The following is a 53,695-nucleotide window of genomic DNA, read 5'->3' on the forward strand; positions in this document are numbered from 1 at the left end:
CTGACCAAAGGGATATTCCATACCATATGACATCATGCTCCGCATATAAAGCTGGGGGAAGAAGAAAGGGAGGGGGGGACGTTCAGAGTGATGGCGTTTGTCTTCCCAAGTAACCATTACACATGATGGAGCCCTGCTTTCCTGGCGATGGCTGAACACCTGCCTGCCGATGGGAAGTGGCGAATGAATTCCTTGTTTTGCTTTGCTTGTGTGCATAGCTTTTGCTTTCCCTATTAAACTGTCCTTATCTCAACCCACGAGTTTTCTCACTTTTACCCTTCCAATTCTCTCCCCCATCCCACCCGGGAGGAGTGAGCAAGCAGCTGTGTGGTGCTTGGTTGCTGGCTGGGGTTAAAACACAACACGTATCAAACAAAGTAAGTATTTGGCTGGAATGTACCAGAAGCAGAGATCCTAAATTGACATATTTTATATCACAAGTATGAGCTGGGTTGGGAGGGAAGGAATGAAGAATGGAAGGGGATGCGTGGTTTAAAATTCACACATTAGTCATCATGAAGTCACTGACATAAGCCACTGAAATTTAGTAAGATCTGCTTTTTGTGGCTGAACAGTTTTCCTCCTCCTGTATATTGGCTAATGCTTGAAGAAAAAAAAAAGTGTTCTGACCATTCCCAACTTCAACATTTACACCAATTACTTTTATTGTATTATTCTAATCAAAACAGAAGTGCTCCCCTTGGCATATTTTAGATCTAGATCTCTTTTAAAAGGTAAAAATCACACCTGCCAATATTGTTGAAGTAAATCACGTGTGCTTAGTTAGGCTCACCCACAGAGTTACAAGCGATTGTGTTCAGCTTGGTTTAAGCAAAATAAAAACTGAAGAGTTAAAAACACAAGGTCACTTAACCTTCTTCCTGGTTGATTTACTTTTAGTTAAAATTGTCATGTTTTACTAAGCCATACCAACTCTGACCATACTAGGAAAGTGTCTCTGGCACAAGTGGTTTTCAGAAGAAAAGCTGGTCTTCCCAGCAGCTTTTTCTTCTGCTTCATCTTAAAGTGCAGAAACTGTGGGAAAGGATAGCAAGACTTCCTGTCCATCACTGTGGAACTACTTCCCTTAGAGAGGCTAAGGCTGCGTGTATGCGGACGTGCAATCTGTTCTCAAAGTCATAGCCAGTAAATTCCTCCTGGAGGGGGGGGGAAAAAAAGCATATAACTATTAGCCTCCTTCACTTTATGATACAAAGATAATTTTACTACTAACGCTTAAGAAGTCATGTTACAAAACAGACCAAAGAAAAGAGGTGAACTTGAGATTGCATGTCGCAATATCCCCACATTACCCAAAGTAACAGAATTATTACAGAAATTCCAAATTGGTCAAGAGAGCAGAAAGCTTCCATTTCCAACACGTTTGGATCCCAAGTAGCTGGAACAGCACCTAGAGCTTTTGGACTTGCGGAAATTCCTAGAACAGCCCAACATGCCCAAGGCAGGAACCAGTCAGAACAGACAAGGAGTGGAGAGTTGTCATCTTCAAGCTTTCTGTAGCCAAATCTTAGTTGAAAAACTTGGCAAGGTTCTAACACTCCAGGAGAGGTCACTAATGTGGGCTCTGTACTATGACTGACCTAGAAATACATATCTACGTAACGTACATAAATGTGTACTATACATTAATGTATATCTACATGATAATGTTGTAGATTACAGGTAAGGGACACTGACACTTAACATCCCCCCCACCGGCCCCAAACTCCCAAAACCACCACCTCTCAAATGCCCTCATCTCAAAAAGATTAAATTTTAAAGTGTCTTAGTTTTTACCTTGGCTTGGAGAAGTAAGGTTTTGCCTCTTGGCACAGTCTATAACAAGACAAACATTGCATTAGAAATGCATTGCAAATGTTACAGAAGATATCTTAAGTGTATGGCCTGGTCAGTCCGGAATAGCATCTCTATCTTGAAAACAAGGTACCAAGCAGACAAAAACCTCTCAGATTAGGAAACTAGAAATACAGATGAGGCACCCAAGAAATACAGTATTACTTATTTCTAGTCTTCTACAGAAAAGGAGAAATTACAGCTTTAAATGCAAGTTGCTACTGATGATGGTGAACTACAACAATGCACAGGGAAACAAGTGAGGCTACAGATAAATGACTAATTGATCAACAGAGTAATTTTTGTTTCTTAACCAAAGTTTAAGCCATTTATTTACAGAAAAAGTTACTGGATTTTAAGCATTAAAAGTTGTTTCAGAAATCTCAATTTCAAACTCTTAAGGAAAAATATATGTATTTGCAGATTAATATTTACTACTGAAAAGCTCATGTTTTATTTCTTATCATACAGTACCTTTTTATTTTAAGCCTTACAGACAAATAGTCAACTGCCTGATAAGTAAACATAAAAAATAAGTTTTCTTATTCAAATGTATGAATAGGAACATACGCATTTATATTGGTTAAATTACATTCAGCGTCTAAAACATCTACCAAAAAATCTGTAAACTTCTTAACATAACTATATTGAAATCTTGAAGAACTTGATTAGAACTAAGTTTAAAATAACAAAGATTATTCAGATGACATGATAAATCAAACATGTAATTATGAGTAATTTTAAAGTAAAGTAAATTTAGTAACAGCATGCTTTTTATACTAACATGCATATTCACATCTATATCTGTTGCTCAGGTCTTTAATACGTTCAGCCTCTCAGGTAAGCGTGATTTATAAAATCCTATTCCCTTCTCTTTCTTAATCATTATAGAGCTCTCACATGACACCTCAGCTAGTAAATGGAATTTTCTATAAACAGCATCCACTCGCCTCTAATTCTCGCTCTTGCTTTTCCCCACCCCATCCCACTTTATTCAAGTCAAGCATCATTTGCCTCCTAATTGCCTTGAGTGCCACGAGAGGGAGTTTCCTGCATGTCCTTCATATGCTATGTGCTACCGTAGCTTCTCATCAGTACAGCTACAAGCCGAGGCTTGTTCAGTCCTCAAACACCCAACATGAAGCACGTTCGGTTACTGTGTGCACATACGACGCAAAGTAGGGAGAAAGGAAGGAGTGCTCCCACATTCTCAAAATCTTCAGATAACTTCACTACCCACCACACACTTGTTTTTTAGAGACACTTGACACGATCAAATTTAAATATGAACATGGAAAAAAAGGCAGCAGGAACATTACTGGACTCAGACCTCCCTAACCAGGCTTCAAGGCCCAGTTCTACATCATAGGGCAGCAGCGTTTTCAAAAAAGAACTATTATTTTTAAAAGCATTTTCTCTAGTTTTGTCCTTTGTCATGATAATAATTTTTATTGACTTTCCTTCCCTCTAAGGGGAAGGTTCAGCTCAGATGATTAAATTTGACAAGATTAAAAACAACAGAAAACAGAATCTTAAGAATATGAGATACTATCAGCCCAACTACTTTATACACTACATACAATGATGGGAGAGTTCAAGTCATTACCCTGTAACTGTTTCCCCTAACTTGCAATCTGATTCAGGAAGTACTACATAAAGCAGCACAAACTCCACATAGTGAGTGGTGTTACATGTTTGAGGAGGGAAACGGCACCAGGAGTGGTGCAGAAGTTGCCCTATTTTAAGATACCCTGGGCTCCCTAGGAGGCAGGGTATGTGCAAAGACCCAAAAGATCAAATGTATCATCAAACAAGCCATTTGGACAGTCTGAAAGCCAGGTGAATTATTTTCCTCTTCATCCTGAACAACAAAAACCTCACTAAATATGAGAGTGAAAGCTAAAATGCCAACACATACAGCTTTACAGGAATTCAAATGACTGAAATCACTTTACTTATATATTCCCTGCAATGAAATAGTACGACGGTATGCGTGCCCTCAGTCCAGCTAGGTTTCCAAGATGCACTGATACGTGAGATTAGGAAGATATCTGTCCTAATAGTGGGGATAAATAATCCCAAAGTAAAAAGACTTTTGACAGATACCATACTGTTCCAAATATAAGTTTGATCCCAAAACCATAGAGCTATTTTAGGAAGGCATCAAACTCTATTTGGAGAGGATAACTACACGTAATCTTTGAGCTTGAACAGCATCCAACAGAAGATTAAATACATAAGAAAAGGAACCTAGGCATTCACCACACTAAACACCACCTGCAGACAACAAATCCCTGCCTACCTAAGGCATTCTTGCCAGGCCTCTGCTGCCACCAGCAGCAGGAACACTAAGGCAAGTGAAGGGGGAGAGAGGTCTTTGCGTCTGAAGAGCCAATGGAAGTATTTCCATACCCCAGTATTTATATATACTCTTTCTGTAAGGCACATACGAAAAAATGGGCATCATGGCATGGTCAGAGAGGTGAAAAGTGAAGTCTTTGTGGTGCTTTTTGGGGTAAAGTACTAAATAATAATCAAAAGAACGTGGTGCTACACTCATCAAAATTCTTGCTTCACTGCTTGCTGTAGGTTTGCAGACATGTTCATTTTACTGCTAGAGAAAGACACCACTAATGGTCATGAATGTAGCAACTGCCCTGAAGAATTCCAGAGAGCCTCAGGCTCTGGTTTTTATGTAAAAATAAAACCCAGTAACAACAAAACAAGTCATTGCAGTGTTATCAACAGATACACTAAGCTCCTCAGAATGTCCTTATAGCTCTCAATATTGAAAAATTAAGACGTTACCTAAAATGCATTGCATTTCTTGGTTTGCAAAAAACCAAAGTAGGAAGTTTCTTTATGGTAGGTATAAAAGAAACTTTTAAAACTTCACATACATTATCACCTATAAACTTTGTTTCATTTTTTGTATAGTGGTATGTTAACTCCCCACTCTCATTTTAAGAGTTTAAAAATAGGTTATGCTATTACCTCTGGATTGTCTAACAGAAGACAGCCAAGTTCATAGCACGCATATGGCTGGACGTATAAGTTGTTTTGACGGCACAGTTCATCTTTAGCAGCTCGCTGAAAGAACTATAAAAATTAAAGAAAGAAAAAAAAAAGATTGCAGTAATACATTAAAATTGACTGTTTGATACGTAAAAAAATCCAGAAGTACCGTTCAACTTAAGCACTAGAAGTTAGCCCAAAGCTAAAATGAGAATACATTAAAAATTTCCACTGGTAGAGATTCTTTAAGCAAAGACCCACACGTTTTTACCAGCACTGCTGTATCAAGGCAAAATGATTTGTTTTGATTTTTACCAAGTAATATATTGACTGTTTCAAGAGTTTTCCAACTTCATATTGAAAAAAACATTAGAACTAACAAGGAACTTTAACATCAGAGATGAAGCACCCGGATTATTTAAGATATGCTTGAGAGAAGGGGCGGCAGGAAGAGATTAAAGCCAGCATCAGCTCCCTTGTTGCTTATGTAAATTGCATTCCATTTTGGGGAGGAAAAAAAAAGTTATGCCTACAGATCAAATCCCAGAGCAGTGGCAAAATTATTCTTCAGTATGTGCTAATAATCAAACCTCTCAGCATCTAATAGGTCTGAAGGAGAAGCAGCAAACCTATGCTTTCAAAAGGTCAATCTCCAAGTTATTTTTTTTTTTTTTAAAGTTGAATTTTCTTTGTTGGACAAAGTAAATCCAGCAGAGCAAGAACTTTTCTGTTGTTCTTCCCAGCTTCCCCTTAACTCTTGCTCCTAAAAGCCACTTTAGCTACCGTGTTCATTCAACAGAGCCAATTACTTTTACAACACAGATTAGAACGAAGACATGCTAAACCAGAAGATTTGAAAAGAACCTGACTCTGTTGGAATTCACAGAATGATCAATAGCACTGAAAACTAATGGCTTGCTTAACACTCTTACTCAACAATATTTACTGTTTAACAGAATAGCTCCTAAAATAGGATTAATGGTGTAAATTATCATTTAACAACTTACCTGAACAGCATCTTCAGAATTTCCTAAGCATTTGTGTATGGCACCAAGAAGCAAATTCCTCAAACCGACAGCCGATGAATCATCAACATCCTGACAAGCTTAATGCAAACATTCCAGTAAATAAACAAAATGGACTGAAATCCTGCCTTAGACAAGAATTATGGTCTACGGTGACTTTTAGTCTGACGATTAAATTTAACCAGAAAAAGGAGATGCTAGTAACATTAATCAAAGTAATTTCATTTCTTTTAAATACAACCCATTTTGTATGAACCTCATGAGAACAATTCCTAACAGGAATGAATGGGCTGAAGTCAAAGGCAGTTGGTGCGTTCTCTCACAAGAAGAGGTGAATCCATTTCTCTACTGGTCTTTGAAATATCCACTAAAAGGCAAAAGTTAAGAAACAATCACCTCCTTCTGGCGTTATGGGAAACTGGTTTGTCCCAGATATTGAAAGAAAAATACATAGTCCAAGTTACAAGGAGCACAGGGCAAGCAGTTCAGACAAAGCTGATTTGTTCTGAACTGAAGCCAAGTGACACGACACACAAAAATCTATACTGGACTTAAAAACCCAGACTAGGATATTTTGGCATCACAATCCTCAATGCTGATGAGAGGGTAAGGCTTATTTGCCAGACCTTAGCTGGTCCACAGTCCACGGACAGACTGTGCCTCAGCTGAGTAGCACTCTGTTTCCAGGAAGAACTGAATCACGATGTATTTAACCATCTCTAGATGAATCAGGCTCCATTTTGATCAAGCTTATTAGCACCGGCTCTGTTAAATCAAGGCTAGTTCCATGAGGAGCCATTTGCACCTGTCTGCACTGTCGCCTCCAGAAAGGCCGGGGTACAGGGAGGCCCGCAGGGCTTTTAATCCCTTCAAAAGAAGCTGAACTGCTGTGCCTGGAGCAGTAGAGCTCCTTTAACTTCACATTCTGCCTCATCTCATAAACCCTGCCAGATCTTAACTAGCTCTGCATTCACAACACAGTTAAGCCACAACCCAAATAAGCCACCTATGAATAACTAAGAGTTGGCTGCATGAAGTATTTAGACATTACACAATACACAAGGCTGTCAACTCTCGCTTGTATTGCAAGCCTCAAGTTACTTGGCATTTTACTTAGAGATACATGTGGATGCAAATTAATTCCTTTATTTTTAAGTCAACTTCTAGCCCTGAGGAAAAGCCTGGAAACTCACCCCAGCAAATTACACTCCAAGTGTTGAAGAGGAAGCAAATAAAAAAAGAAAAACAACACAAAAACCCTATCATCTCATCATTCTTGAGATACACATAAGGCGCAGCAACACCCTCACTATACAGAAAATCTTCAACCAGGGATCGCTGATGCAGACACATCTGTCAGCATCACACTTACAAGAAGCATATCTCTGAATTTTAATCTATACTGCTATTTCACATTAAAATGTGAACCACTGGCTAGAAGCTTATACAAGGAAGATCTACACTGCTTCTGAGTGTGCGGGAGAGAAGTACATACTCTTTACAACCTCTAAAGCTGATTGTTCTGAAGGCAAATGACAGACCAAAAAATCCTGCAATTTATTTTTACCTAAATAAATCCAATTTTAAAGCCTTCACCATTATCTTTGGGACTAGAAAACTAGGGATCTGAATGTAACCCACTGCCATAATGCAATTTAAATGGACAAATTATCTTCAATTAAAACCAGAGCAAAACCCTACAACTAGTCCTGACTCTTGACTTAAAGACTGGTAGTTTTCTAGCTTAACAAAAAATCGTGTACAATCCCCAAAATTTCACAATTACGGGAAAAAGGAAGTATCTCAGTGGCAGACATTTTTTGTTTTATTTTCTAAATGAGCAGGTAATAACTTGAAACTGTTTGCAGAATGCAAACAAGACTGATCGCTGGATGGAGGGTGGAGTACTGAAAACTTCATGATAAACACTGCCACCATAAGCTTCATGTGACAGACATCCGAAGACATCTCGAGACTAAGAAAGAGGCTCCTTTCACCACTAAGATGGTCCCAGCAGCCAAGATAAACAGAACCCTTATCATGTCATAGACGACCTCACAAGCTACATATTTCCTCTTAGAAGAAAACTGACATGCAGAAATGAATTGGTAGTTTTATTTTTTTATTTTGTAGCTAGCTTCAAGTGAGTTAAATTTTGTTTAGTGACTCTGAACAATAACTATCACGCTATTGTTTATTTTAAACAATGGGCAAACGCAACTGATTAAAAAACAACTATATGCAGCAGGCAGTTAAACCTCTCCCAAAACCCTATAAAAATGGTAAAAATGAAGCATTAAGCTGAATCTTAATGGGTCATTATTCTTTTGTTACTCAGACTGTTTTGTTATGACACATGCACACAGGTTTAAATTGTCATGCTACAACAATCAGCTACTCCACACAACAGAAGAAAATTATACACCTCATTTAAAAAAGTAAATAAATAAATCAAGGAACCATATTATACCTTGGCTCATGTGCTGTAAGTTCGAAAGGGAACAGTTTGGAAGGGCTTTCCATAAGTACAATACTTCAATGGATGCCAGGACACAGAGCTCTTTGGTCGGCGTTTGTTTTCTAAATCTATCTGCCTGCAAAGTGGGGAGAAAGAGGGAAGTGAGATCTGTCATCTGTCCTTTTATAGGGAACATAATATTCACAATCAATATATCACAAACAGTAATTCTAACTGTTTCATGAAAGCATCCAACAATTTTATGAAAATAAAGTCAGTGGTAACTTAAAGACTTTAAGACTAAAAAGCAAAATCTTTCAATTAATTTAAGGGCTTACATATTGATCAAAATTAAAGCTTCCTTGTATGCAGCCTGATTTGTTTCATTGTATTTCACAATCCCAAGTACACACTGACTGGATGCTGAAACAGTAACATCTGCAAGATCATCAGTTGGGAGATATTTCCTAGACAACTCCTAGCTTTCAAAAAGAACTAAGGCTTTGACAAACAAGACAAGATAAAAAGGAGTAAGAAAGGCAAAGCTAGAAAGAAAATTACCAAAGCAACTACAGTATCATGTATTTTTATCTTTAGAAATTACTTTAGTTGTAAAGTGAATAGCTAATTCACATTTCCTTTGCTAGGTCCTTAAAATACACGACACTATTATTTTTCCACCTGAATCCTTCCCACTAATTCTACAGAAGCAACACAGCAGAAAACAGATACATCCTTCAAAAATAAATACTGGTAAAGAATCCAACAAAATTACCAAGTGTAATTACTGTACTGAAACAAGTCAGCCTATGTTAAACCAAACCTTTTTCACTGAAAATTGTTCAATCTGATTGTTTTTTCTTTTGAAAAGCTTCTGAACTTCTTTGAACACATTCTGAGCACCATTGACATCACCAGTGGCTCCTTGACACACTGTAAGAACACAGAAACAAAAATGTGTTAACACTGCTAGGATATGAAACAGGAAAAATTAAGATTCAGTATCATACAGTCACAGGAAAACACACACTCACTTCCAGAAAGGATCTACACTGGGGATTTGACAAACATGCAAATCCCAACTCTCCTAGGTACCCTCTGTGATCATTAACAAGTCAGTACTTTTTTGTACCCATTAAAGGAACTAATACCACCCAACCTCTAAGGATTTATTCATTAAATCTTTGCAATACACTGTTAGATGACCTGTGACTACACTGACAATCATAATTGTATCTACATCGGGGGGGGGGGGGGAGGAGAGGGAGAGAGGAAGTACTTAGGCACATGCACGTGCATGCATGCAAGCATACATTATATAAACAAAATTATATAAGTCAAGTCTGGCATAAAGCTGCATAAGCAGCAGGCAGTGTGTGCACTAGCAAGTTTCCCAAAACAAAACCATTACAGCGCTGATTTACCACTTATCCAACACATTGAATATACTCACCTGCTGTTAAATAAGCATAGTAGCACTGGGACCACCTGGATTCATTTTTAAGCCTCTCAAAGGATTCAAACGCGTCTTTAAAATTCATCTCTATCATGCTGCACCAACCTAAAAACAAGACTAATTTAGCTTCAGAGAAAGCACAGTAACTCAAATTTGGTGTCAACATTACTGAAACACACAGTGTGTTATGAGAGCTGGAGCTAGTTTAACAATTATACCAATAACTGGAAAAGTTAAAAACAAAACAAATCAATGACATACATTTAAAGCCTGGTTTAAGTTTACTGGGAAATTTTGAATTACAAGATTCCATACAAAACAATGAATCTACTTCAGAGCAACAGCAAATCTATACAGAAACGAAAAGCTTTTTTTTTTTTTAATTTAAATACTATATTTTGTAGGATGCTGAAACCTACAAAGCTACTACTTGCTCCCTTATTCTTCCCCACTGTGACAAGATCCCTTAACAAGACACATTTAAAGCTTGAAGCAACATATCTTCTCCTCTCTAAAGACTTATATGCAAATTAAGAACATACACGATATATTGCTATTGACAGAAGGAAATTAACATGAAATGTAGGTCCTGCAAACTGTGAAGCTTCACTAGACCGATTAGTTTTTGGCACAGAAATGGTGATTCCACCAACAGATCAGATGAATTAATTTCTCATTTTAAATAATGTTCTGAAGGTGAACAGTTTCCCCTTGATACTATAGTCTATTCTCTGATTTTGCATCACCTTTTACTTGCAGAAAACTTTAAAATTATGAAAAATTGTTGAATCCTACTTGCCCAAACAAGAAGACAGGATTATTACCATAATCCCTCCAAGACAAAGGCCAGTATTCTAAAACCTTTTTAAAAATCCTAATAAAAATAATCCAGTTTGCTTATTGAAGCTGCTAGTCTAAACTTCAAAGTGAGCTATTTATAGTATAAACATATCCAACTTACCTATTTCATATAAGCAGACATGTTGAATCTCCCTTTGGTCTGTTGCAAGTTCCAAAGCCGTATGAAAGGAGGTCAAGGCACTATTGATTTGACACTAACAAAAGTGAAAGAAGAAAAAAAAAAATTTTCAGATGTCTGAAATTTAAGATTTGTTGGATAATTTGATTTTGAGAAAGAAAACATTCAGATTTCTGTTAATAGGTATACTGAAAATAACTATATGGTTAAAAAAAAAAATATTGAAGTGTCTTACAGATTGCAGCCTCTGGCTTGATTAGATGGAAGAGGCACAACGTCCCATTGAGAGGAAAACCTCAAAACTCATTTCAGACTCCAAATTATTTTAAATTACCTAAAATCCACCAGAAAGCTAACAGTTTGAAGAAGGGCTAATATTAATTCAATATACCAGCTCCACATTGCAGTTCCTTTGGTCAGCTTCCCTCCCCTCAGCTCTCTCGACCTCATCACTTTTGAATGGAAGTATGGGCAAATTATGACAAAGCCTTTATTTACAATAATAAACGAGGATCTTAAAGAGGCCCCATAGTGAACAGATTTTTCCATATATTTCATATTCATTATATGAAACATAATACAAAAGCCAAATTATAAGAGACAAGGGAAGTAAGAATCACTAATACAAAGCAATTCAGATTTATATTTAAATGAAACTTTAGACAAGAATGCAAAGCGTTTGCTTGCAAGGTACTAACAATCAGTTCCACCACATTCAACAGTAAAAATTAAAACATATAGTAAGGAATCTGCACTCTAAAAGTCATGTAAAAAGAGAAATGTAGAACACTACAGAGTTAAAAAAAGGGGGTAGTGGGATAGTAGAGGAGTTTAATAATGTAATAACGATCATCAGTAACTTACAGCCAGTTCAGATCATCTCTCAACCTTAAAAAATGAGTGGCTGTATTCCTTCTATTTGCTATTAAATCCAGAATTCATTGGTTTTGCGCAGTAAGCTTTTGAGTAATGTCATTTGTACTCTTATAAAGGTGGAATGACTAATAAGTTATCTATTTTTAGCATCTGTCAATAAAGTTTAGTTTTCTGCACAATAAGGGTATCTAATGCTTAATTTTTTCTATTTTCAACTATTTCACCTTTTTGCACATCCCTCAGTAACCACTTTAACCAACAGTTAATAGAGAATTTATAAATGCTGTATGACATGTGAGAAGATAAAAAGGCACAAGACAAAAAAAAATTTTTTTGATAAAATCATTAGTTACCAACAGCTTAGCAAAAAGAGGCTGACAGTTTCCTAAGAACTAGAATGATAGTTCTTTTGACTACCTTAATTTCTAGTTTTCCCAGTCTAGGATGAGACTTATCCATAACAATCATCATAGAGGGAGGGGATGCAAATCAACATTTAATTAGTTTTCTACACAGACACACTATATATCCCAATATGGCCTATACCCGCTTTAACAGTGTTCCTATATTTATTCTCACATACAATTACAATAATTTATACAACATAAGAATCTTTAAGCCACTCTCTGCTGGCTAAGCATGTAAGTGAAAGAAACCCTTGAAAAAGCAAACCTGTCATCTACACAAGCATAACTGAATTAAAAAATTCCTGCAAAAATCTGCAGCATTGTACCTTAAGACCACACACACACACAGAGAGCTCTAAAGTGATTTTATTAGATTTTCTTCTTTGTCTCATCAGGGGAAACTGTTTTAGTTGCTAAGGAACAGTTTAACCATAAATCATATATATTGCATCAAGACAGCACAACTGCCAGCAAAGGGATCCACAGCTGTACCAATATAAACACTGTACACTTAGAAAATAAAATGGTGATTAGACTAAGATGCTTGTTGGCATGACAGAAGAATATACTACACAGGAAGACAGGTGAGTTACATTCGCCCTCAAAGTTACCAGGGAGCCTGAGCAATGTACGCCTTGTTTACTTTTGTAGCAGCACATTCTCTCCACTGCACGTTACTCCACTGATGCTGCATCACCCCAACACAACTTCCTGGAAAATAAGTGTTATAAGCCCAGTCTTACAGAAAAAAATAAAGTAATGTCAGCTTAAAACTTTATCTTTTGTGCTAAGAAGTTTAGAAATTCAGTAAATCTATGTTTTGAATGCTTCTGAGGAAAATGCAAAACAAAAAAATCTAAATATTTAGTCCTCTGGGAAGATACCTTGTCTTTTAAAAACCTAAAAAATCTAAATATTTGAAAATATCAATCACTTATTTGTAGGGCATGTTATTCCATGCAATGACTAACGGCAATTACATCATTGTCTGCAATGCCATACACCAGTCTGGGGCAGCATATGAAATACTGACCACCTAGTAATATACAAGTCCAGCTAGTTGAATATTCAAACTTCTATAATCCATTTCTCTAACTGTCTAGATCTCTCAAGTGTTTTGACATCTGCCTAAGTTCTCCTTAAGCATCAAGCTCAGTAAGTACGTTTCAGAGACATTCCTTAATAATTAAGGTTTCAATCATCTCCAGGGATTGTGACAACATGCTGGAATATGAATTTCTACTCTTAATGTTAATTCTTAAAATAAATTAATTACTATCCATTTACTGTTTCAGAGAATAAACAGAATTATAAAGTCCCAAGAGTCTGCAAGTATAACATCATGGCTTACACTTGAAATTGATGTTCTTGAGATTTAAAAATATACATACACACACACTTGTAATTCCTTCAACAGGCATCACTCATGACTCTCTTGGACATAATACAAAGACTTAATCCATAAAACGTGTAATATACAGAACTACATAACCATAAAGAGGATTATTAAAGCTAATGTGAGAACCACAATCTTACATTTCTTGACTTCAGATTAAAACCAAAACCACCCCAACCCACCAACTAAGCATCTATAGAGCTTCCCGAGCCAAGGCGGCTTCCTGAGCCAACACACGTTTCCCCCCAGAGTCGTTCTGAAATCTCAGAACACTTTCCCTCTCCCAGGACCTCTCTATTCTTGATCAGCACTACAAATTTGAAAAGCTTTTAAGAAGTCATGCGCATAATTAAGGGGAAACCAGCAAACAATATCTAAAAGGGGACAATTTACACTGGAGGACACTACATGGAAATTTCAAAGCCTGTATTTTCTAATCCTTTACAGCCATCCCCCCACCCCCTATTTTTCCCTAGACATGTCACAAAATCAAAATAGAGTAAAACTAGGATTCTGTATTTTATAGGCTAGAACAAGTAACTAGAGAGGCCAGCACAATTCCTGAAAATGAACCTTGACATTACGCAAGCTCTGAAAATTTCTTTAAAGACATCATTGTGACTTTATTCCAGAAAATTCATTTAAGACTTTTCAGTGCTTATTATTACTCTTGCCCTCAGTCTGCATTTCCATGCCACACCCTCCCACCCTTAAATAAGAACAATACCACTGATACCCAGATGTCTACAAAAGGTAACAAAAAAAGCAAGAGTACTTGTCAGCGTTACATTTAAGCCTGCAATACCACTGCACATTTTCACCAGCCTGCACATCAAACACACTGTAGCACACCTGAATCTACCACCGCTGTTTTGCCAGTCATCTGGAATATTTGGTGCTTTTTCCTTCAGACTCTTAACATGCACCTATACCAACTGAACTCTATAGATCAAGCCTCAGAAACTGAGTTTTTTTGTCACAGCCCCAGAGATTTCTTGTTGTTTATATATACATACCCGGAGTCTGTTCCCAATCAAAGAGAAGCAATCTTGCCCAGTTCACGATTTTGTCAAACACTTTATTTTTGCTTTATACCCTTACTGCTCTCCACATGAAGCTATCAATCTATTTAACTATTTCTGAGTGGAGTGATTCGTACTATTTTAAAAAGCAGATTGAGATTTTTAAAAAGTGTTGCCAATTAGGAAAAAAGAAAAAAGAGAAAGCAAGACTGCAAGCTGAAAAGCAGAAATACGTAAGATTCAGAACACCACCTTTTACTCTGCCCTCTCCCATGCTACCACCATGCCCATCTTTCACTACTGGCCACAATACCACACTTGAATAGTCTAAGTCACAGCTTCAAAAGTAAATTGGTATTTATTAACATAATTATAATATTAGACAATACACACTTAGCAGATGGATGGCAGTATTTTTATTTTCACATTAATAAGAAAGGCCCAAGGGTACAGCTGGAAACTCTGGATTTCAGACCAGTGGGTTTCAGCAGCTATTATACTATTTACACTTTAAAGTACCCTTTAGGCACCAGTATAAAACATTAATCTCGCTTGTTTTCAGTAGCTTAAGCCTACACGAAACATCATTATCAGCTTTAGTGGAAAGTATTTCAAAGATAGAAATAGCCAGACATTCACAAAGGAACACTTGTGAGGCTGGAATACATACCATACAATCACAAGTAAAGCACAGCAATAGTTATGTCCATAAAAACAGCCTGAGCGAATTATGTAAAAGTCAAGAAAAATGCTACTTTTAATACGCAGTCTCTTAATCTACTCTTTGGAAAAAAACGAGACATTTGATCAGCCCACCAGTACAACCTTTAACTTTCTGGTGCACTTTCATTTCAGCTTTCCCAGATCCTCCTCCTCTCCTTTCCCTTAACTCATTCATTTCAATAGTCTCCAAACACTTTCAGACTTCATTTCTCAAGAATGTGAATCTGGGAAAAAAGCTGAAAGATAATTTGGTCCACATTTATAGTACCTGTAAGGCTACTTCTTAGAAAACTGAAGTCTCTTAAGGCTTTTATTGACTAATATTCATACACGCTTTTGGCGCACAAAGCATTATACAGTCAGATGCTCTTCATTTGTCTTTCATAGCACTGTCACTGTGAAATCTTCCTTTCTCCTCGACTGCCTTCCTTGGCAATTTTCTCCTTTGTCAGATTTGTGTCTCACTGTCCAGTCTTGCATTACTGCTTCTGCCTTTTGAACAGTTTCCCTGCCTCCAGGTGTCCATGGCTGAACTATGCTCCTTACTGTTTCTTTTCTCCATAGAAAAGGAAAAATACACACATACATATATATAGAGGTGTATGCAGACTTGCTAACAGAAGCTGAATATACCATTAGCTGAAAGTTACACAAAACGCATGCAGCGTGAAAGGCTATAAAAAAAAAATCCGATGGACTGAGTGCGAGTAGGCTCTAATACAAAGCCTACAATGACCATTACTGATCTGTACTTCAGGACACACAAGCTCTTCTGTATAACAACATCTAAGCTGCCTTTCATCTATATATAATTAAATTTTATCACAGAACTGTTAAAAGATGATAGATGTTAAAGACTATAAAATATATCAACTTCAGCTCAAGCTATACTTTTAAGTGCATATAGGTTAAAGCACAGACTTCCCAATTTCAGTAAACCATCTGAAAATAATATTCCCACGCCTGGTGGAAAGAATTTAAACCTACCTGTGTAATAACAATTTCAAGGAAGGCCATATAAGCACTTCCCAGGCTTTGCAGGAGCTCTCCTCACCCGCCTTGGAGATGAGGTGGAAATTACAACTCGGCATATTAGTTTGTAATCTAAGAGTCCATGTGCACTTCTAGTTCAGAATGTACAATGGATGCTCTAAGACCAATGCCCGGACTTGACACACATGTAACCACAAGTATATTGTGCAGAAATCCAGTGCAGCTCCCCATGCCATTGCCACCAGTCACATATCTGCCCTCACTATTATGTCAACAACATTTGAGCAAATTAAGCTTGTAAATTCCTAACAGAGTCTACAGAAGAGCCTGAGACATTTAACCAAAACATTTAGACACAGCAAAGACTCAGTGATACAATACCACTTAGAACAAACCAATGACAAGGGGGGCGGGGGGAAGAGGCTGCTGAATGGAAAAGCTCTCATGCAAACAAACACATGAATAGCAAAGGGACATTTTAATTCCTGTTAGCAACCAATAAGCTTTCTGCTGACTAAGGGTATAGCTACATAGCATAATGCACAGCATTCTGCCTGCCTAAGCTAACTAACTTTGTTAACATGGCCACACTGTTTCTGGCACAAACTATTTCACTTGGAGCTAAACTTCGGTATCTATATACCGCATCATTTAATGCACAAATTCTGTAAGATTACATGTAAAGAACTCTTCTTTGAAACATAACGGTACTCCAGAAGGGCACTGACTACACAAAACTGACACTCATCCCAAATCTATCCTCTGTATTTACACATAGAAACATATACTCAGTTTATCGACAACTTATGTTTACACTTTTGCCCTAGCTTGCCCTGAAAGTCAGAAGAATCAGTTGAATTTCATTCCTCATTACACTAAACACGGGAGGAAGGGGGGGGGGGGGGGGGGGGAAGAGTTCCAAATACCAAGTCATACTCTGGCAATCAACATATTTACATTTTTAACTGCACTTACATTCATTGTTTAGCTATTTCTAATGAATTTTAGTTTTACCTTAAGAATGGAATATGCATTTAGTTGAACAAAGACCATTAAAATCTTTCCCACTCAGAAAACAGCAATACTTCCCAGAGACTGACAGCTTCCCCGTGACGGTGTAATTCCCCAAATGAACTGTTGCTTTCAGAAAGACAGCAAAAAAAAGAAAAACAACATCCAAATCCCATGCAAGAATATGCCTGCAAAATCTGACAGGCCACTGAAGCCTGTCCCTCTGTTCTGTTACTACCTCCCCCAAAATATTAAGCTGTATTTGAGAGAGTTAACTGCAAACCCTAGCAAAGCATGACCACCAATATTAAGACCTGGACTAGCTCTTGTAATTATGATGTTGAGATGAAGGGTTTGAACATCCTGGGTTTGTGATTTTGTGTTGGGTTTTCTTGTTAATGTAATTACTCTGGAAACATTCTGGTCTGATAAAAGCAGCAGCTGGGAGTTGAGTAGTTTAAAATACTCACCATCATCTTGTATTATCACAGATTCTTAAAAAGAATAACTCTGCCAAAAACCACAAGGCTGCTGCAGTGTTTGAATAACACTCTGCAACAACATTCACAAACACATTTTCAGTGAATACATTTCTGCTTGGGTCAGAGCTCACCCTTAGCAACAGAAAACATCCTGGTTTGACCTCTTAAAAGCAAAAGCAGTTATGTGAGGGAAATTATTGCAGAGAATTAGCTGTACGTGAACAATGCATAAAATGAAAAGAGGAAGATAAATGCTATGTAGTCAGCAGCTAATACTCAGATTTTAGCTTGACAAGCAAAACTGAAATAGCTATTTATACCACAAGAAACTCAGGAGTGACCAAGCACTTCCTTTTAGCATAGAGCTACAAATGTATCAAGTAACTGAAAAAGAATTTCAAAGTGCCATTAATTCCGATAGAAGTAGTGGAAGAGCAGGTTTGGCATGTGAACTTGAAACTAGGAAGGAGTTAATCCTTTCTTCTTACTTATCTTTCCATGTATCTGTATCTTGAGTCACAATTTGCTGAAGCTTGCACAGTTCATTCACATCAGAAAAACATAAAATAAAAAAGCGTGGGGAGAAGAAATCAGTGAAAAGGAAGAAAACATGTAATACCTCTAATCGCTGTATCCTTCCCTTGAAGAACATGAACAGAGAAGAATTTGGATATGCAGATTCTTTTTTTGCAAGAATTTCTTTTGCCTCTTTCAATCCTGCCTTGTTATCACTGCCATCAAGGGCAAAAAAGGGACGAACAACTGTGTGGTACCACAACAAAGCTAATCTAAAAGAAACATAAGAGTAAAAAGGATTACAGCTCATAAACAGAAATTTAAGGATAATGTTCTACACAGGCAAAATTTTAAATGATTCTCAAAGACAAAGAAAGATACGAATCTTTTCTTATACAACCTGGCTTTAAAACAAACACAATGCTATTGCCATACATCAACATACTCCTAAACTGCACCTGAACATACAATTTGGTGCACGTTACCCAAAGGTAAAGAAACAAATCAAGCTCATAGCATCAAAGCAGTTGAGCCTTTAGAACTCTGTAGATTTTAAAAAAGAAAAACCCACAGGAAAACTTTGAAAACAAATTGTTCATTAGAGGGGAAAAAAACCCCCCAAAACACAACAAACAAAACCAACAACAAAACTAAACACACATCAGCAGACACACTTGAACTCAATGTCAAAAACAAATACATCCGGTGTTCAGAAGGGCAGACATCTACATGACCTACATTGCTCCTGGAAACAAAGGCAGAGCACAAAGATTTCCAAGACCATCTGAAGGAGGAAACACCTCCAAAAATACCATTTTTCTTCCCCACAAAGGAGAAAGAACAAATCAACAGGAACATTGAATCTTAAGCTTTCTTAACCAATCAGAAATCCAGTTGTTCTCCTCAAGCAGAAGAGCCTTTAGCTCTGCTGTCAATGTTTCAAAAGTGACATCTGATGGTACCTGCAGTAGGTCCAGTAATAAGAGCATTAATTTGGAGATAATGGAATAATAAACCCATTTATGAAGGCAGTTTAAATTAGGTCTGGCTAACCCTTCACCTCATAAAAAGACCTGAATGCATATGAAGGCTTGGGAAAAAAGAGTACACAAAAAATACTCCTTTAAAAAGACTATAAGGGAACATCCCATTTTACTCAGATGCTAAAATTAAAAATAAACTGGAAAATATCTTTGGCTAATAGTAAGGATAAATAGCTAAGCAAGATCAATGACTCATACAAAATAGTATGCTCTCCATAGCGGAGAATATAACTCAGGTAAATTTACTCAGCCTTCAGGGGATGCTTTTATTTACTCTGCTGGCATATAAATTACTAGACGTTAGAACAGCAGGTACTGAAGAATACAGCAAAACACTGACACAAACCCCAAACAGATGTAAATAACTAACAGCAGAGAGATCTCATACACTAGTCAGCGATGAATTTACTAAACCATGGCATGTTAACAATAAAATACGAGTTTATTTTACCTGCTGTTGTTTCCTTTAAAGCAACATGACTTTTTGGTTTTGACTTTTTTCCAGTTACTTACTTCTAGTACTAAGTTATCTACCAAAGCATTTCAATATAGCTACTCACGTAGCTAAAGGGGCCTTCATGTCCTTACTTTCACTTGCATACATCAGTGAAGAAAGCCCCTGTAGGCGGTCTCCAGGAAAACCCAGCAGGTTGATGATTTTGAGCAGGTTTGGGGGCACCATGGATATGCAAAGATGAAAAAGTCCATATCCAAAGCTAACAGCACCTTTCAGTCTGTTTAGCGAATCCTCCGTTACACCTTCTGCAGCAATATGATTATCATTTGCAGCATCAGAAGTCAAGGATTCCTGAGTTGTTTTCTTCTGATATATTTCCTGAAGTGTATTAATGTCTGTATAGCACTTATTGTAAATTTTCCAGGCTTTTCGGAGTATCCATCCACCTTTTATGTATGCTAAAAATCAAGGAAAAAAAAATATTTCAAGGACATATTTCAGAAGTGGAACGTAGTAAGTAGTAAATACTATTTCACAAATCCTAGGATGCTCTCTCTATTTGCATCAACTTACTGTATAAAGGATTTTGTAATAGCTACTGTCCTCTCCAAGAGGTCTTTCATACTGGGCACTACAAACTTAAGTGCTTTTCAACCAGAGACTTTAAAACAGCATGCAGTACAAAGGGCCTTCCCTTCAGCTATGTAGCAATACAACTGTCAGAAAGAAAGAGAGACATCAAAGAATTTAATGCTGGATTCTGCTCCACTGTAAAACGGAGATGAAATGGCTGCCTGGCAAACAGAGAGAAGCAAAACTCAAAGAAGAGATCACACCTCTTAAGCTCAAATGATATTAGAAGACAGTTGATGGGAAAATACTAAGAAAATCCCTTCCTTTGGGTTAGATAATAAGATTTTCAACACCATCATTTCCCTGCCCCTCATATGAACACAGCGCCTTATAATTAGGAAAAAAAAAATCATAGAAGCAAGTAAAAGAATGCATACATTTTATGGTTTTAAAACATTTTTCAGTTGCCTGACTTCCTCAACCTTCAAATGCAAGCTGGGTACCTAATTTTCCCTAAAAATCTGGTCTTGAGCATTCTCAGTTGAGAATGAGAGAACTACCCTCTTTACAGGAGGGTAAAGAAAGGCATGACACCAAAAGATGAAGGTGTCCGATTTGCCTATTTACACAGCATTCATCTTGGTTATAGCACATCCTTGGATAGTCGTACGTGGTAAACAGAACACAAACACAGAATATACTTGTACATGTTAATTGTAAAAGCAGACACCAGCATTTTGTCTGTGGTAGAGCCCTAAGAGTTAGGAACTGCAGTGACAAAGGAGTTAACTAAAAATGAGAGAAAATAAAAGCATAGTTATAGCAGCAGTGTGCTAAACAGATATCACCAAATTTGCATAGATCAGTGTTATAACTGATGCCAGAATTAGATCATAACAGGTGGGGTGTGTCAAGGAAAAGGAAAACGCTATTAATACCAAACCACTCTTCATAAGCCTTTGACATCTTTGACAAAATCACTCCAATTACAAAAGAACATTTCTAGAGAAAGTACCATCACAGACTAGACTACCTCTTTTTGGATTCTTATTGTATGAAGAGGGGATGAAGCTAGTTTGATAGTCTTCAGAAATCGCACTGAGGAGGACTGCAAAAATTTGTATTCTCAGTTGTGACAGAACGGTTCTGTCAACATGAACTTAAAGTATTAAAAAAATTAATCCTCTATCTTCAGTTCCATATTAAACTGTTATAATAAAAAAATGTAAACTCCTGCCATGGTTCAGCTGCATTACAAGACTTCAATTTTAAGCAATTAGGTCACTTTTTGGCTGCACAGAATATTTTAAAAGTTATGTGGTTCACCACAAGATGAACGCTCATACAACTAGGCATAGCAATGCAGCAGACAGATAAGGAAAAACCCACATTTTACTCATCCTACAGACAGTGCTTCTGCTAATAGCTAACTACTGTGTTCTGATGCATGCATCAAATGGAAACGATATGATGTGGGAAAAAAGTATAGGTTTAGGCTTTACTTCCATCAGTGTGCTGTCATTAACAGTTCACTAACACAGCATAACCCTAATAGATTTGATATACTAAGATAAAAAAATCTAACAAATTAAAATAATTAATTTCTGACTCTTAAACATAAAAATTAAATCAAGCCCAATCACTGAGCTGATTTCCCAGCAGGAACTTCTGAAAGTAGTCAGACCCATGACAGCAGTGGTAAATCAAGAAAAGGTAGTTCAATGTTGCTATGGGAAGCTAATACAAGTTGCTGTGTTACTAACTTTATGATTAAACTGTTTGTAATACATCCATAAGGGTGGAAAAGAAAATCTAGAAAGTGTTAGGCATATGAGAAAGCAGCTTGCATGTCATCATATGCTTCTTGTCAAACTGTTCCAGGAAGAAAAACACAAGAAATATTTCTGATCAGTGGGTGGGTGAAAAATTTGTCTGCCTCTGAAGAATGCTTTTTTTTTTTTTTAATTACACTCATTTCAATAATCTGGTTGCTATTTCTGTACAGAAACATGATAAAAACAAAAGATGTTTATACATAATCAGAAAGATAATATACTAAAGAAAGTGAAATAATGGATCCAACAGTTCAGCAACGGCAGTAACTAGCAGTCGCTGAGGTGGCATTTAACTGCTTGGAATTTTAACTAAAGATTTCAGGTATATTTTTTACTCATTAGAGTAACCCAAATATACTGCATGTTCTGCAGTACTCTGCTACCCACTTCAGTTCTTTGAGCAGCAGACAAGAGAGAAAAGGAACAGACACCACCCTCAGCTACAGCATCCAACCTAGTTATGCAGCTGCAGAATGCATTCTGAAATAAGAAAAAAAGCTTTGGGGGGGAAGGGGGGGGGGCAGGGGCGGGGACAGGACCCCAAAGGAAAATGCAGAACTGCATCAAAAATAGTAAGAAAACCTTTCTGCAGCACTACACACAGAGCAGACAGATATACCCCCTGAATTTCTGCTAGCTAGAACCAAACACATTCTTGATGCCATGGCTTGGAAGAAACCAAGTCTGCACATCACAGAAAGCATTATATCCTTGACTGAAGATTTTAGTGTTATTTTAAATAATCTGAATGTTATTTCCCCGATTCCTTTCGGCTGATCAGCAGGGTTTTCACTGACAATCTGGCCTGACTGCCATCTCTCGGTCTTCATTGATTGGGTAAGAACCTGGGAATGCGCTCACTTTGTATATGACCTTGACCACATTTTCTATAAACTCATGGATGAGGGCATGTTTTAAGATTATGCAAGAGATCCAGGAATGCAAGAGAACATTAGAAACAGCTTTGCAGCTGAGACGAGGAGGTTTATATTCAACACGACAGGATTAACCTCTTCGGCATGCAAGGAAGCACTTTGGTGACCAGAGAATAAGTACCAATTCAGCAGTTCCATCTTCAACATACTTCATTTAAAATTACTTTCACTGGCAGTCTGACAACCTGAGTTGTCATGAACATAATGCATATGGGACATCAGGATTTTCGCAGTAGCCTGGACTTACAGCCTCTTTTATCTTGCAGGCCACACAAAGCATGCAGATGCTACCCATCTTCACACCAACTCCTCAAATGCCTCTATGGGAACAAGCAAAGGATTCCAACCTATCTAAGGAGAATCAGTTGAGTATGATTATTGGTATGAAAAAAGCAGAAAGCTGTAATCTGTAGCAATCCAACTCATTATATGATACTACTACCTAAACAAAGGTGGAACAATACCTCTGCAAGTGTATCAATCTTGGGATGTTTCAAATGGAACTGTGCTCTTTCTTACAAAACAATCACCTTTACTGATAGGCATATTGCCACTTTACGATCAAGCTTTATTAAAAAGATATCATGCAAAAAATATTTCTAAACATTAAAGCCACAGCACACCTGATAACTCTTGTTTTACAAATGAGAGCACAGCCAAGTAGACTTGGCAGTCTGCTACAATTATTTGTCTTTGTAGACGATCTATCATGGATAGAGTGGATTTTCGTCCATCAACCTGTTTGGAATACACAAACACAGAGCACAGAAAAACATTAACAAAGATAATATAGAATACTAGTCTAAATCTGACAAATTAAAAAATCCAAAATTAACTGCAAGTGGTAGTATTGCTACTAAATTAACTCAGCATTTTAAAGTGCAAAACTATGCTAAAATTTCTTTGACAGGTCATCAAGATCCTACTTAATAAACGGGGAAATCTTACACATATACTATCAACTATTTTTCCTCAAGATTCTACAAATACTCGGAACAGATTTAAATTTCATTTAATTACTACTAAATGCATCCGACATGCAACTAAAAGATGTTAGATACGAAGAGCACAGAAAGGGGTACATGACAAGTGGCAGGGAAAATACAGTGCCTCTTAAGAGCAGAGACTTAAGTACGTCAGGTTCAACACTTTTTACCAAGTAAACTAAACATTGAAGAGAAACGGCTGCTGCTTCTGCTGCAGATCTGCTATGTCACACTAGGCAGGCCACTCACTAGACATTTCTATACTACGACTTTAACTAGTTCTCAATCTGCATGGTTTATTCTTCCTTCATTATTTAGAATGAAAAATCTAAAAAAGGAAGGAAAATTCCCTAGGAATATGCCTGGCACACAGCACTATGCAGCCTCAGTGTCACAACTTTTGAACACTACAAGAGCGTACATGAATTAAAGTTAACCTGAATTAGACAGGCTACAAGCTTCCTGAAATAATTTTAGTAGGTCACTAATTTGAGGCGTTAAGAAAATAATTACTAACATCGACACAACCTGCTGCTTTAGAAGAGGAATTACCTGACTGAGTATTTTATGGTAATTAGGAAATCCAGCAAAACATTTGACTTAACTTCTAAATTTATTATTAATCTCAACTGCCCTTCACATATCAAAAATCATCTATTCAAAATACAAAGAGGAAAGGAAGTTTCCAGAAATATTTATCCAATGCACAATTCCATATTTTACAAATAATGTTCTTACATTCTTTTTAATTTTATTCTTGATTGTTTCTATAACTCCAGCTTCTTCACTTTCACAAAGCTTCTCTGTAGCCTTTAAGTCATCACACGCCAGTTGCATTTTCTCTTCTTCAAATGTCATCATGGCATTCTACCAAAACCCAAACAGATTTGAATGATAAAAGTCACAAATATTTTTATTTCTACAAAAGCTATAGGGTAGTAAAAGTTTTCATAAAAACTTGACAATAAAACTTACTTTTTTTAAAAAAAGTATTAATACACACACACATCAGTACACATACTTCTGCACAGAAACACCAAACTAGAGATTTGAGAGTGCTTTACCAAAATTTCAAGACAAATCAGAACATACTAAGTTCTAGCCCCTTGTCTTAAAGCTTCATATGCAGTCAAACTGAATGCACTATCACATTACATTAAGCAGAAGAAAAATCCATATAAATTAATTTTCAATTATTGTTATGCAAGGCATGATTTGCATCTGTGCACGTACTGCTTTTATATAATTCATCCATATAAATAACAGGCCTCCAAAGTCAGTAACAAGTAACAGCTATTGCACTTTTCAAACTAACCACCACAATTCCTACATATGTAGGAAGAAAAAAAATGCATCTGACTCCAACTACTGCTGAACCAATTTAGAAAGAATTTCAGGACAAGTAACTTCTTTTCTTGAGGCTTTATTAAACGACAGCTCTGAATGACAGAGGCACACAAAGTGCTGCTGCTATGTTTAGAACAGTAGCTAAGCAAGATATTTTCAAGATCCACTGATGCTTCACTGTGATGTTACACTGGTTCAGCGCATCAATTCAGATAAGCAAGCCAGAGAGGTGCTCCCTCTTTCCTTTCTCCTCTCCACTGACTTAAAAGCAAGCATATGCCCCAGGAGGTTTCCTAACCAATGTATTTTTCCATATTGCATAGTCTACAGACACTAGAGAGAATTCAAATTAATTTCATTTACAACTTATCTATTTCTGGCATATTGTAATAAATTTTGTCTTTAAAAAGAGTATTACCATAGATAATTTCTGGTGCAATCTAAGATTCAGCAGCAAAGTCAGAATAAGGATAGTCTAAAAAACAAGATCCAAACATTTTCTAATACACCTGCTCAGTTTTTATATAAGATATTATCACTTTAAATACATTAAAAAAGAAGAAAAGCATTTAACAGACCTAACTTGCTCATTACAACTCTTTAGTCAGTCAATATTCTCAGTTGTCGTATATTCACACAGGAAGCGATGTGAATGGATTGAATTAACAACTTTCACCCAGCAGTATGGATGGAGAAATTTTCAATAGCAAAAGCTATCAGGAAAATGGTATTTATGAGTATTATTTTAATAATACCTCTACTGCTCATTTAAGAGAGGGTTTTATGATGGCTCTTTTAATGGAACACATAAATGTTTCATACATTTGAGAAGCTGAATCACAGAACCTTTACTTCCTATTTAAACCACATGAGTAAACAAGTTTTATAGAACATAATGACTTGTTTTCTAGCTATATTTAATCTAAAACTTTGAAAAAATTATGTCTCATAAAAAGAAAAAAATTAAGAGTATCCACCGTTACGAACACATGCATGCACATACAAACATTAACCACAAGAGAAGAGATGTATACTCTCTGCTCTTGTCTACTCACCAAAAAACTGACAAAACTGGCTCCAAAACTCATTAATGGGCTATGGTTTCTGTAAAGAAAACAAAAAGTTTTTACTATATTTGCCCATATTTCCTATCGTAAAGATCAATATTGCATTTCTTGATTTTAACTTATACATCTGTAAATAAGTCTTGGGGGTTTTGTATCAAGTTACAAACAAACGTATCATTCTGCAAGATATAACAGAAACAGAAAGCCAAAAGCATCATCATTTTTACTAAATTGAATATGTCTTTAAAAAAATAAATTTTCAAGCATCAAGCTATAGATATTTTTTAAGAGAAACCACTGCCATCAAAATACATTCAGTGCAGGTCAAAAAAATGTAACAGCTACAGAAAATTAAAAATCTGCTAATTCTACTCTTCTCTTGTGATCCATCACTACAATTTTGACCTAGCAGACAAGTGTTAACTGATTCTCTTAAGAGATTCCCACTTCTCCCTGTTTCCAAGAATTTAAGTTAATCTGCCCAGATTTAAAAAAAAAAAAAAGTATATGCCACATAAGTTGCTGGAAATACAAAGTTCTTACAAGGCTTATGGTTTTATAGCTGCTTTGTTTCAAGTCGAGAATATATATCCTACTACACTATGCGGAATAGTTTTAAGATGCTTCACCTATTCTGTTTGCGGGGGTGTTCCAAAAGGGTGAAATCAACTGCTAGATCAAAAAAATGCAAGCAAGCAAAATCTTGGTAATATATGGGACAGGTTTCAAGCTTCAGGACTACTGTAGTCACACAGACCATGAGGCTCCAGTAATGTCACACAGAAGGCACTTAAAAAAAAAATAAAATAATTTCAGGATCTCAGTGGTACCACTGATCCACACTATTCAGCAGTGGGCTGTGAGGTTATATAAAAACACTGACTTCCAGAATTTAAGAAGAAGTAACAGTTATGCTACAGGTACATATACTGCTGTAGTACAGTACTTATGCTGTTTCCAACTTAATTCTGCAAGCATCAGATTAAAGTAGAGTTTTAAAATAGGACAGGCACTTGAAAAACATTGAGAAAGTAGTATATTGTTTATTACAGTACAAATTTCCAGTAGTAAACCCACATTATAATACAAGAGTTTGTTTAAAAAACCAACCAACCAACTAAACAAACAAAAAAACCAACCAGGTAGTCATCAATATTTCCCCTCCCACCTTTTCTCACTTTTTGATTTAGCATAAATATCTAAAAGCAAGGACACGAACAAGAAAAGGAAAGAAAAAGAGGGAAGATAAAGCAAGTTAGAACAGAAAAACCCTCCCTTTTTATATATATCGCTTAATTCTGGATATACATAATGTATATGTATAAATGTAAGATGAACATACCTTGCCACATTTTTTCATTTTTTTTCAAAAGAAAAATAGGTTAGATATTTTCCTTGTTGGCAGGCCAACAAAGAACAGCTGCCATTAAATGCCTCTGATATTCAGTACCTGGACTGTTCTCTACCAACAGCTGTGTTACACAGAGCAGTAAAAATCAGCTACAGAAGTTATATTTGCTGCAGATGGCACTTTCAGGATGAACTCTTGCTGCAGAGGGCACATGGCTATCTCATAATTCACTTTTCAACTCATGAGGCGTGGGACCCATTCAGCAGCCAGTCTTATCGCCATACTCCACAGCACATAACCATCACCATATTCCACAGCACATAACCATCACCATACATTTCAAGGTCACACCTACTGCATTATCAACAACGAATGGATCTAAAACTGCAGAACAGATCAGCAGAAGAAATTTTTACATTTACGTCCTTATGTACAAAGTTGCACTTACATCATACTTTCAAGGAAGCTCAAAAATAAACCAAATGTTTCATTTTTGAGCTTCCTTAGATCTACATACACAGAAAGAAAGTAGTTCTGGTGAGGGAAGCAGGTAGGCATCTCTAGATAATCAATCTTTCATACTGAAGGCCATTCAGAACAGCAAATTGTCAGAGAAAGATTGTTTATCAGAGTGAATTAAAAGTACTCAACCACAACAGTCTCTGAATATAACCAGAAAAACAAAAATACATGACATAAAAAATAGTCAATTAGGTTTGCACTTCTCAATAAGATCCTTAGAACACCCTTCCTGAATATTAACTTTCCATCCACACTGAAAATGTTACTTCACTACCACGCATGGATCCAAAGGAATTATTTTAATGGAATAACTAAAATCTGAGTATCTGAACACCTGTAAAAAATTTACTTGTAAATTTGGTAAGTATTACACTCTTATTAAAACTTTGCACAACAAGATTTTGAGGGTTTTTTCCCCCCCCGAAACGTGCATAAGCAAACCAAATAAGCTTAGCAACATATGCATTTGGCTCTCAGAAGGAAGTAGCATCCAGGCATTCCTTCGGACTTGGCAAGAAAGATGCGAGTTTTATCAGCAAAACATAAATACAAATCAAATATTGTGGAATTATAGAATAAATAGTAAAAGTGTTGCATATGAAAACATTTTAAGTTCTAGACTACTTTTCATTTTCTATTAATTTATAAAAAAAGATCCTCCTGTTGTAGAAACAGTTACCAAAGCTTTAAAAAAAATTAAATACATCAGCTTCAGAGGTAAACTGATTCCCTGTCTATAGGAACAATATTTTCAAATAGAGCAACTTGAATAATGGCCAAGTTTGGGAGTGAAACCACTAAAACTGAATAAACAGGAATACAGTTGAGAATCAAACAGCACATATATGCTGTTTCAGCAGCTCAATATATACGCTAATTCAGGCATACTATGCAAGCATTTTAAAAAATTTGGTTTTCTTTTCTCTTCAGGACTTTAAGGACCTGTTCTTAAGTGTGCACATATATATGTGTGAAGGTATCAACGTTAAAATATACATTTTGAAAGCCTTCCTATTTCTTTTTGGTAAATTTTAATACAATGTTAAAAAACGAGGCAGCTAGTTACAGTTGAGAGCCAACTGCTCTTCCAAGATTACAAAAGATATTGAAGCACTTTCTGCAAGAAATGAAAACATGTCCAAGTATTTTTACGTATATTTGTCCAAGTAAAACTGAGATGTTTTCTCCCCCAAATAAATATTTATCTTTTCAGCTGATCTTTCAAAACTGCTTCCCCACTTGCACTGACACTCACAGCTCACTTTGTTTACAATTTAACCCCCATGATCAAAGACAAGACAAAAAAACCCTTGAGAGCCACGCCACTCTTCTGAAATTATCACTAGCTGTAATACATGAGGTAAAATGTTGCAGATTAGTTCTTTTTAATTTTCAGTCACTCAATCTATAAAAAGCATTGTCATTACAGTACATATGGGCTGTAGCACATAAGGACCCTGAAGCAAGAAAACATGATGCATAGTATTATACTATGTCTGGGAGATGCTTCAGTTGAGACGATGGAGTTTGGCAAAGAAAACATGAAAACTTTACTGCAGGAGCTCCTCACTCCTGTCAGAGTGAGTTTGTGTCATCACTAAAAATAAGGAAGGCTTCTACCACATTCCTACGTAGTCACTGGGTAGAGACTATAGTTGCAGCTTTATGGAAGATCATTTGTTAAGCTAACTTCAGCGTTTAAAATCCATTTTAAACAACCACCGCATTTAGTGCTCAATCTTTGCAAATATTATGTTGACTGATAAATTCTTCAACAGTTGAGGGTTATCTTTTCCTCGAGAGCTAGGAAAAAAGTTTGCAGTGGTAACGACTGTCCCAGTAAACACTAAGGCATGACTAACGATGACAGTAAGTTTCTGAGAAAAGCACAATTCCATGAAAATAACCCTCGGCTCAAACTCCCTATAAGTGACCTTCAGCATCAGACATGATTTTATATGTTTTGACAGATTCCAAAAAGTTGTTAAGACACAAAAAAATGAGGCAGCACTTGAGAAAATACTAACAGCAAACCAATGGCCATATTGATGTTGACAGGAGTTATGGAACTGAATACAAATGAACACTGGGACACTGCACTACCGAAGTTGTCCTCACTACTTTGAAGCAATAACCTCCATTAAGTAGAGAAAAATCTCAAGACTTTCAATTAGTTCACAGATGAAGAAAAATTCAGCCTCCAGACATATTTTGTAAAATACTGTTTGCACCTCACCTATCAAACTAGGACTCAGAAGATATCTTTATTATAAGAAACTGTGCTATTAACACCATTTCTACAAGATACCACAGTAAAAGGTTGTACATATCAATAAAGGTGGTATGTATAACCAAACTTAAGCTATATGCTTAAGAGCATGGAAGTAGACCTTTCTTCCAGGTACGTAAACTGGTGTTATATGAGATATTGCTTCTCCCAATACACCCCGACTAAGTCGCCTCATTTCATGGCATGGCTTTAAGATATTAATTCACTTTCAGAAGAAAAGTGTTTGCCATGCCCCATTTTCACACATGATGATAACATTCGGGCGTTTTAAGCCTTGGTTTAATAAGGCTGAAATAATACAGCCCAATTTTACCATAAAAAATAAGACAGAACTGAAGCACATAAAAAGAAAAATCAGTTACTTCTCAGTATTTTCTTTTTTCTACAACCATTTCCACAATAGTATTTCACTTCCAAATACATCAGCTTCTAAAGCTACTACAGCCCAGCTCAGGTTTAAATTTAAGTAATGTAATTAACCCACCAACATTTCCTCCCTGCTTTTCTAGGCACTGCTGCTTTAACCACGGTCCCCTAAGAATTCCAGACATCATACTGATAGCGATGCTCAAGTTGAAACAAAACAGATTATTTTCCTCCAAAGTGGGAGAGTAAAGCATAATGAAAAATTAAGAATTAATGTAAGTTTGCAGATAAAAATAGAAGCAGCTACTGAATATTTGAAAACAAGCAGAAATACATATAACCCATATATAAGGGTAAGGAATTCACTGCAACAACATACAAATCCTTTGGTCATTATTCCATCACAGATTATTCTAGAATATATTTTAAAAATTATTTGTGAGACTACAAACATAAGACAGATCTTTACACAAGTATACATCTCATCCAATATTGGTATATGAAATAGCTAAGGCAATGTAAGTGTCATGAAAGCATTACAGTATCAAGACACACTGAGAACTGCAAACATCAGATCTAGGTTTAGTTTATATTTCATAATCACCCCAAATTTGTTTTAATTGTTAAATGAGCTCTTAGCATACACTTCTCTTTTCACTAGAAATACACAGCCAAAAGAGAAATTCAGGAATATAAAAAGAGTAATTCTGTGGTCCTGTACCATCCAGTTTTTACCCGATTTATTTCATCCTTCCACAAATTAACGGGAGATTGTTTTGCTGTAACTTCAGGCTGTTAAGTTTAGATGCACTGGGAATTATGAGAAGCACTTTAAATCGCACCTTTACTTTGAAAAGTAGTTACAAAGCTGAGAGACAAGCTAGTTGTAACATATCAACTGATTTGTACTAACTGTCCAATTGCACACTCTTAATCCATAAGAATTATGGACTTTTGCAAAACCTTTTTCCACTGTAGGTTCAACTAACCTGACCGAAATTACTTTCCAGGACAAACTATAGCAGCTTAACTGACACCATATAACTTCTTCACATCTCTGAGCTCTTGAAGTATATTAAAACTAAAACATATCCATCCCATCACAATAGCCTGAAATAATTTACTAGAAATAGTAGATCAAAGAATGGGTGCACTAGCAAGAGTGAAAAGTCTTTACAATATATGTATCTTTCACAGAGTTAATTTCTTCAGTGTTATAATAAGATCTGCTTGCTATCACACCTCTTCTGCCATCTCCACCAAATCGGACTTCTAACTGAGTTATAAACTCAGATTTTTGTTTAGCTTTGTCATCTTCCCTTGGACTTCTAGCCACCAGTTTTTGCTCCACATGCCAAATGGATCGCTCAGCTTCCCTCTACCCTTTCTACCACTTCTTTTGGCGACAACAACTGTCTCTGTCAGGAAGGCCACAAAACTAAGTGTCACACTCAACGTGATCATCTCTATGTATCCAGGTCTTGAAGATTTAAACTGTAGAACATTTAAGATTTTTCTAATCTATCCACATAACTGCAAAACTGATGCTGGTTTTATGTGAATCACTATGACGATAACGCGCTCTGCCTACCTTGAACAATGAAATCTTACCTCACTAAGGTACATATTTATTACACATTTAGAATATTGCTGCTAAAAATCACTTCCCTCATACATAACTCTCCTTTCATCCATCTTTACATCCATCTAGCAGCCGCTCGTCTGCTTATCACTGCAATAAACAAAAGCACACAGGGTTGCTACCAGGGTACTCATGACTTATTCTCACACTGCCAATCAAGATGCCACCCTCCTTCTCCCAACTGACTTATGTCAGTTCCCACCCTGCTGTCCTTATCTTTAGAGAAGCTACTGAAACATCTACTAAATCACTTAATTTTTGTTCTTAAGGTTCCTTTGCTGAGCTCCATAAACAAGAATTTCAACAGCAGTTAGACTGCCAATACATGGGCCACGATCTACCTGCTGATCAATGCTGGCTTAATGTCACCTTGTCTCAACTTGTATTTGGGTCAAAAGTATTTTGAGCCACAGACACCATTTCAAATTGGTAATATTAGGTTCAAACACCTACCCACAATGGAACTTCTGGTCCATTACTGAAGTTTGTATGTCTGTTAATACGTATACTGGAACATGTCGTAACTTCAAAAATTTCAGGTTTTTAAAGTAACTGTACTAAGCTTTTTTCTCACTTTCCCATTTGCTTCAACTTTCCATTCTTCTCCATGTTCTGCTTTACCTTAGCAGGTTGTACAGCATGTTTTCCTACACTGACCCCATTCTTTAAATCTTTACATGTTCTGTCTTAGAATCACATTTCTTCTACATCATCCTCATTTTCTTCTTTGGAGATGACCTTATTATATACATTTTACTTATCCATCTTGCACCACTTCTCTTTTCATTCAGATCCAAGTTGAAAACTTTATCAAGCCTTCTCACAAGTAAGAGTCATTCACGCAAAGAGTCAAACGTTTCCCTGGTAGGAGACAGAAGATTGTTGGATTTCTTGTAAGATAACGTCCCTGATCTTATGCTTTATGTTGTGAGTCAACATTCAGCTAAAAAGCTCCTGATTTTATTTGACACTGTCTTCTCTCCTCTTAGCTGGAGGAAGTTTTTAAATCATTTTTGAATTGCAAATGCTCTTAAGAAGTGAAGAATCAGGGAAAAAAAAGGTCTTTTGACAGTTTGTTTTCTTAAATGTTTAGGAATCCACCAAGCTAGAAGGGAAAAAGAGCACTCTGATTCCAGCTTTCCTGCTAGTGTCCGGGTGGTTCACCAAAACGATACCATCTCATGGGCTGACTGTGGGCTCCATCTCCAATGCCTATGTCCTTGGTTAACCTCCACGTCTCTTGCAGCTTTCACAGGTACTCAAAGTTTAAACCAATGAGAACTGGCGTGGTGTCAGCATTGTTCAAGCTGAATAGCAAGACTGATACCTGACAGTTTCAAATACGAGTTAGCACTGTGGGGACCTGACATAGCTACAAGCATTAAAGACAGTGGTGCTGTCTGTTGCAGATTTATGAAAATATTACATCCATTGGTATTAGATTCACGTTCAGAACGTTGTCACCACTAGCAGGTGGAGGATCTGGACTTCTTAAAAAAAAACAAACTCATGAAAAAGCATATGCAGATGTTGATGCTACTTGCAGATGATTTTTCAAACCCTGATATCTTCCCTCAAATATAATTTAAAACAAAACAAGTCAAAACTACACCTGTCAAATCATTAACTGCTTTACAGTGATAGTCAATGCAGTTCCAATTATATGTTGTATCTGACACATAACAGACAGGTTCATCTGACTTCTTCAGGTTCTGAATAGATATATATGAGCTCTAAGCACCAAAAGACAAAATACTATTCTCCCATGCCCAACACAGAAACAATGGTTCTGTAGCCCATGACTTCAAAGTACCACCACTCTTCAACGCAAGACTTTACTGGTGTGGTTATACATATGAAACACAGCTGCCATTTCTACCCTGGTTTCCTCAAGGACTGCATTATGACCAGCTTCCAAATATAACTGATTTTGGGCTCCTCAGCTAGCTTTCTGGAAGATGCAAAAATGCAGAATAGCAAAGAAAGAAACAGATCCTGCCTGCTTTGGAATGACAGCTGTCCTGAGGCTCATCAAGGCTGTCTACTGACCCATAAAGACGGCAGCATTGATTTGAGTTAATTTTTCACAAGATCCTTCAGGTGGCAAATGAAGAAAAAAATTAAAGTAATAAAAAGCAGAAGCAAAACCAGTAGTTTCTAAGAAACAGTTTTAACCAGTTTAAATGATGTGGCTAATGAAACTGAAGTTTTGCTGAATAATTGAGTTTCCAAATAGTCTTGCAGGTTCTTAAACAGTTTCCATAAGAAAAAAAATTTCCATTTCTCCCTTCACTTCTAGGATTCATCTGATAACTGTTAAGATTGTGAAACAGAGCTAAACTACCTGCATAGGCAGTAGTCTAGAATTAACAGTTTCTATAAGAAAGGTCACTCAAAATACAGACAACACACACTCGTATCAAGTTCAAAAAGCTGCATTTCATCAGACATCTTTGAGCTCTAGTGCCGCAAATTACAAATATCCATATTAAATTATGGAGAGCTCCCAAAAGCTGCTCATTTGGCTTACTAGTCCCATTTAGGATGGGTTCTATTTCAGAATTTCAAGCATACACCAACAAAAACACACTCATTTAAGACCATGTGCAAAGAAACATATAATAGCATTCCTTAAGTCCTTGTAGGAAGAATGTATCCAAGACAAGTATAGAACCAAAAACTGTTGGGGGGAAAAAAAGTGAACCTCACTGCATGTGTCTCCAGAATCCAAATTTATAGGAAGTTGAGCATACTTTGCTGTATCTTCTCTCCTACGTCTAATGCAAAGTTTCAACACACAGCTAATCTGAAATTCAATACAGGTCTACTAGTTCACAGCAAGAGGAACCATGCTATGAATTTTGGGATGAGGTAGACAGGGCTGGAGATTTTCACAGTCATTAAAAAACTAAGACAGAGATTATCAATTTATGAATCATAAAACCACTTAATCTAATGAAGGAATTCCTATTTACTGCTTGCAGGTAGTGTTTAAAGGTCAAGATCAAACAGTACACTAAACTTAAAGGCACTTCTTGATAAAAATCAAACAAAGCAAAGCCCACACCTGGGAAAAAAATATAGGTAAGTTTCTGCATTTAAGAAACCCCTAGTTTATTACCTTCTAGATAACCAAGAGAACAATTTGCAGAAGAGATCATTATTCACCCTTTCAAGGGAGGATTACACTGCATTTTGAAAATAGGAATCTTAACAATTTTACTCCCTAGCACTACTATACAATATAAGAAGCATCACATATTTAGAATTCCTAGACTACTTCCAGATTCACACTACCGAGAGAAAGCAATGGCAAAACACAACCAAAAGTGGAGAGGAAACCTCAGCAAATGTTCCTTAACTAGCACCTTAAAAAAAATACACAACACAAAAACAAACAACCAAAACGAACAGGTTCCTGAGATACCTACAACACTGACGACTCCAACAGACTCAAGAAATAAGTAACTCACAGGGTGCAACTTCATATGAGTGTGAGCTGCACGTTATGCATGTGAGGAATGCAGAATCAGGACGTTACTTGTCACATGCAACATTCCAGTTAGTTCTACACAACAGTATTGTGTATGTAACATAGCAGTATACACTAAAGACAGAACGACATGTTTAATATTAGACTGTAGCAGGTACACAGTGAAGTTATTCCATTATTATTAAGTGGAGCTTTCTTAATTTGTCTCACTCCTCCCACTCTACCTCCAAGCATCCTGTTTGTAAATAAGATTTAAGTACGTAAGTACACCATCGCTATGAAGTGCTATTTTAAGTCAATCAAAGTCTTTTTTAATCATACAGACAACAGCAGTATAGTACATATTAATTATTTAGAACGTATGCGCAATTACAGCAGCTCAAGCCTGGGTGGAACGCATTAGTCCTCAGACAAAAAGCAAGGACAGGTATAGGCAATCTTTTCTTTAAGACTGACTTACACAGTTGTGTTAATGCCATTCCTACCGGATGACTGCTTATCGCACAAACCTAAACACGATGTCTGCAGGGATTACGAAGATAATCTTATAGCCTGAAGACAATCGCAGTAGCATTCAAGGACCTTTTGTCGCTATCCGTTCTGTACGCTGAAACCAGCACCAGATCACATACGCGCATCGGAGCGAAACCCCCCCAGGAAACGTCTGCAGGCGCACGTGTGTATTTACTCACGCACGTTCGCGAAACGCGGCCAACGTTACCGCGGGACCCGCCGAGCCCTGCCCGGCCCTTCCCCACCCCCGCAACAGGGCGGCAGGCACCTTCCACGGCAGCACGCCGCCCCCGCGCCAACCCAACGCGCTGCCCTGCAGCCCCGCGGACACCCCGCAAAGCGGATCTGCAGCCTCTCGCCCAAGGCCACCAGGCCGAATCACGCGTGCCCCCTCCCCGCGAGGGCGCAGACTGAGGCGGCAACCGGGGGCGCCAACCCTCCCCGCTCCGAGGAGCCCGGCAGGGCGAGGCTGCCCACGCCAAGCCCCCCTGCCCAGGGCGCGGGGCCCTGCGCGCCTCACGGCCCCGCCGCCCGCTCGCCGCCCGCCGGGGGCGGAGGGGCAGGCGTCGCCACCCTGGGGAGGCCGCCTGAGAGGAGAGAGGGGCCGGCGCGGCCGCGCAGGTGGGTGACGGGGACAGGTACGCGGAGGCCGGGCCGCCGCCGGCGGGCGGAGGGGGGCGCCCGGGGCCGGGCTGGGGGAAGACGCCCGGGGGGCGGTGGGGCCGCCGGGGCTACCTGTATTTCTTGAAGAGCTGGTCGGACTCGCGGAAGCCGTTGTTCAGCAGCATGTTGATGCCGGCCAGCGCCAGCTCCGCGTCCTCGATGGGCAGCGGCGCTTCCCCATCCTCCCGGCGCGGCGGCGGCTGCTCCGAGCCGGCCATGACGATGAGGAGGCAGCAGGACCCAGCCGGCTCTCCCCTACCTACCTACCCACCTACCTACCCACCCACCTATCTATTTATCTACTCGCCCGCCGCCCCTTCGCGGGCGGCTCGGTGCCGCCTCGGCGTGCCCGGAGGGAGGAGCCGGGGGCGCCCGGTGCCCGCGGAGGCGCGAACGCGGTGCCCACCGCCGGGCCGCGCTCCCTCCCGCGCTGCGGCGACGCGGCAGCCGCCTCGCGCCCGCAAGCCCTCCAAAAGCAGCGGCGCCCGCCTCGCTCCCCAGCGCGCAGGCGCCGAGGGGGCCGCGCATGCGCGGGAGCGGGCGGCGCGGCCGCCGCGCGAGGGGCCGGGGGGGGTGTAGCGGGCGCGGGGCGGCTCCTGTGGCGGCGGGGCTTGGGTGGGAGATGGCGCTGGTTTACTTCCCCGCGGAGCCCGAAGCCGGCCTTGTTCGTCCTCTGCCCGGGGACGCCGTCCCTCTGGCACCGGGGAGGGCACGGCGAGCCCCGGCGGGAGGGAGGCAGGCGCTGATGCCCGGCTCGGAGGGAATTTACGTGCGGAGCTTGCTTGGTTTGTCCCCCCTTCAGGTTTTTTCCCTCAGTGTGTCTTCCCTCCGCCCGCACGCTTCTCCTCGCCGCGCGGGTGGGCGCAGCACGGGTGGGTGGGTGGGTGGCTGCCCTCCCGCCAGGCGGGCTCTGCACAGCCCTGAGGCTTCTCGCAAAACCCGCTGGGGTTTTTCACGGGTGGGATGCAGGAGCTGGGGCTGCAGCCGGGCCTTGGATGTGAAGTAATGAAGTCCTCCTGTGATAATGCAGCTTTTCCTTTTCAGGGGAGTGTTGTGGGTTTTTTTTTTTAAGTGATATTAGTCAGTGGCCGAGGTCGCTAGCACAGAAACTGAAGTTCCTCATTTGTACAATGGTGACTTTGTGACCTCCCTAGTGCAAGTCTGGGAAACTGTAGGGTTTCTAGGAATTTACTCCCTAACTCTTGACACCTACCTCCATGAGCAGCCATGTGAACTTGCCCGTGACACTGACAGCAAAAATAACTATTTTGCAAGTTTGGTTCAGGTACAGGCTAGTCTGGCAGGTGTTTCCAAACACAGGATGGGTGAGAAAGTGCACTTGCATAAATGTATCCATTCCAACCCAAAATGGCCAAGTACCTGGACACTGAAAATACACCCACATTGTTTTCACCCTCCTTGGCAGGAAGAGGCTTTCTTTGCTGCACTTAAATTTAGGTGAAGACAAAGGCTATTGCCTACAACCTGGTCTTGCTTCCTGTCAGCTAGGACAGTGCTACAGCTGCTTTTGTGAAAATTTAAGGATCAGACTTACCCCCCTGCCCCTTGCTAGCATACAAAAGAATGGGACCACACTCTACTTTTAGTAGCAACACTTCTTACCTATCAAGAAAAGCATCTGTCTTCCTGAGAATCAAGTAGCAATATTTCTGTACGTGTCTTACGGGAATCGCTGCCACCGCCTTGGGAAATACTCTGTACCAAAAACCTCTCGAGACAGCACTTTTTGAAAGGCAAGGATTGTCTAATGCCGGGAGGCTTCTGAAATCTGTCAGCTGTGAATTGGGCCCTTTGGCTGATTGCCAGCCCCTCTGTCTTACTCTTACTGAGCAGAGCTGGGTACTCGGGATTGTTTAAAGAGAACATGCCTTCTGTTACAATGCATATCTCCAAAACAGCATGATCTACACAGCCTAGAAATCCTCAAGGGCTTGTAGGAAGTCAGCACAGCATGAATGGGGAATGACATGTTCTCCCATGTATTCGCGGGTTATTTGTGAAATTTGGACTCCAGAAATTCAAGCAGCCTTGCTAAAAGGAAGTTGCAGGTTGCAGCTTCACCACCTTTGTTCTCTGTTTCAGGTGTGTGCAAGACACTGCATTCCAGATGAAAAAAATTACTTCTGTAAAGTTATCTCCTATGCAGGATTCTGTGGGTAGGGATTCGTGGTGGAGTGGTTTATAATATCCTTTCCCTTAGTTACATGTAATCGATTCGATCAAGAAGAATTAATCTTCTTACGGATTCCTTGAGAACTCAGCATAGAGAAAGCTAACTCCTACCTCCAAGTACCATTTCTGAGGAGCAGCGAAGAGCCAAGTCCTTTGTGAAACACCTACTCCATTTCTCCAAAGCTAGATTCCTATTATCTCCTAGCCCCTGTGTTTGAATAATAGTGTAGCAGGGCTGTGTGCTCTCTGCAGCTTTCTGGCGCCATGTACAAGGAGCTAGAATTCTTCGAGATCTTCTTTGTAGCACCCAGTTGCTCCAGACCTTGCTCAGGGCTGGCACTGATAATCTGTTTTCTGTAACAAATGCTTTTATAACTATCCGGTAGCTAGCTATTAATTTTGAAACTCAAGACGTGAATAGCTAAATCAACTCTCCAGAAACACAGCTATAAATCTACAGAAAAAATTGGCAGAATGAAACTGCATTTCAACTGCTCAAGTAGAGAAGTAACGCATTTAAACACCAATAATGAAGCAGTATGACATCTGCAGTTTGACTTCAGCAGCTGAGCAGCAGCAGTTTTATAGTGCCCGTGTTGTTTTGAACTGCACTGGAACTGCATTTTCCTGCAGAACTGGATTTGAAATCAGCAGGGCTGTAAGTCTCCCTGCCTGCCCTGTAACGGCAGATGAGGTCTTGTGATGGGTTACAGTTAGTTTGATTCACACGGAGGATGTGGTACCGCTGATTCAGCCTGCTAAAAATGGCGAGGGGATTGAGGAGATCACAGTGAACAGAGCTACATGGATGACTTGTACTTGCTAATCAAAGCTCATATTTACTTCCCAGTCTACCAACACTCAAACGTCTTTCTTATTGTTTTTTGTTTTTTTTAATTCCTGGTAGCATACTATCATCAGCACAATAGGCAGTCATCAGCCAACAATTTCAGCAGAGGGTCCAGTCGGTGGCCAGCTTTCCCCTTGCATCACAGCTCGCTGCAGTGCATTTTTGAATAACCCATGCTACCGTGGCCTATGTTATCTCTCTGTTATGAAAACAGATTGAGGCGACTGGTTTGTAATTACTCAAGGACAACAAAATTACTGATGATGAGCAAGAATTGTACTTTTAATAAATTAACTGGCCTAAAATTTCCAAGACCTTTACTCTGGTTTCCCAGAAGTTGTTAGATAGATAAAAGGCAAAGTGGCCACAATATTCACATCCTGTAAGAGATACAGAATTTTGGTGGGTTTATAGCCCCTTTGCAGGACGCTGCTGTCGTAGTTCAAGATAGCCTGTACCTTTGAATACTCAATTGTTCTTCCCTCTGACAAGCTTTCCAAGTTTCTGCCCTGTTTTTGTGCTTCTGACAGGGAGAAGTCCTGCAGGTCATCCTCTTCACATACTGGTCCCTGAGTCAAAAATTGTTTTTCATTGGTGTTTTTCCTCTGGAAGTCTAATTGGAATTTAGCCCTACTATAAACTCCATGAGCTACACAGAATGGCATAAGTTGAAGTAGCAGGGAGTAAATTATTACAGAAAAGCATATTGATTTATCTAAAGCATCAGAGAGAAAAGAGTTAAAATCAAGAACAGGCCTATATTCATATTTTCTTTAATATCATTTTCATACTCTGTAAATTAGGTCCCACTTGTCCCAGGGCCCTTCTCCACTGTGTCTGGATGAGGCAATCTAACCCGTTGCTTCTGTCTCAGAGTGCCCGAAATCTAATTTTGCTGGGTTTCTTTTTACCTGTCTTGCTCCAAAACTCTACCTCTGTCCTGGAACACCTCAATAAGCCTGGTACAATTTACACTTTTTAAGATGGAGATGAAATTTCAGCAGTGGCTTTAGAATATTTGATCATCAGCAATTAAATTAGAATCACTGCTCGTTTAAGTAGAGAGAAGTAAAATCCTTCAGAATGGAATTAACTTTTTTCCTCTGTGTTGCAGGAAGTGTGACTGTGTATGTATATAAAGCGTTGAAAATACTAGTTAAAATTGTAAAGACATCTCCCACACTTTTTCAATCTCAGACACAAACCTGCAGAATCCACTCTTGTAATTTTGAATTCCTTTCGAGGATTTGCTATTCTAGTTAAATATCAGGTGCAGTCCCATTGTTGGTTATGAAGGGGTGTTACAGTCCAGGGTATAGCCATCTTTTCCACACCAGCTGTCAGAGGGGTCTTATCTGTGTCGGTGACTGCCAGTAACAGCTAGTGAATACATAAATGGGAGTATCTTCCCTTTTTTAATATATTGTATTTGGTAAGAAAAAAATTATTAAGTTCACAAGTACATTTCTAAGGAAATGTACTTTTTAAGTAGCTAAAGCTACTTGTTCTTGGGCTTTGTGTCTCATGCTGTACCTCTGAGTTTTGCAGCAATGAAGGTGCCTGCCTATTGTGTCTTGTCACTTAAATATTTATGGGTGGTGAGCTCTACATCTGTTATCATCATGCATTTTCCATACAGCACAGCAACTAAGCAATACTACAAAGCCAAGCTAATCTTCAGAGCTGGCTCTCCACATTTTCCTATTAATATGCATTGTCATTTTAAGGACTAAACCCCGCGTAAGGACACACATGAAATGACTATTGAAATGCCTTGTGTGTTCTTGTCAATGGACAAAGAGTATGCATACATATTCTGGTAAAACAAAACAGGCCCGATGAGCCTGTTCATCCAAAGTATTCCAAGGATACTGAAATTGAGTCTTTTGACCCTTTCCTCTGATTAAAGAGCATTACAGTAATAACAATTAGAATAATAATCGCTGTTTGTTGCAGTGGACTTTACTCCAGAATCAACCATTCCTTCCTCTCACAAGCTTTCAGTTTTCCCCGCTTATTTTTTGCAGGAAGCCTTTCGTGTATGGAGAGCTATCAGATGGAAGGTGACTGATCTCTTGATCCTGGTCTCTTGAGCACTCGTTCATGGCTGCTTTCATCTAGTCTGTAACAAGGGCTGTGCTGTGGCATTTCTGCACAGAGAAATCACAGAGGTGGCTGGGTCAGAGCAGGTAAAGTTCTTGGAAATTCAAAAAGGAAAGTGAAAGAGGAGACAGAGCAAGTAAGAGCAATTTCATATGTTTTTTCATATTTTGATTATATTTGATAATGTTTATTTTTATCCACATTTATTGTTGCTCTGGACCCAGTATGTAATCAGTCATATAATGGGATAAATTCATGTGCAGTCACATGGAGTTATTTTTACTGAAGCATATGAAGGTGTATAATTTTTGCTATATAAAGGATGCTAAATGACAGAGCTTTTTAGTGTTGGGGTTTTTTTCCCAGAATGTGCTAATGGCCAAACATATGCACACAGTTCCGGAGAAAACAAAGGAATACACAAGTATTAAATACTAACAGCTGCTCTGTTCAGGCAGCAGCCGCATGCTGGCCTGTTTTATGAAAATTGATTGGAAAAACTTCCACACAAAATAATCATCCTACTTGAATTTTTAAGAGCCAATTTAAAATGTTTTACTTTCAGAGGAATGACTTCCTACAGAGTTCAGGTCTACATTTGGTTGTAAAAATATACCTGCTCTGTATTGCCAGAGAGCATGAAATGTAAAGCCCAAAGTGGTTGCCAGAAATCCACCAGTTCTAGCCCACTCCTTTCTGGGGAGTCAGAACAAATTCATCTAGATCGTAAAAGATAAATCTTTGTCTAAATGTCCTTAAAATCTTTTCAGTATGGAGAGTCTGCAGATTAGTTTTCCCTCTTGTTCTTGTTCTAGTGAGCAATGAAAACGATTGCATCTTTGTTATAGAAGCAGGGGGGTAATAGCAAATTAAAACAGGTGAGCTTAATGGTTTTGTGTATGGAGAGTGAGGTAGGCTGTCTTGCCCAAACTGGAAAATATAAACATTATTTGTCCCACACAATACCCTTGTTTCTACATTGTGGGATCTTGATTGGGGCCCTATTAGTCTTTCACTTTTTAGAGCAAATAACAGCCCATTCACTTTGACCTTTCACAAGCAGGCCATAAATTTTAAACCTCTAATCATTTTTTGCTGATCTGCTTTAGAGGGTCCCTCCAGTTTTCCTGCATTTTTCATTTGTGCATGAAGCCATTTCACAGATCAGATGCATTTGTGAAGGATTTTTCTCTATATATTTCTCTATATACATGCACATATATCTAACTGTATGTATAGCATTCGCCAACAAATCCTTTGCCCAGTTACTGATGATATGCCTTTGTACTTTCAAGCTTATGATGAGAAATGAGTAGTCAGCAAGGCCATAGACAACCTGTGGCAAACATATCAGCCTCAATAAACACCCTTTGTGTTAGCGCTCCCCCCCAATCCTTGTAATTTAAAATAATCAAAAATCCTTGTGGGACATATTTTGAAATGTTTGGAACGTAATAAACATAATATCTTGCTAAGGCTTATTTTTCTTTTACTAGTTTAGCAGTAAATATTTTCTCACAGGTGTCAAGCAGCTTGATGTATAATGTGATTTGAAATGAGATTATTTAAAGATTACTTGTCAGCAACATTTGTACTTTTCTACTTCCATTTGGGACTTTTGGCATTATATGTGCTTTATATTTAGCATCTTAACATTTTTCACTAGCTTATTCCTCAGTCCTTCACTACAAAAATGGAATAGCCTCTATTGAGCTACAGAGGTTTTATTTTGGCCATGTTAGACGTCGTGTTTGTTTTTCAGTTTTGAAATCTGCACTTCTTGCCGCTCTTCTTTTTCCTAGGCTGAGAGCAGGGAGTATTTTGTTTAAAATTCTAGTGACAAAAAAGTCAGCAGACCCCACTGACAACAGTTTTTTGTGACACAAAACACAAGTTTATGTAGACAGATTGTCCAGGTAATTGTCTAGAGGAGAATAGGCAAAGCTATGTGACCTAGCTTTACACTTTTTGCTTTGAAAGATAGTCACAACTGCAATGACCAGTAGTTGAGGTAAACAGAAAGGAACACATGAAAGAAAGATCTGGTGGGCTGATGGTTGGGTACTGAAGGCAGCCAAGAGCTCAGCTTGAGAGGCAGAGGGAGGTTATGAAGCAGCCATGGCAGAGCTGTGAATCTCCCTCTCCTGGCATTAGTAAAAGCTGCAAACAGTGGATTCTTGTGCAGATGTCCCTTTTGTCCTGTTTTCACATTTTCTTGTTGCTGTAGGCTTGTAGATGGGAGTACCACTTCAAGGTCTGAGAAACCATCACCACCTGATAGTCATGCGTCACTCACATATGAGGAAACGTTGCTTCACCTGTGTCTTTCAGCAAGCCACTTAAATTGTCCATGCATTGGTTCTCATATTTATTGATGGGACTGTAACACACAATAGTTTTGTGCATTAACATTGGTGGCTATCCTACGTCAAGGCATTCAGTAGTCTATGACTGCCTCAAACTAAAGCATCTTGACTTTCTGTAACTGGAATAGGCCACACAGAGTATGTTCATTTGAGCAGCTCTGTCAGCAGTGTATATGCCTACAAAGATGGTGAGCTTCTTCCCTTGCATATACACTGTCTTAGCTACTGATATCTTTGTGCCTGATTATTTCAGTTCCTTATGTTTTGGGAGTTTAATCATGTCTTCTGGAACATAGTGCTCTGTTCTTTACAAAACTCTTCTCTGAGGCTTGCACACATAGACATGGCAACTGGTTTTTAAAAGAAGCAGTATGATCTCCAGCCTATATCATAAGACAGAAAAAAGCCTAAAAAACATGTTGAGAGACAGATGCTACCCCAGATATCAAAGTTTTTATTTCTGGATACTAGCTTTTCATCTGTGAAACTTGTGCTTTGGTCTGAACGCTTTTGCTGCTCACTCAAGAAAATAACTAGTTGTACCATTTAATTTAGAGAACCATTTAATTTGTGAGAGAAGTCATCGTGTCTATTTGTATAAACCTAAAGTGAAGGGATCATCTTCTATTAAGGGTGTATTCAGGCAGTATGTATATTTATATACACTCAGGTTACAGCATTATTTAGAGGCAACAGCTAAATAGAGCCATGTGCTTAAATAGTCTTCATTCTAGTCGTCTTTGCCGTGATTTGTTCTTCTATAGTCATAAACATTAGTTTATGTGAATGGACTGTGAGTTTTTGTGAATGGAAGATTCTTCATATTTTGATGTGTAAAACTATAAAGCAGACATAAAAAATATACATTTGTCATTTGGTGAGATTATTTTCTGTATCCGACATTTAATTTAAAAGAGAATTTAAGAGACTGGAAGCTGATGCGTGACTAACTAAATTTTGAGTTGACAGTTCCATAATGAAATTAAGCAAAACCAGGAATGTATGTGTTATCTCCTGGTACTTAATGAAATAAGCAGCATGCAGCTGACCAAGGTTCCTATTCTCTAAAATAAGAAGTGATTGCTCTTTTTGCTTACCATTAGGTTTTCCCATTCTTCCACTTACTTCTGGAAACTTAGGTCATTTATTTGGAATACGTACTCTGTCTGAATTGGTTTATAAAATGTTCCTATTTGGGCACTTGTTAATCAAGGTATGTGAATTGGGAAACACTCCTGAGAATTAAAGATTCCTCCAAGCAGTGACTACTAGAATCAGTTCCCACTATGGGAAGTGGCAGCTCTGCAAGTGAAATGCTGCATTGCAGATAAAGGGAGATGGCAAAGTCAAGATTCTGTGTGCATGTAATGGTAACCACAGGAGTGACTTACAAATCTTAACATGCAACAAGATTTTTATTAAAGTAACAGCAGAATAACAAATTTAATAACCCTCCTCTTTTTGAAAGTGTATTTGGATTCTGAAAGCACTCCTGCCCTTAAACAGCACAGTGCCTTTTAAAACCACATATTGGGTGACTTGCTCTGTACTGACTCACTATTTATTGTTCTACCAACAGCGTTTTGTGAGGCTGAGAGCGACGTACCAGGCAAGCATCTTAAATTAAGTTGCATAATTTTAGCCATTATAAGTTACGCACAGCAATAACCAGGATAATACAGTGAGAAAAGCTATGCTTTTACTGCAGGCCATTTTTTCACAGTTCCTCTTCCAGACATAGCACAAAGAGAAATAATCTTTTATTTTCTCAGTGCACTTTCCCATTTTTCATTCCATTAGCGTTTTTCTCAAATGCTTTTTTTCTACTGCAATTAATCCAGCAAGTATTCCTCTCTTTTTCCTTCCATTCCTTTCATTTTAATAGCTCTTGCACTTACCTATTTTTAGAGGGGTTGTAAGTACACAAGCACATGTAAATACACATTCTATCTCACATGTCTTTATTTTATATGCCTTTCACTTGGGGTTCAGCCTACATTTTCTTCTTAGGTTCTCAAGCTTCAAATCATACAAAGCACAGAAAAAAATAGTTCATTTATGTTAGTTTCCTTGGCGTAAGGTAGAAACTAAGAAGAAATATATGAGTCCACCAATGTGTCCAGCTCATCACAAAAGCGGTGAGTTAAATAGAGATTTTTTCCTGTGGTAGCACCAAGACACTGAAAAATAAGAAGGTGAGGAAATGCTGGCAAATCTAGTGTCATAGATCCAAGCACTGTCTTATCATCATGATGAGTCACAGCATCGTAATATGGAGATGCCAGGAGCTAACCACACTATGTTTGGGTAACTCAATACTGAAAAGGATGAGCGACAAAAGCATTTGTAATGACAAATTTTCCCTGTAATTGGAAGCAGGAGATAATTCCCTGTGGCTCGTTCCTTTCTTCACTGAGGCCTGTTGATAACACTGCACAATGGTATTTCTATAGCTAGGTTGTAAGGCAGTCTAATTATTCCTGAGGACTAAAGTGTAATCAAGTGCTGCATCCATCTTTAGGGAGTTAGTTCAGTGGGTTTCTTGCTTGGAGCCCGGAGCTAGGTTGGCTGCTGCCATGTCCTCTTATGGCATATGTTGAAGATGGTGTGTGGGTGTGTTTTTATTTGGGGATAACTAACCCCCCATAACCATATGCACACAAGTCTGTCAAAAATCAAGTAGGTCCACATGTTTTTTAACTTTCTGTGGGTCCCAAATGAAAAATAATCAGTTCACCGGCCCTAATAGTAAAAGCCTTAACATTTTTGTCTGGATTTGGTGGTGGAATGTGCTCCCATAAGCACAGCTATGCCTGAAATGCAGATGCATGTGACAGTGTTACTGTGCTTGTTGGTGCCAGCCAGGGTTATCTTCTGCATTGCTGTTACGGGACATTCACAAAAAACCTACATTAGTATTCCCCACTGAAACACAGGAGACTTCATTTTACCTATACGAAAAGCAAACTGTTGTTTTCAAACAGGTCTCTGGGCCTTAATAAGTTTCTGAAAGCTGCAGTTATATTTTCAAACAACTACTAGATGCAAATGCTTTCTGCAATTTGTGTGAATTTGTTATAGCTGGAAATGCCTACATGCTATTAACACACACAAGTAAATCCACTGGAAATGCTGCAAATTATACCCAAGAACGTTATTTCAGACATGCACAGTAATTCTCCAGCAGAGATCATTGTGTAGGTATGAGACTCTTACCTCAACAAAAGCCTTGATCAGGCAGCTCGCTTCTACAATGAGCAAATGTAAAGGGCCACATGGAATAATCACTGTTGTCCAGATTGTGAAGCCATTCCATTGAATCTAATCCCTGCTCAATGCACAGTGGTCCCTTTGATCACACTCCAGCCCTTTCTTCTCCAACTTGCACCTGCCCTAGCTGAAGCCCGCTGCATTACTACACTCCATTTTAGTGTACAGATAAATTAAAAGATATGATGTCAGAGGCTGAAATTTAGAAATATGCAACGCAGTCTTTGGCTCTCACCAAACTATAAATTTGTTGTGCTTTGTAAATGACTCTAAACTGTGTATCTTGGTTGCAGCCTTGAGCAACTTCTGTTTTACCTGTCTAGAAAACTTGACTCTATTACAGGAGAAATGAGGGCACCTGTCCTAGGTGACAAAACGCTACCTATGGCTTCATTGCCAGGGGACTCTACACAACTGAAAAGACAGGTGTAGGATGTATATATTTACTTGACATGATAAGATTTTATAATATGCCCTTCATAGGCCTGGGGTGGAAACTGTAAGGCAAATGTAAACTTCTTTATAGCTGGAGGGAGTAGAGAAGCCAGTGTTTGCCTTGGGCAACTGCAGAGAGGCAAGGGTCAGCCACAGAAAATATCAGCAGTCAGAAATTACTCTCCAGAGCTCAGTTTCCTCAGATCTGAGAGGAGGAACTAGGAACGAAACCTGCTTGTAGCCCCAGCTAAGCTGGGATGCAGACACGGGGTTTTGGATTTGGGTCACTTGCATCATGTCTTATGCAGAAAGCAGTTTCTACTAGAAACTGATATATCAGAGGAAGTTCATCCTAGGCAAAGTTATATTGAGGGGTTTAAGCTCAGCTGTACAATTGTCTTCACAAATAAAAAGGAGACCAGCACTCAATGCCTCTTGGAGATGCATGCGTGAGAGGGCCCTCTGAGGGGAACAGAAGAATAGACAGCAAGGGGTGTGGAAAGCTATCTTATGACTAATTGCTGTTTGCAGCTGCAGATAGACACGTGCTTAATTATCTGCTATATGCATGCAAATTTGGTTTGCTGTCACTAGAGTCCAGATGTTCCCTTCCATTATACTAAGTACAACAAACAAAAGGAAAAGGGTCAGAGAGCAAAATAAAAGGGGCCAGGAGTGGCAGCTTCATGCTATTTTCCTTCCTGTCATATGCTAGGCCTAGCCTACCATTTTTCTGAAGTCCCCAGCGCAGATGGAGATTTGTGAGTTCACAGGCTGAGCATCTGGTCAGAGAGAAGCTGTTCCCCCCAGCTCCCCTCCCAGGGCAATACCGGGGAAGGGGCGCAGGCAGGCACCCAGCCCCGCAGCAGACAGAGGCTGGGCTGCAGAGGGGGCTGGGGCACCCGGGACACCATGCAGGCACGTAGGAGCTGCCCAGGAGTGTAGCACTGAGTCTCGGGTTGGAAGGGAGCAGTAGCTGGGCTCCTTGCCGCGACCACGTAGCCTGAAATTGCCCAGTCAAGCTAACAGTCATCACAATTTCTAACTAGCTTCTCTCCTGTAGACATTTCCCTCGGCAGGGGTAAGTCCTCTCTGAGCAGTCTTAAGGCTTACTTTTCCTTACATACCATTCCTTCTTCAACTATGAAGTCTTTTTCTTTCTGTCCATCCTCTACGCTCGCATCTGTTTTTTAGGCATTTTTTGGTACTGATAAAAAAATACAGTATTTTTTCATTTTAACTCTTTGTAGCGAAGTCCTTTTCATAAGATCTATACGTTGTGTTCCCAACATTTAAAAACAAGAGGCTACGTGAACACAACTAGATCCTTTTCTCCTATCAGCCCAAATCCAGGAACAATAGAGCTATATTGATTTATACTGATCATGCACCTGGCCTTTATTCTGTTTGATGGCATTCAGTGTCTCTCTGGAAGATTTAACCTATTCATTCCATTTTAATTAAATAACAATGATGATCATTAGTGGTTTTGTGGCGTCTGTTTTGAATTAAATTTGTTCTGAGTATATACATCATGTTGATTCGTTTTATCTTTTGTGATAAATGCAATATACGTATATTCAGTGATCACATGTTCTTTTAAGTGGCTCAGCAGTGGGAACATTTCCTTCCTTTAACATGGTAATATCAAGTTACAAGAATCTGACTAAATACAACTTATCAGTTCAAAATTTGGTCCTACTCTTCTGCATGCAGAGATAATGAAATTCCCGAAGGGTTTTCTTTTCTTTGAGCCTGGTAAAGGCATAGTGGGATGACTGCAGTTGCTTCTGATTTCAAGCAGCATGGGAAGGGGCTGAGCCCAGGTGGGCTCTTGGGGCGTTCAGGCTGGCTGGCTCACAGATGGTGGTCTGAGACCACCCCCAGTGCTGCCTTCACTGCTGACACTCGTCAGGTAGAACAGTTTATCTGTGTGGTCTCCTTGCTTCCACCCCTATTGCTGATGCAAATGCTCTTTGCATTTGTGTAAAGTTTCCATTCATGTATATTTGCATAAAAAGGGTTATCTTAGGTTTTCTGGAGACTGTGTCCTGCCCTTTATTACATAACAGATTTAATCTGCAGTAACAATTTTCTATAAACCTTGGCAATATCTTAGAATACATTTTTTATGAACTGTATGTAATATTTCCTGCATGTTTTAATAAGGTGTGTGAGCCAAAGTCCTGTGAAGTGGTTAGATCTTTCCACTAAGACACTGAACTTTGCATCACGCCTATGTGTTTTCTTGGAGAATTGCCCAGAGCGCCTTTAGCTTCTTTACTGCTTAGGTTACTGTCCCCAGGGGTACGTTATTACCTTTGATTTAACTGACTACAGCAAAGGGAAAGTTAGAACTTTATTACTGATTTGACACCTTGATTTCAGGTAAATTTTATTAGTTGAAACCCTTGCCTTAGCCAGAGGAGTCAGTATCTGGGTGTATTACTGACTCTCTAGGTTTGTAGCATCCAGACAGCAATTCTGATCAGAAAGTAATCAGAAGGATCTAGAATGAAGATTTATGGTAGGTGCTGTTACCTAACAATATAAATCCTCTATTAAGTAATATCTCATGCTGATAGATCTTGGCTCATTATGTTATTAACACACTGTTAATTAAAACTGTGTCTGCAAGAGCTGGACACAGAGCCATTTATTTCTGTATCCTTTAAAATGATTTTCTTTGTTATGTCTTCAGGCATCAAAAAAACAGATCTGCACAGTTTTTTCTGGATTGAAATTCTAACAGTATTCTTCCATATTACTTTATAAATTACTGACATTCGTATGAATGCAATTATTCATTCTTACCAGTGCACAGCCCTCCTGTGACAGGAATCTTAGATATAGGCTCCCGCACAATAGAGAAATCTGTTGCTGTTCCCAGTTTAAATATAACTGAAGAGAGACAAAAGATCATGATGCCAACTATCTGTCTTTTTATTCTGTGTAATAATGCAGCAGTGCTCAATCTTTATCAATGAGCAGGTGACATCTTAACAAAGAAACTGCGTCTCATGGAATATTTCACATATGCTTCACATTCGGAACAACCTCTAGGCAACACAGTAATTGGCTGAGGTGCAAAGTAATGATAGGAATGTGTTTAAAAAAATATTATATATTTTGAATGCTGTCAGCTGCAAACCAGGAGACACAGTGTGATATGAACAACAGGTCATAGTTTGGTTTCATTGCTATAGAGGATCTCCAAAATTGACAGAGAGAACATAAAGACTCCTTGGTTATTTTGCTTGCAATTCTTTATACTAAGAGGATGCTTCATTGCAGCTCTGGCAATGACCAGCCTCTTGCAGTTTTGAGATGTCTGGGCCAGCTGCGCAAAGGAGGTTTATGCTATGCCTTGCAGTCTTAATGCCTTCACTGAAGCTATAACATTGTATTATGGCACTATCCCCTTTAACGTAAAGTAGTTCCTTTTGCCAGGGACATCCATTTAATGTATTTTTAGAAATACAGACAGATTTACAGAAGACTGGACCATTGTGCCCTAAATTTCCTTACATCATTAGAGAAAGATGCAGAAGGTTTTTTTAAATGAGGAAACCACAAAGAGAATGGTAAGAGGTAAAAAGCATGGCAAGAGTTCATTACAAAGCCATAATGCATTTATAGCATTTTCGGTAAGACCGCATTTTCCAGGCTATTTTATGAGGGACAGAAAGGAAGCAGAGGGGAGAAAAAAACCCAAATAATTCACAGAGGACTCCAAAAGAGGCAAAGCTACTAGCAGGAGGGAGAGCTAAAATGAAATGGCTCACAGGTGACTGCAAAGAAGTGGTTACAAAACCGGAGAATGTTAACTCACCCGATTCATTTTACTGCTGACAGAGTGAAAGGTCAATGGCTCTGTGTTTTACATGAAAGCTCCACAGTAACAAAAGCACAGACCTTCAAGATCAGACATGGGAAGACTGTTAAGAAGTTTTACTTGGAAGCTTTTGTTATTAGAAACTTAAGTTACAATATCATTTATAAGCAGTGAAAAGGAAAAATGTTTTCCTTATATATATATGCTTTTTTCTACAGTGAATGTATATTTTCTTCTACAATGCCTTGTCATTTATTTCATTTTATTTGCCTGCAGGTCTCAGTGTTAGGCTTCCTAACTAACTGACTTACAGCTCCCATTAATCTGGCTGTGTTTTGTAGTTATAGTACATGGGAACTCACGGACCTGGGTGTCATCCACCTCAGATAACACGATCCTATTAAATCTAATCCAAATTAACTGGAGAAGAATCCTTTGCCCTTGTAACTTATATGGACAAGAGACAGATTTGGCGCTAGCAATACCAATGTGGTTTAGTCTAGAGAGGAAATCTCTGCTCTCCTTATGTAATTGATTTGGGATTCAGATGAGCCATTATGGCAATCTAAACACACTGTTAAAGAGCGTGGGTTTTAAGCCATGCACTCTCAGTGTATTGAACACTATATTTGATCCTTTTTCATCAAACACTTCAAAACTTTCCTCAGAAGCTTGAATTTCATATGGTACATGGTTTCATGGTACAAACCATATAGCAAAATCTTGCCAGCAGACATTAACATACGCATTTCTTTGTTACTTCTAATTTTAAGGTGAATGAAGCAAAACACAAGCTGTAATACCTCTGCACCCTTGAACACAAGCAATGAGTAATAATGCAGGCTCAGAAAGGATGACTGGAGTTGAGAGTGTTTTACCATTGAAAATATTAGTATTACTTAAAGGCTTGAATAGCAAATAGTAAAGATGACTAGAGAATAAAAAAATCACAGGGAAAGCCTCTCCTGTGGGAGTTGTAACTTACTTTTATTCTAACATGGGAATTGATAGTTTTGGGGGTCCACCTGAAATGCTATAGCCAAAGGAAGGTAAATAATCCATGGAAGTTACTGTCAAATGCCAACACTCGGATGACGAAAGCTTTGGAAATACTACTTATAATAATAAAAAATCCCCATGACAAGGTGGTTACCCAAGGCTCACATTGCTATTTATTCTCATAACATTTCATCTTACTACAAGATTTAGTCACTTCTGGTCTGCTATAAAATGTATTGGAGGAATTGTTTATTTTGACTTTAACAAAGATCTTTCCTGGTGAACCTGAAGAGAAGGAATCTTTACAACTGAAATTATGTCTACCATTCATGACTCTAAATGCTTGAA

The 53,695-nt window shown here is 38.6% G+C and overlaps 1 protein-coding gene across 2 annotated transcripts; it reads right to left on the reverse strand.

Annotated features, from left to right (window-relative positions):
- Window positions 1-887: 887 nt before the first annotated feature.
- On the reverse strand, window positions 888-37,514 carry TTC39C (tetratricopeptide repeat domain 39C). Of its 2 annotated transcripts, XM_050892681.1 has the most exons (14): window positions 37,369-37,514; window positions 26,445-26,493; window positions 24,781-24,909; window positions 23,680-23,794; window positions 19,817-20,171; window positions 18,317-18,485; window positions 10,770-10,863; window positions 9,806-9,913; window positions 9,176-9,285; window positions 8,365-8,488; window positions 5,877-5,974; window positions 4,849-4,953; window positions 1,798-1,836; window positions 888-1,157 (listed from the first exon to the last, which is right to left on the reverse strand). In XM_050892681.1, the coding sequence occupies exons 1-14, from the start codon at window positions 37,512-37,514 to the stop codon at window positions 1,068-1,070; spliced, it is 1,731 nt and encodes a 576-aa protein (XP_050748638.1). In that variant the 3' UTR covers window positions 888-1,067. The 2 variants fall into 2 exon arrangements, with proteins under 2 accessions (XP_050748638.1, XP_050748639.1); XM_050892682.1 differs by lacking the exons at window positions 23,680-23,794; window positions 24,781-24,909; window positions 26,445-26,493; window positions 37,369-37,514 and having other exon boundaries at window positions 19,983-20,006.
- Between the last annotated feature and the right edge of the window lie 16,181 nt (window positions 37,515-53,695).

This window comes from Gymnogyps californianus, chromosome 2, assembly GCF_018139145.2.
Source record: "Gymnogyps californianus isolate 813 chromosome 2, ASM1813914v2, whole genome shotgun sequence".
NCBI lineage: Eukaryota > Metazoa > Chordata > Aves > Accipitriformes > Cathartidae > Gymnogyps > Gymnogyps californianus.

Excerpts from the sequence above, each read along its gene's own strand:
- TTC39C (XM_050892681.1), bottom strand. The coding sequence starts at position 37,514 with ATGGCCGGCTCGGAGCAGCCGCCGCCGCGCCGGGAGGATGGGGAAGCG. Across the intron at positions 24,910-26,444 it reads CCAGTTTTGTCAGTTTTTTG|AATGCCATGATGACATTTGA; the intron begins GTGAGTAGACAA and ends GGGTTTTGGTAG. Across the intron at positions 4,954-5,876 it reads ATTCTGAAGATGCTGTTCAG|TTCTTTCAGCGAGCTGCTAA; the intron begins GTAAGTTGTTAA and ends TAATTTTTATAG.